The following is a 70,479-nucleotide window of genomic DNA, read 5'->3' on the forward strand; positions in this document are numbered from 1 at the left end:
TTTTCCATTTGAGGATAGCATATGATTGTATGTTTTGGGTTTGGTTAAATAAATAAAGTAGATTATAAAACATTTCAGTACGATACTTGATCACCACTCAAGAATTGTATTCATCATCAGTCATTTCACTGCATTAAGCTAGCAATTAACTAGCTACTTCTCTGAAATTACGTATGATGTCTTCCTCAGTTTCAGAGGCACACACTCACTTCGGTTGTCCAAATCAAAGATATTGAACTAGACATCTTACTTTTTGAAGAGAGCTAGAGAAAATAAATACAAAGCTTATGTATATGAATTCAATTTGGTAAAAATAAAGGGGTAGGGGAGAATGATAGCAATTCCAATGAAGGGGATGGTGCCAATCATTTTCATTATTCTCCTGAATTTAAAGAGTGACTCCAACCCAATGATTTTATGGATCGGGTAAGTCTTTAAACCCAATCATTTTCATTATTCTCCTGAATTTAAAGAGTGACTCTAACCCCTGCTACATTATTTTATCTCTGTGGCAAATTGGGATTACTTGATTTCTAAAATATCAATTTGAAGGAGGGTGTTACCTGATATAAGTGCTTAAGTTTGTATATAACATTTACTTAATTCAACGGAATAATTATTTTAAAGGACTGTTAGAAAGATTTAATTATTAAAAAGGCGGATAATATCAAAATTATTAAAAAGAATTAATTTTTATAATATTTAAAGAAAAAATCAAATTCTTTTTAGAGAGACAAATATATTCTTAGGTGATTTTCTCATTTATTACATGATAATATCTATACTTATGTGAAAGAGTGCTATCTAAAAAGCTTGTAAAAAAAATGATTCCAATTGAAATTTATGACATGCCTGAAATTTATGACATGCCTGTCACAACTTATCTCTAACAGATTAGGAAAATAATATTTTTCTCATGTTGCCTACAACAACTCGTCCTCTAGAAGACCATGCAAGAAGCGCCAAGAGTCACAATTTCAATATGTGCGTGTTTACAAATATAGTCGATGTAATTAAAATGGTCATAATCGTGTTAAATATAAAAATCCTAATCCATAAAGAATATAAGTTTTTTTAGATAATTCTGACTTTATGAAGTGATTCTATTTTAATTTTAGTTGTATTTGTGAAATTATACGCATAAATTTTGCCATTTTATTTTGATTTTAATTATATTTGTATAATCTTGTGCTTGAATTTTGCAATTTTATTTTTATTTTAATTATGTTTATGCAAAGCTGCACCTAAATTATGCACATCGTAAATTAAATTCTGCATGTCTGCACTAATTCTGTGAAACTGCAGTATGAAATAGGAATGTCAACTAAATAGCAGGGTTAATAGAGTTATTCAAATTATCTTTTCACTATGTATGTTTAAGTCTTGGATTTTCAATTATTTCATTGTAGACCATGATTACCAATAATCTATGACGTTTTACTATTGTCATCATAAGCTCAGATCTTAAGATGTGTAATGAATAATATTATAATTCATTACATAAGGACCAGCTTTGCCAAAAGAAAAAAACAGATAAACAACTAAATGGAATCCAAATTTTAACTGACTGTAAGAGTGTAAGGTCTTAAGCTTTCCAACACCTTCGACTAAAAAAAAAGATTCTATTTGGAATATCAAAGAAAATATTAGAAATGAATTAGGTTATTGTTAATTGTGAAAATAAACCTTCTCAGAAATTACAATGCAGCAAATTATATACATTAGTAAAACAAAACCAAATATCTTAGAAAAATAAACACCTTCTATTAAATTTTTAATTGATATAATTTCATTACAAGTCAAAGATCTCATTAATAATTGTACATTAGCTAATATTTCATCTGTTGGATTTTTTCCTCTTCTTTGTGAGGCTCAAACCCAACATTTTGAGGGTGTCTTTTTGCACCCATTGTTCCACAATCCTATTCAGATTTTTGGGGTCAATTTTGAGAGAAAGAGAGTAGCCACCAAGTGAGAGAGAAGAGGAAAAAACAGAATTCCCGTTTTTGCCCAAAACAGTAAATTTCAAATGGCATTTTCTTATTTGTTCACCGTTGGATCGGCTTGAAATTTTAACTGCGTGTTCCTATCATCTTGTTCTTCATTCTGGTCGGTGGAGATGTTGATTGGAGGTTTGAAGTGAGAGAAATTGGCTTCGCAAGAGAAAAATTAGGTTTCCCATTTTTACATAGAGCAGCAATCTTTGAATGGCGATTTCTTATTCTTTCACCGTTGGATCGACATGAATTTAGACTGTATATTCTTCACATTTTTTTATTCATTCTGAACGGTGAAGATTTTAATTGGAGATCTGCAGAGGGAGAAATTGGCTTCGACAGCAGCTCTGTTTTTTTTTTGGTATATTTTATCTTCTTGCTTCTCATTTGTAAGCTTTGGTGATTTGATGCTTTGGTTGGTTATATGCACATTTTTGTGCTTTGTTTGAGACTCTCTTGTACCTCATTTGATTATAGTGGAGCTATTTCATTGGTCTGTACGACCCGTGGTTTTTACCTCTCACATTGAGAGGTTTTCCACATTAAAATCTCGGTGTATTCTTGTTATTGCTTTACTTACTATATTTGTTTGATATAGTTGTTGCTATATTGTGTTGTGAGTGCTTTCATATTATTCTTGTGTTGGATATTTGTATTATTTCAGCTGCTAGGCTCTTTCAACTAGTGGTTTGTGAGGTTAGTTGACGAGTGTTGAATGCTTAAGACGTGTAATCATCACACTACGTTGTCTCACCATGCGTGCAAATAATTAAAAATCTCTGCATGTTAGTTGCAGTGGCTGCATGACACTAGCTTGCACATAATAATGGAGTATTACGTTCAAAACGTAAACACGCAGCTTATAAATACCGTACACATTACCTTGCTTATTGGCAAAACAAACTACTTAATTAGTTAATGTTTACTTAGCCAAATTGTGAAGATGTTTTTGGGGGTGACAAGTCTGATGAACAGGGGACACAATGCAAGATTAAGGGCACGGTGGTGCTGAAGCGCAAGAACGTCCTAGACATCAACTCCCTTATCAGCGCTCAGGGACTCATCGGCCAAGGCCTCGGCCTTGTCGGCTCAACCATCGATAATCTCACTGCCTTCTTGGCCGCTCTGTCTCCCTCCACCTCATTAGTGCCACCAAACCAGATAGTTATATTGCTCTCTTTTATTTCTTTTAGTTTCAGCATAAGCTTTTCACAAAGAGAAAGTGTTATGCCAATATTTTTATTAAAATTTGATCGCTCTTTAATTATTAAAAAAATATATAATTTCATACCATTAAATATAATTTTATATTATTAAAAATATTAATAATAATTAATTAATAATTATAAATCATAAAATATATTGACCCTAATACTAAAGAAATGAAAAAAAAAAGTTAAAGTTTTATAAAATTTTATGTGTTGCGAATGGGTCGGAAGCTGAAATGTCGAGTTGCGGTGAAGGATAGGTTGCTGGGACCTGGATGCGAGCGGATTCCGAGGGCTGAACTCCTATGGCCGCGAGGAACGGATGTGGTGGGCTCACCTGCAAGGACTCCAACATTTAAGTCAGTATCCATACAAAAAGCAGCTATTAGGGTTAAGTGACGTACCTCTAGAGAGTGGTAGATCCCTCTCCTTTGATAGTATGTACTTGGTCCTTACTCTGGGTGAATTCTTGATGGTCAGGCCCACGCGTCTAGAAGCTTCTGCCAGCTGTCCAGGTTCACATTGAAGGGGAGGTGACGTTTGGGTTATCTCCCGGTTCAGGATCAAGTCGAATCCTCGGGTAGAGTTGGTGGAGAAATTTTAAAAAATTTTTCAAGTAGACCGGTTTAATTAGACCAATTTGCATCGGTTTTCGTCGGTTTTGACCGATTCTTATCGGTTCAAACTGATTTTTTTCTTAAACGGTCTAAAGAGTAAATTGAATTGGATTAGGATCCGATTCACCGATTTTTTAGTCAAACCGACCAGTCCGGTTCGATTTTTACAACTATACTTATTACTATATCTGACAAATATTAATTATATAGTATACCTAAATATCTAATTTAATTTAATTTTTGTTTTTTCTATTTTTCAAATTAATTATATTTTAATTATATATCATTATTAATATAAATATAACTACAAAGATTCTATACTTAACATAGTGATGGTGATGATGATGCGTAGTAGTACGGCGAGTTTCACAGAACAGATGTATTTGTGTGTGGCGATCTCAGCAGTGGCGATTTTGTATGTGTCTCTCATAGCACTTGAATCTCAATGGACAAACCATGGTGGCGCTTGGTTGTACCAAGATAACTACAACTTCCCGCTTCAAACAACTGTCTTAACAACAGTTGAGACTTGAGACCCTTAGCTTCCATTCACATCATAAATCTTTCTTTATCTTTTTCCTTTTTATTTATTTTCTTTTCTTTTCTTTTTTTTTTGTGTACGTTGATTGTGTATACTCTGTATCCAATTTTGAATTGTGCTTCGGAACAGAACATTGATCATTGTATGCAAAGATTTTGAGCTTTGACCTCCGTTGATATCACTATTGATTCTGAAAACTTACTCTAGAGGTTATTTGATTGCATACATAAACTTCACCAGTGCCGTAAATAATGAATCTTTGTATTGTATTATATTTTTTATGTATTTGATTTTGTGGAGTTACCTAAGAATGGGAGTGGACATAGAGACTTGGTCCACTTTAAGACTTTTCGGAATCCAGACATGCTGTTAAACATAACGTATAATGATGAATGTTAATTAAATAAGGTTGAGCCCAACTGGAGCAAGAATCTTGTTTGTTTGCAGTGAATATTAGTGCCTTGAAACTTTTAGTATCATAGAATTTAATGCGCACATCACAAAGTGCAACAGAACTGTGCCAAATTCTCAATGCAACCATACAAGTTCACAGGTGATATAAATGTAAGGTTATGTTGGTATGATGTTCCTTTCAAAATGGTCCTTTATTCGTCATGATTTCTTAAAAAACAACCAACCCTGAATTTTTACATAACTGAATGTATCTTATAGAAGCAATATCAGATGATTTGCTTTAAAAAAAAAGGAAATCGGGACAAAAACAAGCACATTTGTGTTTATCATGTGTTGTATATGATATTCAGTTACATAAGCCTGTAGCATAAACGCCACAAGGCCATACGTGAATTTTAGGATAAAGACACTATATACATCAAATTGGTAGGTATTCAAATTAGGAGTGAATGGAGGAATCTTTTTTTGTGTGACACCCCCCAACATCCTGTTCACATTAAATAGACTTGCAAAATGCATCCACCATATGATAACTAGGAGAAGTAAATTGGTGCCTTGGCCTTGTCTACAAGATGTACAGGGGTTTCTAAAGGCGGGCCGGAATTTTCATCGGCGCTGTTGGTTGCAGATCTGGCACGTGGTGGCAGATTTCGCATTTCCATAGGTACATTGCTCACAGGACCAATGATTATCATCGGTCATTCTACTACTAGCCATGCTCGCCCGAAGAGTTCCCTTTCCTCTTCGACCTCTCCCCTTGCTGCTCCCTGCGGCATTTTTAGAGCTTGTCGCTTTGCTTGAAGCAGCTCCATTACTATCCACATCAGATAAACCATTCTCTAAAGCCCTAACCAAATTCTCAAAGTAGTTTCTAGTTACACTGCCAAAACAAACTAGGTTAGATGATCATAACCTGAAAAGACTCGTTAATAAAAACAGGCAACAAAGCAAATGATCAACAAAAACACAAGCAATATCTACCTGGTCAATCCAGCTAGTTTTGTGCGGAAGTCATTGAATTCTTTAGATGGGCCATCAGTATTAAGGAACAACTGTAGTTCCTTTTCAGCACATTGATGAAGTCTCTCCAAACCAGATTCCGCCTCACCTGGTGAAAAAAATGGACTAGAAAATTAAACTTGCAGGAACCACTTCAAATGCAAGACGTTCCTAATTAAATTCAAGTTGAGAATAAAACCTTGCAAGTACTCAAAAAACTGTTTTTTAGCATGTTCATGCTCAGGCAAGTAATATCCATATGCATACGTCCACTTCAGCACCCTTCGGCATTCAACTATCTGTAAACATGAAATAGGGATTAGGAAACTGCCTATTTCACAACAGTCAAAAATTGCAAACTATAACACTTGTTTACCTGTAGCCAGGCCTCGGTTATGAACTTAAGCTGTGACTCAGGCTGGCATTGTGTGTCACTAAGCTTTTCAATCTGCCACACACAAGGATTACATGGTGATTTTACGATCACCGCAACCTCATATTAGGCTCTACTTAGAAGAAAGAAGATTCTAGAGCAGCAGTTTAAGAGCTTCAATTTTAAACATACTCTTGACACTGAAATAATCAATGGACTACAAAAGCAGCAACATGTAATACTAAAAAGAAAAATGTGCAATCTTCTATACCATTTTTTCTGAAAGAGTTGCAAAAGCCAGGTACAAGGTAATGCAAAATATGGCAAATGTTATAAAACATACATGAACAGTTTGCATCTGGTGTAGATCTGCAAGAGCTTTTTGCCTCGACTGCCATAGAAAGAAAATTAATCATAAAGCATATAACATAGTAAGAATACTATCCAAATATAAAACTAATCAATGAATTTAGATATGTGAAGAAAACATTTTCCTACAATACTGATAAGTATAAAGTAGTACACATTTTCCTACAATACTGATAAGTATAAAGTAGTGCGTACGGATTGATTGCTGGCCCATCGCTCATAATAATGCGTGTACCCCTCCAATGAATTCTTTGCCATTTCTCTTCTTCTTTCAGTTTCATCATACTACATGGAACAAAATTTAGATCATAAGCAGATATTATTTGAAATATAATTGAGGGGAAGAATGTGCAAACAATAGTCATTCTTCGCCCCTTACCACTCACTCTTGTTTTGCTGCCTCATATTGATTGCCAGCATAAAAACCCCCAGTCCTTTCACCATGATCTGACCATGCACCAAAGCATAGCCTAAGATAATATATATCATAAGACTCAGTGAGCACTCACATCAGCTTGAAACATTTGAAAATAAAGACACATAAAAGATGAAAATTAATATAATTCATTATTAATCCCCAGAGAATATAATTTTTTTCTAAAAAAAAAAAAACCACACACCCCCACACAACAATGACAACTGACAATTGATAATGGAATATACTAAAAACAGAACATACCAGCAAAATTCAAATTTACAAGGTGGAGTACACGTCATGTGCATGCACCCTTGATTTTTTTCAATTGGTCGCTTGCACTTCGGACATGGCTTTGAGTTAGCAAGTATCCTGAATGTCATTAAATGAATAGCTAGCTCAAGATCTCAAATGGTAAACTGGTAACTTATCCCAAAGCAATCTAGGCAGGAAAACTATATCTAGGGATATCAAAATATGATGTTTCTATACCAGTTCATGTTTTCAGATTCTGCACTATTTTTCAGAATCCACTTTGACACAGTGCCACAATCAACTGGACGATGAGCCTCCTCTGTGCACTGTATATCCAAAAACACATCTTATTGATCAGTAGAAAACGAGTGTTCTGAAATGCAAAGCCAAAAAAACCTGAAGAAATCCATAGACTACTTACATTCCAGCAAAAGCTATATGAACAGAAGCAAGATACATCATAATTTCCACTGCCAGCATCAAAATTGACAGCATATTCACAGCCTGGAGCAGGACACCACTTGGTCTAGACGAAGCAAAGACAAGTAATGGGATTATTTTGGCAGTAAGACAAATGAGACAGAAACAACAACTAAGTCTATCATTACCAACAATAATGATTAAAATACAACGAGCACGGTATCATCATATGTGATATGCTGATAACTAATGAAGATTCATTCATATCCATATCTAGTCGGGTAAAAATACTTTGAGTACCATAATAACTAATGCCATTTGTTTACTATCAGTCAATGTCAAAATACAATAACTACCACATACCTTCTTGTTGTCTTCAATATAAGACCTAAGAAGGTAACGGGCATACTTTTCTTTATCTTCATCAGGTACTAAGAGATTAATCATGTCTTGATCAATAGCAGAGCCACAAGTGGGATCGGGACATCATCAAACATTCAGGGCCATCATTAGTAGATGTGCTAATATATCCTAGAACATCAGAAAGAACAGAAGAATGTGGTTTAACAAAAATAAAAAAACAAAGAAGGAAAGGGGAGGATACATCCGGAAGGGAAAAAAAAGAGAGGGCGGGGGATGGGGGGTTTTGACATACTGGCATTTGCATATAACCAACCAATAATAACATCCCAAATGTATAATTTCATTATCTTATACAGACTGTATCTAATCACAACAACAGAAGGATAGCAATCATAGCACATAAGCAATACCTGCCCAGCAAGAAAAACAATAAGGATTGGCCACAAGTAGCAGTTTGAATCTTAGTACGAGGATACGTTTCAAAACAGATGCCACAAGTTAGCTGAGCAGAGGAGAAACAACAATAAGTAACGTAAGTAAAATATAAATCAAGATCAAGCAGCAGAAAAAATGAAAAATAAACGAAAAGAAAAACCAGCTACATTAATGACATATTTTGGAATCATACACTATCTCACCTCTCTAGGATTAGGATGCTGGACAACTGGCTTCTCCAACAAACCAACTGTTTTACGGACTCGATCTTCGTCAGCAAACCAGGCATCGTGCACTTTACTAACACTCCTGCAACACCAGCACATCTCTCGTTTAGTACATGATAGAGTCATCAAACTAGATTGCACATAACCAATAGGAAAAGATATTTACCAATTGTAATGACGAAGCAGGATACTCGCAGCAACTCGTGATATTGAAAGAACGGTTGCCACTCTAGTGATGTCATCTTCCTGCCTTTGCTGAATATCCGATTCCTTCAATATGGTAAAATTTTGCTGGAATGGGAACCGTAAATTAGAGAAGGGAACAAAGAAACCATCTTCACCATTTACACCAAATTCCTTTCAACATATCAACTTGTTTCACTTTCAGTAGACGATTACTTACTACTCTGTACCATCAAGATCAAGTGAGAACAAAAACTTCTGACCAACCAACCCTTCCACTGATATAATTCCAATATTTTTCCAACTAAAGTAAACCAAATTAGCACTACTAATAATAATAATTGTTTAAAGCTTCAAGATCAGTCCTTTATCTCTTTCTTCTACATCCACACTTGAGTGCAGTCAAGTCATCCTACTCACAAGTCCAATTAACTCAATCGAGCTCATAGTGAAAACAAAAGAGCAACATTCCCAGCTCAACAACACAATGAAGAGTACAAAAATCACGAAATTGAGAAGTAAAGAGTAGAGTTATACCTCATGGCGGCGAGAGTCAATCCTATCAGAATCATCAGCATCGTCGAAGTAGTCATCGGCATCGTCATCGTAGTCATTGTAATCCATGGGAGCTTCTTCGGTCTCGCCACTGTAGAAATCTTCGTCGAGTGACTCCACATCGTTGGCGTCGTGCATATCGTCCCCGGAATCCATGGAAACCCTAGATACGTGCAAAGGAATTCGAAGGCAATCGATGAAGGATTACGATGGCGGAGAAAATCTAGGGCAAAGCCGAGGGGGTTAGTAATGTAGAGGAAGAAGAAGGAAGAAGGAAGAAGGAAGAGAAGAACGAACAAAAATAAGAGTTGCTTTTTTTTTTTTCACTTCGATCCTTCTTCAGAGGTTTATAATCTTCCAGTTTCTAATATATATGAGATAAAATAAAGAGTTTAATTTGGATGAGATCGTCTGGAAATTGCAACGAATAAAGAAACCTACTATAAATAATAGAATCTTTTAATAATAGATTTGAAAATATTTGCTTTTGTTGATGTCATAATATATAATTAGTTATTTTGACAAGGTTTTTTTTTTGTAAATCATTATTTTTAACCATAAAAATATATTTAAAATAAAAGATTATTAAATTTAATTTGAAATGAATTGAATTTGATTACATTTTGTAGTTTTGAGATTCACAACTTTTATTATTTTAGCCTTTTATATTCAAAAATTATTATATTGATTTTTGAGATTATGCTACAAGTACTATATTAGTCCGTGTACTTTTTTTAGCGTCGAGTCAACGAACGAAATGTTGAACTAATTCTAAATTGTCACGCTAAATATGAGGATAAATGACATCATTTTATTTTGGCGCTTAAACAAAGTAAAAACAATGTCGTTTTAGATAACAAAAAAGATAAAATTATTTGCATATCATATAAATTCTTCTTCATTTTATCAATTTTTTCCTTGTTTAAGAGCTAAAATAAAACGAACCGTTTAGCCTTTGTCCAGCGTGTAGGGATGGAAACAGGCCAGGCCAGGCCAGGCTTTGCTCTTAACAGGCCTGGCCTGTCATACAGTTGATTGGCCTGAGCCTGGCCTGCAGCCTATTATAGGCTCTTTATAAAGTACTAGGCCTGGCCTGTTATTCAGTCTGGCCTGGCCTGAAGCCTGTTAAAAGGCCTGATCATTTTTTTTTACAAAAATAAAAATATTATTTAAAAAATTATTTTTTAATAAAAATAGTTATATATAATATGTCATATATTTAATATTTATAAAAAATTTTAAACTTTTAACATATTTAAAATATACAAAATATTTATAATAAAATATAATAAATTTAAAATATCTCATAATTTTATTAATAATAAATAATTATTTATATATTTAATTATATTTTAACAGACTCAGGCAGGCCTGACAGGCCTATAAGGCTAATTAGTAAGCCTGGGCCTGACCTATTAATGTATTAAAACTTTTAAAAGAGCCTAGGCCTGTACCTATTTTATAACAGGCCAGGCCAGGCCAGGCCAAACACAGGCCAGGCTACAGGCCCCTGGCAGGCCGCCTGGCCTTTTTCCACCCCTACCAGCGTGGTAAGTCAAAGCATTTTGTTCACCAACTCAATGCTATAAGGGAGTTGGATCTCGAAAATTAATATAGTGAATTTTATATTTGAGGGACTAAAACAGTAAAATCTTAGAATCTAAGATACCACTTTAAAAATTTAGTCGAATTGAATTCGAAATAAATTATTGTATTCAAAATTAGTATAATCAATTTATTTATTTTAGAGTAAACAATTTAACGAAACTCCTTTTCACCCCTTAATGAAAGTATAATCCCATGCAACCCCTATCCATCGCAAATTATTTTTGATATTGAGGTAGAAATGATGTTTTTTAGGATTATGGATAATAAGAGTTTTATTCTCAAATGTTGAACTTTTTTATTTAAAATGTGAAAATCGGATCCTCCGGTTTGTTTGAGAATAAAAATCGGACCATCTGATTTATAAAGAACAAAAAGTCGGACCCTCCGATTTATAATTTTTTTTTAAATATCATCTTTATCTTTATCTTTATAGTATACAAATGGGAAGCTTATCTTTATAGTATACAAATCTTTATAGTATACAAATGGGAAGCTTATATGCTGACGTGGCACTCATACGTTGAGTCTGAAAGTTTATTTACTTAGGTGTCGTCACTAGAAATTTTTAGAATTATATTTATAAATTATAAATGATTATTTGCTTAGGTTGTTATTTTCAAATTCAAAATTATTTGTTTGGGTTGTTTTACTTAGGTTGTTATTTTTTAAATTTTAAATTATTTTACTGAGGTTGTTATTTTTTAAATTTTAAATTATTTTACTTTATCTGCAAATTTAATTCAAATTTAAATTAAAGTCAATTAAATTTAAAAAATTTTAGTTATAACTAAACTATAAAAGTATAAGTTATGAGATATGTGTAGCACCACAATTTAAAGTACATCAAACTCTTTCTTTATATACATCCAAAATCTAAAATTTCTCTACTTATTCCAATGGCTGGTATTCACAAAATCGCATAAATCAAACCTACAATTGATAGTTTGTGTGTATGTATACGAGTGATACAGACGCTACCAAGTTACGAAAAATTTTCATTGCCATACTCAATTGAGATGGTTTGGTTCGACGAAGACGTGAGTTTTCTACTAATATTTTTTGATTTTATTTTAAATTTATATTATTTATATTTTAAATTTGTTTGTTTATCCCCCTAATTGTTCTTTGATTTTTGTTTATCAATTCTAGGGAAGAAAAATACACGCCTTGATACGATTACAGCTACTTAGTTGGTAAGTTTATTGTTTTAGAAAAAGTATAATTTATTTATAAATTTATTTATTTTATTGATAATTTCGACTGTGTTTTGTTTTTAACAAACTTATTGATAACAATTTTTTTTATTTTAAATCATTTCAGATGTTGTTGGATATCTTGTTGGAATTGGGAGTGAGAGAACTCTTGAAAAGAATGGAAAATCTATCAAGTACACTTTTATTGAATTAGAGATTGATAATGAGTAATCATATATTTATTTTTATAAATCTAAAATTTTTGATAATTTCATCTTTTTAGATTATTATTTAACTTATTTTGTTATGAATATTTTTATTAATATTATTAATAGGTAACAAACGTTTTTATTAAGGGCAACATTTTAAAAAAAAGGGCAATATTTTTTTCTCATTGATCATTAGTAGTATCTAATTCATAAATAATAATTAATAACTAATTATAATTTTAGGATGTTGACTACACCGGTGGTTTGCTTCCAACTTCAAAGACTTCGTCAATCATTGAAGGGAAGAAAGTAGAAAGTGCTAAGGTATTTGTTCAAAAAATGAATTTTTTGGTTGTTTGTTTTCTCAAAGTTAGATCTTTATTTTATTAAAAAATATTATTGAGATAAAATCAAAGGTAAGAAGGAAGTCTTTAATTTAACGTAGTATTTTGTACAGAATTTGTTGCTTGAATTCTCCAATGAAGTTGCGGACAATGATGAATCCGAAGTGTTGGAAAATGCTATTACACCAACCAAGCGACTATCTTTGGAGTCGGAATATTCGAAGATGCAAGGAGATACATCAACTTGCAAGAAGATCAAGATTGAGAATGAAACTTGAGAATTTGGATGCACATGTTTTAGAATCCCTTTTAGAGTATATTTAATAGAATAATACTAAGTATATGTTTGTTTTGGTGGAAACATTGTCTTTTCTTGAGTTGTTATTTTTCTTTTGGTTCTTTTGAATTTTTATGTTTGGAATTTAGAATTTTTAAAAATATAAATTGAAGTTATTTGCTTATTATTTATGATTTTATTTTGAGAAAATGCCACTCCCCTCCCCTGCGAGATGCTAAAATGTCACTCTCCTCCCCTCTATTTTATAAATGTACATTTTCCTCTCTTCTAACTTTTAAAAAACATCATCTTTAATCCATTTTAAATTTGTTGTGTTAATAATGTTAACTTTATCCATTTTTTATGAAAAATAAATAAATTATTTTTTGAAAAAATATCCATTAACAAAAATTTTATTTTTTATCATTAAATTTTCCTTACCAAAATATCCTTTAATAAATTATTCTTTTATTAATTAAACTGTATTTTTAACGAAATATTTTCAAAAAAATTAATAATTAAATTATTTTTTTCTAAGATACCTATTTTTCAATAATTTTTTAATTATTAAATTGTGATTTTACTAAAATTTTTGTTAACAATTATTTTTATATTTACTATTAATTTTTTTATATTAATATATATTATTTTAATATTAAATAAAAAAATCTTACCACTGGTAATATGTATAACAATTAATATTTATTGATATTGAAAAATAATCTTACTAAAATTTTTTATTTAATGTTAAAATAATATATAGATATCGAAAAATTAATAGTAAAATATAAACAAATTGTTAACAAAAATTTTGGTAAAATTATAATTTAATAATTAAAAAATTATTAAAGGGTATTTAAAAAAATAACATAATTATTAAATTTTTTAAAAATACAATTTAATCAATAAAAAAATAATTTATTAAAGAATATTTTATTAAGCAAAATTTAATAATAAAAAATAAAATTTTTCTAATGAATGTTTTTTTAAAAAATAATTTTTTTCTTAAAAAATGGATAAAGTTAACATTAGTTAACACAAAAAGTTTAAAATGGATTAAAAATGAGGTTTTTTAAAAGTTAGAAGGGAGGAAAATGTACATTTATAAAATAGAGGGGAGGGGAGTGTCATTTTAGCATCTCACAGGGGAGAGGAGTGAAATTTTCTCTTTTATTTTTAATTCGATTCACACCGCTGATATTATGTTAATTTCTAATTTAGTATTTAATGTCATAAAGTTATAAATTTCTCATATGAATTATTGTTGATACAATTTAGTTAGTTATTGATTTTTAATGTGTACTTATTTTAAAAAGAAAATCTAATTATAATTTTTAATTAAAGTATTAGTTTAAAATTTTAAATTTAAATTCAAATAAACTTTTTTTTAATTTTTAAGTAAGCAATTATGTTTGAGAATATTTTTTAAATTTAAAATAATCTTTCCTCTAGACTGAATACAAATGGAGAGACTTTTTGCTGACGTGACGCTCATATGTTAGGTTGTTACCTTTTGAATTTTTAAATACACTTTCTTAGGTTGTTGGGTATTTAATTTTTAATATTGTTGAACTAATAATTTGCTTAGGTGTCATCACTAAAATTTTTAAAAATATTATTTATAAATTATAATTTATTATTTGCTTAAGTTGTTACTTTTTAAATTTAAAATAATCTTTCTTCTAGACCGAATACAAATAGAGAGACTTTTTGCTGAGGTGACGCTCATATGTTGGGTTTCGATATTATTTTCTTAAATATAGTTATTAAAAATTTTTGTAATTTTATTTATAAATTAATAGATTATTTGGTTAGATTGTTAGATAATAATAAGGATTTAGTTTTTAAATTTATGAGCAACTTAGTTAGATATTTAAATCTTAATATTATTAAACTAATTTAAAAAAATCAATAAATTATTTGGTTAGATTGTTAGATATCAATAAAGATTTAGTTTTCGAATTTATTAACAAGGTAGTTAGATATTTAAATCTTAATATTATTATAAATTTTTAGATTTATATTTATTTATATTTATAAATATCAATTATAAATAAATTATAAATTATAAATTATTATTTGCTTAGGTTGTATTTTCAAATTTTAAGTTTGGGTTGTTTTACTTAGATTGTTATTTTTTAAATTTTAAATTTTAAATTATTTTATTTGTTAGGATTGTTTTACTTAAGTTGTTATTTTTAAAATTTTAGATTGTTATGAGAGATGTTGTTATTTTTTATCTTTATCTTTATAGTATACAATCTTTATAGTATACAAATGGGGAGCTCATTTGCTGACGTGGCGCTCATACGTTGAGTCTGAAAGTTTATTTGCTTAGGTGTCGTCATTAGAAATTTTTAGATTTATATTTATTTATATTTATAAATATCAATTATAAATAAATTATAAATTATTATTTGTTTAAGTTGTTATTTTCAAATTTTAAGTTTGGGTTGTTTTACTTAGGTTATTATTTTTTAAATTTTAAATTTTAAATCTTTATCTTTATATCTTTATATCTTTATCTTTATAGTATAGTATACAAATACAAATACAAATACAAATACAAATGGGGAGCTCATTTGCTGATGAGGCGCTCATACGTTGAGTCTGAAAGTTTATTTGCTTAGGTGCCGTCATTAGAAATTTTTATATTTATATTTGTTTATATTTATAAATATCAATTATAAATAAATTATAAATTATAAATTATTATTTGCTTAGGTTGTTATTTTCAAATTTTAAGTTTGGGTTGTTTTACTTAGATTGTTATTTTTTAAATTTTAAATTTTAAATTATTTTATTTGTTAGGATTGTTTTACTTAAGTTGTTATTTTTAAAATTTTAGATTGTTACGAGAGATGTTGTTATTTTTTATATTTTAAATTATTTTACTCAAATTGTTATTTTTTACATTTTAACACTATTTTTTAAAAATTTGTTAATTCTTTTTAGCATTTTTTTAAATTTTGTTGATTTTTTTTATATTGCAGCTACATAAATTATTTTAAAAAAATTTAGAGTTTTAAAAAAATTTACGTTAGTTTAGAGTTTTTAAATTATTATTTGTTTAAGTTGTTATTTTCAAATTTTAAGTTTGGGTTGTTTTACTTAGTTTGTTATTATTTAAATTTTAAATTAAAGTCAAACAAATTTTAAAAAATTTAATTATGATGCAACTATAAAAGTATAAGTTATGAGAGATGTAAAGCATCACAATTTAAAGTACATCAATCCCTTTCTTTACCTCTCTACTTATTCCAATGGCCGATATTCACAAAATTGCTGACATTAATCCTACAATCGACAATTTGTGTGTACGTATACGAGTGATACGTTTATGGACACTACCAAGTTACGGAAATTGTTTGTTTATTTTATAATAGATTGCAATATTTTATAATCATAAATTTGTCTGTACCTAATCTTAGTAAAGTTATCTATGATTTTATTTGTTTATAGATTATTTTTATTTGTTCATTTCAAGTAAAGTCCTACAAAATTCCATGCATGGCATAAAGATGTTCTTCAATCTTAAAGATGCAACTGTCATCCAATTTAAAAATAGGTAGGTATTTTTTTTAATTCTTTAGTTTCATACTATGTGTCTGTTAATGTTAATGTTATTTGGTTATTATGAGATTAATTGGGAAAACTATTTGTGATGTTATTGATATCTAATAGTGTTAGCAAATCAAATTGTATTTAGAATGCAACGTGGACATTATTAGCTGACGGGATACTATATAAGAGGAGAAACATATTGAAAAACTTAGATATTTCATTATGTGATAAATTATTATCATATGTAAGACTTTACTTACCAAAATCAGTATTCACCTATGGACAACTTTGTTACTTTGTCAAGAGTTAAGGCTGCGTTTGTTTTGTGTATATATTAAGACATAGACATTAAGACATAGACACTTGAGACATAGACATAAAATATTTGTATTTATGTATATCGTTTGGATATGATGGACATGATATTACAATAATGTCTAACATTGTGTTTGGTTTACATAGAACAAGACACTACACAATTAAAATGACTATTTTACCCCCTTAATTTGAATTAAAAATTCAATAAATAAAAGAAAAAAAGCTATTCAGATTACACTTTTCCCAAATTGGTTCGAGGGTTCCACTTTCCACCCCCTCCCACCCTACCCCCAGAAATCTCTCTTCTTCCTAGTTGGCCTCCTCCTTCTTTGGCATTTGCTGGATCTTTTCTGTGCGATTGTTCTTTGTCGAGGATTCTTCTTCTTTGAGGTGAATCTCTTTCCGTTCTTCTTTTCTTTCTTTCTTCTTCTTCTTCTTATTAATTGTTGTGTGGGTGTTCGCAGGGTTAGCGTATTTGATGATTTGTTTCTGGGTTTAGGATATTGGGTTCAAGGGTTCCCAATCATCCATGGTTGGCAGTGAATTTGCATCGCTTATAAAAATCTGTCTGGATTGTCAAAATCTAAACGTGGCCGTCTTGTGTTGTGCCTCTCTTGAAGGTGAGTCAGTGAAACCATTCCATCTTCTTCTTTCATCACTGTTTTTATCCATGACTATTTCACTTGTTCCTTGCAATTTTGCTGATTTGGTCGTATTCGTAAACAGTAAAATTTTGCCCTTTTCTATGCATTAATCAAAGCGTTTTGTATTAATAGTTTATTGCCCTTATGTTTTGTAATATTTCCTATTTACTTTTTCCCAATTTTTATCAAATTTCTCTTATTTGTGTTGCTGACAAGAGCCATGTTTGGTCATGCCTCTTTTTTCTAATCTCTGTTTTAGCCGGTTATAGTAGCTGTCTTGATTGATCCCGTTTCTAAATTTTGTGATTGAAAATTCCTGTACCTTATTCTCCAATTGGCTGTGGTTGGAAATCAACCTTTTTGACCTTAGATAAGACCATAGCTGAGCAAAGGTTTCATCTTTTTTCAAATTATGTTATAAATTTGCCTTATTTTGTAGAACATGCATAGCTCATATGAATGAGACTCTTGCAGGGCAACTAAACTAGGAATGAAGTTTGAGTGGTTGGAAGATGTGGTGAAAACAATCATGGGTCCAATCCCAGCAGTGAAGTATGATAAGAGCAGAAACCGGAAAATATGGTTCAATAGCATGGTGGCTACATACACTGGCTGGGAGGATGAAAGGAATGATCCTGTGAAGGCTGTTACCTTTGGTGATGGCCAGCCATTACCATCTAATGTAGTATATGATTGTCTTAAACTACTTGAGGAAGAATCTGTTGCTATTCCATGGCAGAAAGGAGATGTTCTCTTGATTGATAATTGGGCCGATCTTCATTCTCGTAAATCATTCATTCCACCACGCAGGGTGGTAGCTTAACTTGTTAAATAAGGTTGTATTTTGTTATTAGCTATAAGAATAGAAGAGTTATATTTGTATAGTTTTAGGAAATACACAATTGTTTGTTGGTTCCTTCACTTGTAATGAACTTATGTAAATTGAAAATTCAATGGAAAGTGCTTTCTTTTATATGTATTTTGGTTTGTTGTTTCTGTTTTTAGCTAATAGTATCCTTTTTTAACTTGTAAGAGTATATTTTGGTTTCTTTTCATGAATATGTAGGTGCAAAAATTAAGAACTCAGGTTGTAAATATTATGCAGGAAATTAACATAAGAGATACATTAGACTTGTTGATTAATTTAAGTGCAGAATAGCAGAAAATCAACACATGCTACGCAAAAGTTGAATAAGTAAAATTACATATACTTATTAGAGTATGTTATGGGGCAAAATTACCCAATACAAATAAAATTCACCTAAAAGTTAACATAGATAATGCAGAATTGAATAAAGCTTTGTGGGATTGCACAGTTTTAAGTGCAAAATTGCATAATGCAGTTAAGATTCACCTAGTGGATAAGTTAGTAATATAATAGCAGAAAATTGACATAGACAAACTGCCCAATACAAACATAATTCAACAGACTGCATAAAAGAGTTGCAATGTAGTCAGTGCAGTTCAATTGTCTAACAAAAGATAAAAACAACAAAACATTAATAAGTCTGTTAAGTTTACCAGAATACCCTAGTAAGTTTACCAAAATATCTCCATAAATTTAGCAATACACCCAACACTAGCTAAAAGTTTTCCATTATATCTCTAGCGAATGCCGCCTTTTCCTCATCCAAACTCCAGAAGGTTGCCTTCAATTCTGGATTCTGCACAAATTTTTTTGCAATTTGCACGATCTCCATTGTGTTAAAACCAAGACTCCTCAGCGTTTGGCCAAGATTTACTTGCTCATTAACACCGGACATTGCATTAGCTAGCACCTGCACATGCTTTCCTTGATCCTCAACCGCAGCTTTAAACGTTTCAGCTAGGTTTGATAGCACTGCAGTATCATTGCTTTTTTTAGTTGCACTGTGACGTCCTTGATTTTTCTCACTTGATGAAGCAAACGAGGCTGAAAAGGTATTGGGGAGTTCGCTCTCGGCAGCTGCTAAATCCTCCATGTCAACATTGTCTCCGCCTAAACCAAAGCCATCTGTTGTGGCCGCAGCAAATGTAGAGCCCGGTGTGACATCTTCTTCAGCATCTTTTCCACTGCATGCATCAAGACCAGTAGCTCTATCCTTGCCAAAAATGTTCCCAAGACGTTCAAACAACGGAAATGGCTTGCCTGGAGTGTAGAGTGTAACATTGCGACCCTGTACAACATAAAACAAAGTCAAAAATTACATGTTCATATGAACGAGTACTTGTAAGAAGAATTAATAAATGCGAAAAAATTACGAGCACACCTTTCCCCAAGCTTCCAGTACTTGTTTACTATCCACTTCAACACACATCTTTTCGGAATTCCACCCAAAACCACTACAACCCAACATCTCAGCCACAAACATATATTTTTCTTTCAGCCGCTTGTGCTTGTTTCTGATGTGTTTAACAGTGAGACCACATCCAGAAAACTTTTCATTCATTTTGTCCGCTAGTTTTTGAAATGCCCCTGGCTTAAATTGACCGGCATCTGCCCTTTTGCCTTCAACAACCAATTCTTCCATAAACACCACAAACTGTTCAGTTTCTTGCTCAGTCCATTGGCGGGGTATGGAGGCCATTTGCTGCTAGATAAGAACAAATAAAGTAAACCATGACAGCATAATAACTATCAAAATTAGAGTTCAATGGTATTAGAATTATCTTTAGAATTACTTACAGCAAACTAAAATCTAATAGCAAATAAAACTAAAATATGTTTAATTAGAATAATCAGTAGCACAATATTAACATACTATAAAGATTTGAATAAAATTCTAGAATTTTGACATCTTTTGAAACAATTAAAACAAGACCTTGTCTAATTATATGTTTAATTGGAATACAAATTATGAATCCGAGTTGGCAAATACATATTGCACAAAGAAAAAAACTGAAATGAATTCAAATACAATAATTTATAGGCTAGGCCAATTGCAAACATAACAAAATCGGCAAAGATAAAAATTCTACTCGCCACGTTCTCCCCTCCATATTTCCCACATCTCGGTTGCTAGGTCCTCACGCCATTGAGTCCACTCATGGCTACTTTCCACAACATCAATTGTTTCACATTCATCAACAATAGTATCATCTCCTACGGGTATGTGTTCTGGCGCAAGAGTTGCATCTTTTTCGGGATCAACATCCATGTTCATACGAATAAAGTTTTGTAACAAACAACAAGCAATAATAATGTGGCTTTGAACTCTAATAGGATAGAACGAGGGACTTCGTAGAATTTCCCATCTTTTCTTAAGCAACCCAAAGCACCGCTCAATCACATTTCTAGCTGAAGAGTGCTTCTTATTAAATAACTCTAGACGATTTTGTGGTGCCCGATGACCTTGAATCCACTCATTCACATGATAGCGAACATTTCTATATGGAGATAAAAATCCTCTCCCATTGGTATAGCCGGCATCCACTAAGTAATAACACCCTAAAACGGAAGGATGAAAAATATAAGAAATATATTGTAATTCTCATATTCAATAGTTATTATTCTTTTCAAAAGATTAATTTAAACATACCAATAGGTATTTTCAAGCCATTACGTCGAGTAATAGCATCCCTAAGTACCCTTGAATCAGATGCCGATCCTTCCAAACCGCTAAGGACATAGACGAAATTCATGTTCCGATTGCAAACTCCTAAGACATTGGTGGATATTCTAGATTTTCTCGTCCGATATCTAGATTTATCACTCTTCGGGACTGTGACATCTATGTAAGTTCCATCTAATGCTCCTAGACAACCCTATCAAATGTAAAAAAAAAAGTTATTACACGCAGAGTAAACGTGACCAATACAAATTAGAGCTACATACACGACCTACCTTGAACCATTTCCATCTGGGATCTACACAATCTTCCGGTAGAGGGTCTGCCTTTGCAAATAAGATACTTTGGACACGCAAAACTGAACGCAATACCTTGTGAAAATACCTACTAATAGTTTCACCAGACCTATAGAACCTAACCTGTATGCTGCGATTTTTGGTATGGTGAGCTAATATGATTAAAAAAGTAGCTACTTGCTCGCCTATGCCAACATGACCATCTTCGTGTCCACCTTGAACTTGTAGCAATTCACATAAAGTTGCAAATGCATTCAAACTCATTCTTAACTCCCATATGCAATTTCTATCTCCACCCTCCCCAATGATATTATCTAATGCATCTCACCTTAGTGGCAATGTGTTCACTCTTCGACCAATCGAAGAATGACCCCGCCTTCTATTCCTAATATACATATATAGAGTGACTAAAAAAAAGCAGCATTAATGTGTCAAATTGCATTCTCATAATCCAGTAATATCCAACACATAGCTTAATTTGTTCAGAACGATCCATCATCACTTCCTAATAAACAATAACAAGTAAATACATAAAAGAAGAATCCTAATAATTTCTACAAACACATAATACAAATCATGATAGCAAACAACTTGGTAAGCAGTTTGATGAGTAATTTTATAAACACAATGCAAATAAATTGTCCTCTAGCATTCTTCAATAGATAATAATTAAAAAGTTCACCTATCACTAATTTCATAAGCAATTTAATTAACATATTAATCATCAATTAGAACAACATTTTTATCACTAGTTTTATCAACAATCAGCACTAATAACATCAGCAGATCAGTAACAAAATTTTATTTATCACAGCAGCAACAATTCCTTCTGCAACTCTTTTCTTTTTGACGATTTTTCTGCATAGTTGGCCATAATGTTTGATGGTGAGAACAATTTCTCAAGTATAACTTATAACAAGTTTTTTTCAATTAGACACATGGCTTTTTCCATTCTTTTTCCTCTTCAATTAGGAAAAATAACTTATCAAGCTTCAAAATGCATTTAAAACAACCACCACCGAAATTATCCATTGCCTATTGAAGATTTCAAATGAAAACAAAATAAATAATGAACAATACCCAAATACCCAGATTTACATACAATTCGATTGTCCACATACCCAAATTCTGGATTAGCAATTAATCAACAATAACCCATCTGATCAATAATCAAAATTAAAAGAAGAAACTTCACAAAGGAAAAAATACCAGAGACAACGAGGCAAAGCACACCGAGAGGACAGATGTTGCAGCAGCGGAGGATGAAAGACTCAACACGTAGCAGAAGCACAGCTGGGGTTTGAGGTTATCACGGCTATGAGATGGAGAGGCGAAGATGGCAGAGTAGCAACAGAAGCTCACCGCGACCAGAGCCCAGCATACAGTAATCAGAGAGGAGAGTCGGCGGAAAACATAGACCATGTGCAGTGGTGGTACACCTTCGATGATGCAGAACAGCTACACAAGAAATTTTTACTTCTTAGGGTTTCATACAAGCAGGGTACTCTTTTGGAATATCAAAAAATTAACGAGGACAAAATCGTCTGAAAATTAAGATTCTGATCCGTGTCTCAGCATTTTACTGAGACATGAAATACATGTAACTTGTGTGTGCTTGTGTGTAACCGTGTCCTTCTTCTTTCTGTGTCTCAGAATCCAAACAATAGACACGTCTCACTGTGTCTATGTCTTGGTAAGACACGGACATCAAACAAACGCAGCCTAAGGCTGCGTTTGTTTTGTGTATATATTAAGACATAGACATTAAGACATAGACACTTGAGACATAGACATAAAATATTTGTGTTTATGTATATCGTTTGGATATGATGGACATGATATTACAATAATGTCTAACATTGTGTTTGGTTTACATAGAACAAGACACTACACAATTAAAATGACTATTTTACCCCCTTAATTTGAATTAAAAATCAATAAATAAAAGAAAAAAAAGCTATTCAGATTACACTTTTCCCAAATTGGTTCGAGGGTTCCACTTTCCACCCCCTCCCACCCTACCCCCAGAAATCTCTCTTCTTCCTAGTTGGCCTCCTCCTTCTTTGGCATTTGCTGGATCTTTTCTGTGCGATTGTTCTTTGTCGAGGATTCTTCTTCTTTGAGGTGAATCTCTTTCCGTTCTTCTTTTCTTTCTTTCTTCTTCTTCTTCTTATTAATTGTTGTGTGGGTGTTCGCAGGGTTAGCGTATTTGATGATTTGTTTCTGGGTTTAGGATATTGGGTTCAAGGGTTCCCAATCATCCATGGTTGGCAGTGAATTTGCATCGCTTATAAAAATCTGTCTGGATTGTTAAAATCTAAACGTGGCCGTCTTGTGTTGTGCCTCTCTTGAAGGTGAGTCAGTGAAACCATTCCATCTTCTTCTTTCATCACTGTTTTTATCCATGACTATTTCACTTGTTCCTTGCAATTTTGCTGATTTGGTCGTATTCGTAAACAGTAAAATTTTGCCCTTTTCTATGCATTAATCAAAGCGTTTTGTATTAATAGTTTATTGCCCTTATGTTTTGTAATATTTCCTATTTACTTTTTCCCAATTTTTATCAAATTTCTCTTATTTGTGTTGCTGACAAGAGCCATGTTTGGTCATGCCTCTTTTTTCTAATCTCTGTTTTAGCCGGTTATAGTAGCTGTCTTGATTGATCCCGTTTCTAAATTTTGTGATTGAAAATTCCTGTACCTTATTCTCCAATTGGCTGTGGTTGGAAATCAACCTTTTTGACCTTAGATAAGACCATAGCTGAGCAAAGGTTTCATCTTTTTTCAAATTATGTTATAAATTTGCCTTATTTTGTAGAACATGCATAGCTCATATGAATGAGACTCTTGCAGGGCAACTAAACTAGGAATGAAGTTTGAGTGGTTGGAAGATGTGGTGAAAACAATCATGGGTCCAATCCCAGCAGTGAAGTATGATAAGAGCAGAAACCGGAAAATATGGTTCAATAGCATGGTGGCTACATACACTGGCTGGGAGGATGAAAGGAATGATCCTGTGAAGGCTGTTACCTTTGGTGATGGCCAGCCATTACCATCTAATGTAGTATATGATTGTCTTAAACTACTTGAGGAAGAATCTGTTGCTATTCCATGGCAGAAAGGAGATGTTCTCTTGATTGATAATTGGGCCGATCTTCATTCTCGTAAATCATTCATTCCACCACGCAGGGTGGTAGCTTAACTTGTTAAATAAGGTTGTATTTTGTTATTAGCTATAAGAATAGAAGAGTTATATTTGTATAGTTTTAGGAAATACACAATTGTTTGTTGGTTCCTTCACTTGTAATGAACTTATGTAAATTGAAAATTCAATGGAAAGTGCTTTCTTTTATATGTATTTTGGTTTGCTGTTTCTGTTTTTAGCTAATAGTATCCTTTTTTAACTTGTAAGAGTATATTTTGGTTTCTTTTCATGAATATGTAGGTGCAAAAATTAAGAACTCAGGTTGTAAATATTATGCAGGAAATTAACATAAGAGATACATTAGACTTGTTGATTAATTTAAGTGCAGAATAGCAGAAAATCAACACATGCTACGCAAAAGTTGAATAAGTAAAATTACATATACTTATTAGAGTATGTTATGGGGCAAAATTACCCAATACAAATAAAATTCACCTAAAAGTTAACATAGATAATGCAGAATTGAATAAAGCTTTGTGGGATTGCACAGTTTTAAGTGCAAAATTGCATAATGCAGTTAAGATTCACCTAGTGGATAAGTTAGTAATATAATAGCAGAAAATTGACATAGACAAACTGCCCAATACAAACATAATTCAACAGACTGCATAAAAGAGTTGCAATGTAGTCAGTGCAGTTCAATTGTCTAACAAAAGATAAAAACAACAAAACATTAATAAGTCTGTTAAGTTTACCAGAATACCCTAGTAAGTTTACCAAAATATCTCCATAAATTTAGCAATACACCCAACACTAGCTAAAAGTTTTCCATTATATCTCTAGCGAATGCCGCCTTTTCCTCATCCAAACTCCAGAAGGTTGCCTTCAATTCTGGATTCTGCACAAATTTTTTTGCAATTTGCACGATCTCCATTGTGTTAAAACCAAGACTCCTCAGCGTTTGGCCAAGATTTACTTGCTCATTAACACCGGACATTGCATTAGCTAGCACCTGCACATGCTTTCCTTGATCCTCAACCGCAGCTTTAAACGTTTCAGCTAGGTTTGATAGCACTGCAGTATCATTGCTTTTTTTAGTTGCACTGTGACGTCCTTGATTTTTCTCACTTGATGAAGCAAACGAGGCTGAAAAGGTATTGGGGAGTTCGCTCTCGGCAGCTGCTAAATCCTCCATGTCAACATTGTCTCCGCCTAAACCAAAGCCATCTGTTGTGGCCGCAGCAAATGTAGAGCCCGGTGTGACATCTTCTTCAGCATCTTTTCCACTGCATGCATCAAGACCAGTAGCTCTATCCTTGCCAAAAATGTTCCCAAGACGTTCAAACAACGGAAATGGCTTGCCTGGAGTGTAGAGTGTAACATTGCGACCCTGTACAACATAAAACAAAGTCAAAAATTACATGTTCATATGAACGAGTACTTGTAAGAAGAATTAATAAATGCGAAAAAATTACGAGCACACCTTTCCCCAAGCTTCCGGTACTTGTTTACTATCCACTTCAACACACATCTTTTCGGAATTCCACCCAAAACCACTACAACCCAACATCTTAGCCACAAACATATATTTTTCTTTCAGCCGCTTGTGCTTGTTTCTGATGTGTTTAACAGTGAGACCACATCCAGAAAACTTTTCATTCATTTTGTCCGCTAGTTTTTGAAATGCCCCTGGCTTAAATTGACCGGCATCTGCCCTTTTGCCTTCAACAACCAATTCTTCCATAAACACCACAAACTGTTCAGTTTCTTGCTCAGTCCATTGGCGGGGTATGGAGGCCATTTGCTGCTAGATAAGAACAAATAAAGTAAACCATGACAGCATAATAACTATCAAAATTAGAGTTCAATGGTATTAGAATTATCTTTAGAATTACTTACAGCAAACTAAAATCTAATAGCAAATAAAACTAAAATATGTTTAATTAGAATAATCAGTAGCACAATATTAACATACTATAAAGATTTGAATAAAATTCTAGAATTTTGACATCTTTTGAAACAATTAAAACAAGACCTTGTCTAATTATATGTTTAATTGGAATACAAATTATGAATCCGAGTTGGCAAATACATATTGCACAAAGAAAAAAACTGAAATGAATTCAAATACAATAATTTATAGGCTAGGCCAATTGCAAACATAACAAAATCGGCAAAGATAAAAATTCTACTCGCCACGTTCTCCCCTCCATATTTCCCACATCTCGGTTGCTAGGTCCTCACGCCATTGAGTCCACTCATGGCTACTTTCCACAACATCAATTGTTTCACATTCATCAACAATAGTATCATCTCCTACGGGTATGTGTTCTGGCGCAAGAGTTGCATCTTTTTCGGGATCAACATCCATGTTCATACGAATAAAGTTTTGTAACAAACAACAAGCAATAATAATGTGGCTTTGAACTCTAATAGGATAGAACGAGGGACTTCGTAGAATTTCCCATCTTTTCTTAAGCAACCCAAAGCACCGCTCAATCACATTTCTAGCTGAAGAGTGCTTCTTATTAAATAACTCTAGACGATTTTGTGGTGCCCGATGACCTTGAATCCACTCATTCACATGATAGCGAACATTTCTATATGGAGATAAAAATCCTCTCCCATTGGTATAGCCGGCATCCACTAAGTAATAACACCCTAAAACGGAAGGATGAAAAATATAAGAAATATATTGTAATTCTCATATTCAATAGTTATTATTCTTTTCAAAAGATTAATTTAGACATACCAATAGGTATTTTCAAGCCATTACGTCGAGTAATAGCATCCCTAAGTACCCTTGAATCAGATGCCGATCCTTCCAAACCGCTAAGGACATAGACGAAATTCATGTTCCGATTGCAAACTCCTAAGACATTGGTGGATATTCTAGATTTTCTCGTCCGATATCTAGATTTATCACTCTTCGGGACTGTGACATCTATGTAAGTTCCATCTAATGCTCCTAGACAACCCTATCAAATGTAAAAAAAAAAGTTATTACACGCAGAGTAAACGTGACCAATACAAATTAGAGCTACATACACGACCTACCTTGAACCATTTCCATCTGGGATCTACACAATCTTCCGGTAGAGGGTCTGCCTTTGCAAATAAGATACTTTGGACACGCAAAACTGAACGCAATACCTTGTGAAAATACCTACTAATAGTTTCACCAGACCTATAGAACCTAACCTGTATGCTGCGATTTTTGGTATGGTGAGCTAATATGATTAAAAAAGTAGCTACTTGCTCGCCTATGCCAACATGACCATCTTCGTGTCCACCTTGAACTTGTAGCAATTCACATAAAGTTGCAAATGCATTCAAACTCATTCTTAACTCCCATATGCAATTTCTATCTCCACCCTCCCCAATGATATTATCTAATGCATCTCACCTTAGTGGCAATGTGTTCACTCTTCGACCAATCGAAGAATGACCCCGCCTTCTATTCCTAATATACATATATAGAGTGACTAAAAAAAAGCAGCATTAATGTGTCAAATTGCATTCTCATAATCCAGTAATATCCAACACATAGCTTAATTTGTTCAGAACGATCCATCATCACTTCCTAATAAACAATAACAAGTAAATACATAAAAGAAGAATCCTAATAATTTCTACAAACACATAATACAAATCATGATAGCAAACAACTTGGTAAGCAGTTTGATGAGTAATTTTATAAACACAATGCAAATAAATTGTCCTCTAGCATTCTTCAATAGATAATAATTAAAAAGTTCACCTATCACTAATTTCATAAGCAATTTAATTAACATATTAATCATCAATTAGAACAACATTTTTATCACTAGTTTTATCAACAATCAGCACTAATAACATCAGCAGATCAGTAACAAAATTTTATTTATCACAGCAGCAACAATTCCTTCTGCAACTCTTTTCTTTTTGACGATTTTTCTGCATAGTTGGCCATAATGTTTGATGGTGAGAACAATTTCTCAAGTATAACTTATAACAAGTTTTTTTCAATTAGACACATGGCTTTTTCCATTCTTTTTCCTCTTCAATTAGGAAAAATAACTTATCAAGCTTCAAAATGCATTTAAAACAACCACCACCGAAATTATCCATTGCCTATTGAAGATTTCAAATGAAAACAAAATAAATAATGAACAATACCCAAATACCCAGATTTACATACAATTCGATTGTCCACATACCCAAATTCTGGATTAGCAATTAATCAACAATAACCCATCTGATCAATAATCAAAATTAAAAGAAGAAACTTCACAAAGGAAAAAATACCAGAGACAACGAGGCAAAGCACACCGAGAGGACAGATGTTGCAGCAGCGGAGGATGAAAGACTCGACACGTAGCAGAAGCACAGCTGGGGTTTGAGGTTATCACGGCTATGAGATGGAGAGGCGAAGATGGCAGAGTAGCAACAGAAGCTCACCGCGACCAGAGCCCAGCATACAGTAATCAGAGAGGAGAGTCGGCGGAAAACATAGACCATGTGCAGTGGTGGTACACCTTCGATGATGCAGAACAGCTACACAAGAAATTTTTACTTCTTAGGGTTTCATACAAGCAGGGTACTCTTTTGGAATATCAAAAAATTAACGAGGACAAAATCGTCTGAAAATTAAGATTCTGATCCGTGTCTCAGCATTTTACTGAGACATGAAATACATGTAACTTGTGTGTGCTTGTGTGTAACCGTGTCCTTCTTCTTTCTGTGTCTCAGAATCCAAACAATAGACACGTCTCACTGTGTCTATGTCTTGGTAAGACACGGACATCAAACAAACGCAGCCTAAGGCTGCGTTTGTTTTGTGTATATATTAAGACATAGACATTAAGACATAGACACTTGAGACATAGACATAAAATATTTGTGTTTATGTATATCGTTTGGATATGATGGACATGATATTACAATAATGTCTAACATTGTGTTTGGTTTACATAGAACAAGACACTACACAATTAAAATGACTATTTTACCCCCTTAATTTGAATTAAAAATCAATAAATAAAAGAAAAAAAAGCTATTCAGATTACACTTTTCCCAAATTGGTTCGAGGGTTCCACTTTCCACCCCCTCCCACCCTACCCCCAGAAATCTCTCTTCTTCCTAGTTGGCCTCCTCCTTCTTTGGCATTTGCTGGATCTTTTCTGTGCGATTGTTCTTTGTCGAGGATTCTTCTTCTTTGAGGTGAATCTCTTTCCGTTCTTCTTTTCTTTCTTTCTTCTTCTTCTTCTTATTAATTGTTGTGTGGGTGTTCGCAGGGTTAGCGTATTTGATGATTTGTTTCTGGGTTTAGGATATTGGGTTCAAGGGTTCCCAATCATCCATGGTTGGCAGTGAATTTGCATCGCTTATAAAAATCTGTCTGGATTGTTAAAATCTAAACGTGGCCGTCTTGTGTTGTGCCTCTCTTGAAGGTGAGTCAGTGAAACCATTCCATCTTCTTCTTTCATCACTGTTTTTATCCATGACTATTTCACTTGTTCCTTGCAATTTTGCTGATTTGGTCGTATTCGTAAACAGTAAAATTTTGCCCTTTTCTATGCATTAATCAAAGCGTTTTGTATTAATAGTTTATTGCCCTTATGTTTTGTAATATTTCCTATTTACTTTTTCCCAATTTTTATCAAATTTCTCTTATTTGTGTTGCTGACAAGAGCCATGTTTGGTCATGCCTCTTTTTTCTAATCTCTGTTTTAGCCGGTTATAGTAGCTGTCTTGATTGATCCCGTTTCTAAATTTTGTGATTGAAAATTCCTGTACCTTATTCTCCAATTGGCTGTGGTTGGAAATCAACCTTTTTGACCTTAGATAAGACCATAGCTGAGCAAAGGTTTCATCTTTTTTCAAATTATGTTATAAATTTGCCTTATTTTGTAGAACATGCATAGCTCATATGAATGAGACTCTTGCAGGGCAACTAAACTAGGAATGAAGTTTGAGTGGTTGGAAGATGTGGTGAAAACAATCATGGGTCCAATCCCAGCAGTGAAGTATGATAAGAGCAGAAACCGGAAAATATGGTTCAATAGCATGGTGGCTACATACACTGGCTGGGAGGATGAAAGGAATGATCCTGTGAAGGCTGTTACCTTTGGTGATGGCCAGCCATTACCATCTAATGTAGTATATGATTGTCTTAAACTACTTGAGGAAGAATCTGTTGCTATTCCATGGCAGAAAGGAGATGTTCTCTTGATTGATAATTGGGCCGATCTTCATTCTCGTAAATCATTCATTCCACCACGCAGGGTGGTAGCTTAACTTGTTAAATAAGGTTGTATTTTGTTATTAGCTATAAGAATAGAAGAGTTATATTTGTATAGTTTTAGGAAATACACAATTGTTTGTTGGTTCCTTCACTTGTAATGAACTTATGTAAATTGAAAATTCAATGGAAAGTGCTTTCTTTTATATGTATTTTGGTTTGCTGTTTCTGTTTTTAGCTAATAGTATCCTTTTTTAACTTGTAAGAGTATATTTTGGTTTCTTTTCATGAATATGTAGGTGCAAAAATTAAGAACTCAGGTTGTAAATATTATGCAGGAAATTAACATAAGAGATACATTAGACTTGTTGATTAATTTAAGTGCAGAATAGCAGAAAATCAACACATGCTACGCAAAAGTTGAATAAGTAAAATTACATATACTTATTAGAGTATGTTATGGGGCAAAATTACCCAATACAAATAAAATTCACCTAAAAGTTAACATAGATAATGCAGAATTGAATAAAGCTTTGTGGGATTGCACAGTTTTAAGTGCAAAATTGCATAATGCAGTTAAGATTCACCTAGTGGATAAGTTAGTAATATAATAGCAGAAAATTGACATAGACAAACTGCCCAATACAAACATAATTCAACAGACTGCATAAAAGAGTTGCAATGTAGTCAGTGCAGTTCAATTGTCTAACAAAAGATAAAAACAACAAAACATTAATAAGTCTGTTAAGTTTACCAGAATACCCTAGTAAGTTTACCAAAATATCTCCATAAATTTAGCAATACACCCAACACTAGCTAAAAGTTTTCCATTATATCTCTAGCGAATGCCGCCTTTTCCTCATCCAAACTCCAGAAGGTTGCCTTCAATTCTGGATTCTGCACAAATTTTTTTGCAATTTGCACGATCTCCATTGTGTTAAAACCAAGACTCCTCAGCGTTTGGCCAAGATTTACTTGCTCATTAACACCGGACATTGCATTAGCTAGCACCTGCACATGCTTTCCTTGATCCTCAACCGCAGCTTTAAACGTTTCAGCTAGGTTTGATAGCACTGCAGTATCATTGCTTTTTTTAGTTGCACTGTGACGTCCTTGATTTTTCTCACTTGATGAAGCAAACGAGGCTGAAAAGGTATTGGGGAGTTCGCTCTCGGCAGCTGCTAAATCCTCCATGTCAACATTGTCTCCGCCTAAACCAAAGCCATCTGTTGTGGCCGCAGCAAATGTAGAGCCCGGTGTGACATCTTCTTCAGCATCTTTTCCACTGCATGCATCAAGACCAGTAGCTCTATCCTTGCCAAAAATGTTCCCAAGACGTTCAAACAACGGAAATGGCTTGCCTGGAGTGTAGAGTGTAACATTGCGACCCTGTACAACATAAAACAAAGTCAAAAATTACATGTTCATATGAACGAGTACTTGTAAGAAGAATTAATAAATGCGAAAAAATTACGAGCACACCTTTCCCCAAGCTTCCGGTACTTGTTTACTATCCACTTCAACACACATCTTTTCGGAATTCCACCCAAAACCACTACAACCCAACATCTCAGCCACAAACATATATTTTTCTTTCAGCCGCTTGTGCTTGTTTCTGATGTGTTTAACAGTGAGACCACATCCAGAAAACTTTTCATTCATTTTGTCCGCTAGTTTTTGAAATGCCCCTGGCTTAAATTGACCGGCATCTGCCCTTTTGCCTTCAACAACCAATTCTTCCATAAACACCACAAACTGTTCAGTTTCTTGCTCAGTCCATTGGCGGGGTATGGAGGCCATTTGCTGCTAGATAAGAACAAATAAAGTAAACCATGACAGCATAATAACTATCAAAATTAGAGTTCAATGGTATTAGAATTATCTTTAGAATTACTTACAGCAAACTAAAATCTAATAGCAAATAAAACTAAAATATGTTTAATTAGAATAATCAGTAGCACAATATTAACATACTATAAAGATTTGAATAAAATTCTAGAATTTTGACATCTTTTGAAACAATTAAAACAAGACCTTGTCTAATTATATGTTTAATTGGAATACAAATTATGAATCCGAGTTGGCAAATACATATTGCACAAAGAAAAAAACTGAAATGAATTCAAATACAATAATTTATAGGCTAGGCCAATTGCAAACATAACAAAATCGGCAAAGATAAAAATTCTACTCGCCACGTTCTCCCCTCCATATTTCCCACATCTCGGTTGCTAGGTCCTCACGCCATTGAGTCCACTCATGGCTACTTTCCACAACATCAATTGTTTCACATTCATCAACAATAGTATCATCTCCTACGGGTATGTGTTCTGGCGCAAGAGTTGCATCTTTTTCGGGATCAACATCCATGTTCATACGAATAAAGTTTTGTAACAAACAAAAAGCAATAATAATGTGGCTTTGAACTCTAATAGGATAGAACGAGGGACTTCGTAGAATTTCCCATCTTTTCTTAAGCAACCCAAAGCACCGCTCAATCACATTTCTAGCTGAAGAGTGCTTCTTATTAAATAACTCTAGACGATTTTGTGGTGCCCGATGACCTTGAATCCACTCATTCACATGATAGCGAACATTTCTATATGGAGATAAAAATCCTCTCCCATTGGTATAGCCGGCATCCACTAAGTAATAACACCCTAAAACGGAAGGATGAAAAATATAAGAAATATATTGTAATTCTCATATTCAATAGTTATTATTCTTTTCAAAAGATTAATTTAGACATACCAATAGGTATTTTCAAGCCATTACGTCGAGTAATAGCATCCCTAAGTACCCTTGAATCAGATGCCGATCCTTCCAAACCGCTAAGGACATAGACGAAATTCATGTTCCGATTGCAAACTCCTAAGACATTGGTGGATATTCTAGATTTTCTCGTCCGATATCTAGATTTATCACTCTTCGGGACTGTGACATCTATGTAAGTTCCATCTAATGCTCCTAGACAACCCTATCAAATGTAAAAAAAAAAGTTATTACACGCAGAGTAAACGTGACCAATACAAATTAGAGCTACATACACGACCTACCTTGAACCATTTCCATCTGGGATCTACACAATCTTCCGGTAGAGGGTCTGCCTTTGCAAATAAGATACTTTGGACACGCAAAACTGAACGCAATACCTTGTGAAAATACCTACTAATAGTTTCACCAGACCTATAGAACCTAACCTGTATGCTGCGATTTTTGGTATGGTGAGCTAATATGATTAAAAAAGTAGCTACTTGCTCGCCTATGCCAACATGACCATCTTCGTGTCCACCTTGAACTTGTAGCAATTCACATAAAGTTGCAAATGCATTCAAACTCATTCTTAACTCCCATATGCAATTTCTATCTCCACCCTCCCCAATGATATTATCTAATGCATCTCACCTTAGTGGCAATGTGTTCACTCTTCGAATAATAATCAAAGGCAAAACTAAATGGATGAAAATGCAATAAGTTTCTCATTTAATGCTTTCACCTAAACTTCCCCTATTTTCAGAACTAGCAGTTCTGTCTCATTTAATGCTTACCTTTAACTCCTCCTTCTCCTTTTTTATTTCCTCTCTCTCTCTCTCTTTCTGTTCTAGCTTGCACTGTAACAACACCACTACCTTGCTGACACCTTCAACAATTCATATTTCTCTCTCTTGATTCTTTCTTTTTGAAAATTTTCAAACAGTTCACACTTCAAAGCTCTATATCATCATCAAATCAATGACTTTGTTGCTCCTTATCGAAGCCTTGAAGGCCAATATCTAGTTAAGAACTAGTGTTGTTCAAATAAGGATTCCTAATGATGAGAAATGAGGCATTTGCCATGTTATGAGTTATTACAACAATAAAAGAATGATGTAAAGAGATGGAGATCCGAAACACGTGCCATGAGCCGTCTTTCATGGTCATGGAGGGCGTGAGGTGTTCAGTTTCAAGTATACGTATGTTGACAAATGTGTAAATACTAAATATTTACAATTATTATCATTACAAAGAAAGTCTCAGCATTCTGTCTATGGCCAATAACAGAGGCCCCTCCTTCTTCCCCACTCTTCTCTTCCATCTACTAACCATTTCAGCTTCATTTGTGCAAATAAGTTCCCTTGGTTTTGGAATCAACTATGGCCAGATAGCCAACAATCTTCCATCTCCATCAAGAGTAGTGCTTCTTATCAAATCGATCAAGCTCTATGATGCTGATCCGAATGTGCTACTCGCATTCTCCAATTCCAATGTCCAATTTGTTGTAGGCCTTGGAAACGAGTACCTTGCCAATATGACAAACCCTTCCAAGGCTCAATCATGGATTCAGCAGCACCTTCAACCTTACCTTTCACAAACCAAGATCACCTGCATCACCGTTGGAAATGAAGTCTTCAACACCAATGATACCCAGTTAATCATGAATCTCCTGCCAGCAATGGAGAGTGTTCATGGCGCCCATGTTAATCTTGGATTACACCAACAAGTTACTGTCACAACAGCACATTCTTTCAACATATTAAGCAATTCATACCCTCCTTCGTCTGGTTCGTTTAGGCAAGATCTGCTTCAATATATCCAACCTCTTCTTGCTTTTCACTCTCAATTCAATTCACCTTTTCTCATCAATGCATACCCTTTTTTTGCATACAAGGACAACCCAAGTGAGGTTTCTTTGAGCTATGAGCCCAATCCCGGTTCCATCGATCCCAACACCAATCTCAACTATGACAACATGTTGTATGCTCAAATTGATGCTGTGGATGCTGCCATCAAGATGCTGATATTGAGGTCCGGATTTCAGAGACAGGTTGGCCTTCTAAGGGTAATACTAATGAAATTGGAGCCACACCAGAGAATGCAGCAACTTATAATGGTAATCTGCTGAAAAGGATAGAGCAGAAGCAAGGAACTCCTGCAAATCGATCAGTTCCAATTGATATTTATGTGTTTGCTTTGTTCAATGAAAATTTGAAGCCTGGACCCGCATCAGAGAGGAACTATGGCCTTTACTATCCTGATGGCACCCCAGTTTATAACATTGGATTACAGGGTTTTCTCCCTGAGATGGTTATTGCATCCAGTTCCAATGTAAGTAGATACTACTCCAAATCTTTGATCTTAAGCTTCTCACTTAATTTGTTAATTTAGATTTCCTTTGTTATACCTACATACCTACCTGTCAAAATTCTCACATACACTTTGTTTTGTGCATCTATATCTGATAATTCCATTGCTCTTAATTTGCAGGGTTCTGCTGTTAATTTTCTTGCCTGTATAATTACATGCTTTATCTCCGCTTGGAAGCTTTTGAGATTGTGACATTCAGAAGGGAAGGGTCAATGTAAACAGGATTCCCGAATTCATATACATGATTCTTTTTTTTGAGACAAAAAGTTATTCAAAAGTAATGCTGTTTTGAGTAAGGGTTGAGTTTCAAAGAGAACGACAAAGACAAAATATAATTCCAAAAGTTGAGTTTCACTTGTGATGTATAGTGCATATTTTGTTCAGTTAGATCGTATGTATATAACAGATACAAAGAGAAGCCTTAATACTTGAATGATTCTCTAACGATTCACCTTATTTCCAAGGATGTTTTGGTGCCGGCGAGTGAGCATTTTTCTTCTTGGGACGTGGTGAAACTGGGGGTGGCGGTGGTGGTGGTGGACATTTCATTTTTTTGGAACCGCGGCTCGCTCATTTTTTGCGGCCGCTGCTGCTTCCTCTTCGGCTTTTCTTGCGGCCCCTGCTGCTGCTTCCTCTTCGGCTTTTCTTGCGGCCGCTGCTGCTGCTGCTTCCTCTTCGGCGGCTCGCGCATTTCTCGCGGCCGATGCTACTTCCTCTTCGGCGGCTCGCGCATTTCTCGCGGCCGATGCTTCATTCACGGGTGAACCGCCGGCACCAGGAGGAGGAGGAAGCGACCAAGTGGGTAAAATTGGCTCCAACCGCGACCTTAACCGCGGAAACAAGAGCATGAGAAGCGCACCGATTAAGATCCCTAGCAATAAAGCTGGTAATTCGTCACTAAACAATGGAACTGTAAAAACGATGTTAAAAAGCGGAGAGGAATAGAAATTCCTCCCCTCATCTTCTTCTAAATGATATCTAGAGAACAGAGAGAGAAGAAAGAATCAGAGTATTGAGAGAGAAGTGATAGAGTAAAACAAGATATTGAAAATGAACAAAAGGGCAAGTTAATTAATCACGTTTTTGTAACTGATAAGTTTGTTAGGAGGTTAGATAAATCAAATCTGCTGAGTTGGCACAAGTATCTAGCCGTTAAGTCTGCTATTTTTCAGAAAATCCCCTCTTCAGAAAATCAACTATTTTTCAACTAGAAAATCAACTATTTTTCAACTAACTAGTGTAGTACCCGCGCTTTGCGCGAGTCATCTATAGAATCTATTTTATTATATTTATAAATTATTTACTTGTATAAAGAGAGATTTATAATAGTGTTTGTTAATAACATATACATTTTGTGTGTTTTTTTTCATACAGAGATCACAAATCAAAAAGTTGGATTTGTAAATTTTAATTTTTTTTAAATGTTTAAAATGCAAAACCCATCTTTAGATTTTGTGACCTTTAAAAAACTTATCCTCTAATTTGTGAATTTTATTTTTTTTTAATTTTTAAATCAACAAATCGAATTCTCCTATTTGTAACTATCTCTGTATTAAATTAAAATACATCACTTTTTCATAACTGAGAATAATACAACAATAATTTCTATATAAAAAAAATTAGCCACAAAAAAATTATTACATATTTGTGAGAAAAAATAATTTACTTAGTATATAGATATACTAATTAATATTCAACCTAATTATTTAATAATTTTGTTTAGTGATTTCTAATTTAAGATAGATAATACATATTTAATTGATAATTTTTAAAGGAAAAAACATATATTTTAACAAATATTATTATTTAAATTTAAATTATCTTTTTTTACAAAGCAATTACCTAAAATGCTTCACAACTTTTATATAAAAAATTTACAAATTTAATAAATATCAATGTTTATATATAAAAGTATATTAATTAAAATTGAAAAATAGCAATAAAATCTTTTAAAAAAATTTAAGATAATTTCTTACTACACGCTATTTAATCTTTTCAAAATATAGAATACATTGAGTGATTTTTTGTATAATATTCATAAGAGGTTAAAAATTATAAATGCCCCTTTTTATAACAAAAAATCATGAAATTTAATATCCCACATTAAATTTATGTTATTTCACAAATTACTATAACCAATCCATTTTATATGTATAAAATACCAATATTGATATTTGATACAAAATGAATGAGACCTCAAATAGAAAAGCACTTGAAATCATTATAATTGCATTTCATTGATTGACCATACAAAGATAATTAAGTATATTATCACTTCTACTTCCATAACAAAAAAAATTAGTCTAAAATCTAATACGTTTGTTTATTAATTATTTTAATCATTTTAAATTCTAAAAATTTATTATTCATGCAAACGTTTTTTATTAAATTAAAATGTTAAAATTTTTAATTATTATAGAAAAAAATTATTCTAAAATTTAAAACACTACAAATTATCAAATTATGTTCACATATAAAACACTCAATTGATTTTTCTTTAAAAAACTCATTTGCCTATAAATTAGTAATAAAATATATGATTGACTTTCTCTAACAATAACTGAAGTATTTTACATAACATACTAAAAATACCAGTAGAAAAATATATAATGATCAAAACCAAATTCTCATGACCTCCACATTTAAAATGATATCAAAACAGAGAATTTATTCATTCAATAACACCATGGCCTTCACATTTAACATGATTTATCAGCATCTCAACAGAAGTTATATGACTTGTTGCTTAACTAAAATCAATTGAAAATGAAGTTATGAAAATAATCTTGGCTTTTGGTCTGTAAATACGTGGTTTCATGAAAAAAAAAAAGTCAAAGAGTTATCCTCAACCTTCTATTACTTTTATAGGTCCAATAACAAATACAAAACTATAACCTGTCTTTGGTGTGACCTACAAATACATATTTATCAATCGAACCTAAGCATAACATATATATCCTAAATTTCTAAGTTACCATTTTCTAGTTCATGCTTTTAGGGCTAAAATTACTTTAATTGGAATGATTCAACTTTAAAGAAATACAATGAAATAATAAAACTCAAAACACTTTAAAAGTAATAACAACAAAGAGCACAGAATGTCTCCAAAAAACCAAAAAACCAAAATAAATAAATAAATAAATACACACTTCTATGAAGTAAGATAAGCAAAAAGCATTTATCTAAGACTTTTCATTAACAGTATGAGAAATATAGGAGATTATCCTACATGCTAAGAGATTGCCTGCTTTTCTATCATTAAAGAAGCAAGTTCTCATTTCTTAGAATTGATCCTCTTACTCATTTGCTAGAATTTTTGTCTTTGCTGCTGCTGCTAAAAAGACATAATATTAATATACAGAGATTTATATAAGTAAAAAAAAAATTGATGTCGAAAACCCTTAAAAAAATTTAATGCACAAATGTTATCATGAAATACAAAGTTTAATTCAATTTAAATTATTAATATTTTTTATTATTTTTAAAAATTATATTTAATTATTTATAAATACATATATCTCATTTATACTATAAACGAGATAATTTTTTATTTGTAAATAAGATATATAAAAATTGACAAAAATATACATATATAAACGAAATAAATAAACGTAGTGTAAATTGGTAAGTACGCTATAAATTATTTATTTTGATAATTAAAATAATTAAATTATTTATTTAAAAATTTCAAATTTTATGAGATAAATTAGAATATCAAATAAACAATTAAAATAAATAAATAAAAATTATTAATTAATTAGAATTTATAAATGAATTTAATAATTTTAATAACTTAGAATATATTAAATTTTCAATAGTAAGTCATCAAAAAAAATTCTGTAATAATCATAATTGCTATTTTATTAAAAATATATTTTAAAATTTATAATTAATGTATTGGTAGTTTTACAAAAAAAATATATTAATTAATTAATAATTTTGTCAATATACATTAAAACCTCCATTAATGGAATTCTCTCAGATATTGCGCCAACGTACATTACAATGTTAATAATTTAAAGGAATTTCAAAACTTTAAACTTTAGGGACATATTGTAACGTCCACCCAATTTGTTATAGTGAAGAACTTAATTGATATTTTTTTTTTTTCCGAAACTAATTATTCTGAGGTGGAAATCCAGGAGAATCTAATTGTTCATTCACTCTAATAAAAATTATATTTTAGATATTTTGGGGGAAGGTGCAAAAATCGTTAAGATGCGTTGACTTGATTAGGGTTTGAAGTTTGATTGTGAAATGAAAATGGAGTGTGGAAGCGATTGTTTAGAGGAGCTCGTGAAGTTCACTCTCTCCAACTCTCAGAATTACCATATTGCCCTTTCTACTGAATTCTGCTCCACCCTTCTCAAAGATGATCCCACACAACCATCTTCTTCACTCGGTACAACTATTTATATTACTCTCGATTGAAAAAAAAAAGAAGTTTCCATTTTTGTCCTCCTGCTTACACTACATGCTTGTGTTTGTGTGCAGATTTGTTGGAAGGAGTGCCACTGTATCCATTGTACAAGCGTCTAGCATTAGTTCTCTTGAAATGCATGGATTCTCAAACGTTTTTCTGGACAGGATCATGCAATTCATCGGTGACCAATGAAATTGATATTGCTTCCGTGCAGAAGAAGCATTCCGAGTGGCACAAATTGATTTTGGATAAGATATCTGAGATACTGAATGTAAAATGAACTTAAACATTTGATGCCTCTATTTGCTTCTTTCTATTTGTCTTTTGATTGAAGCTAGTTGCAACAGATCTTAAATAGTGTATGAACTTTTGTTTCAACAGATTTTGAAGAGTGTCTCTTTTGAAATCCATGTTCAAGAACCATTTTTCTCACAGCTCAAAGGTAGAAAGTTCTATCACTCTGTAATCACTGCTAAAGCATTTGTTTTTCGCTCAAGCCATGTTGATAGGTAGAAAAATTCTCTATTGCTTAGAATGAATTGCTTTGAAGTAATGCGGTAGAGTCCTATTTCTTTTATGAAGTCTTAGGAATTATGATGTAGTTATTGACTGCAGATGGCCTGAAAACAGTTGAAGGGAGGTGCGCCGGCGGCAAATACAGCAGGTTTCAATGTTTTACAATTTTAAAGATATGTGATATGCCAATGAGGTTGTATGCAGATTTATATTCCAATAAGTCTTAGAAACTTAGGTGTTATGCTTGCTTCCAATGTAACAAAAAAGTTGTCTTACCAGTTACCATGGATGCATAGTATCTTGTTACTTGATTCGTGGATTGTATTTTCTCTTAATAGTTGGCTATTGGATTACTATGAGCTACATGTTGCCCATTTCACTTCTATTCATATTTCCTTTTAATTTTTGGAATATTTGGTTTTCCCTTTCCAGGATTGGACTAGGAAACCTGATTCTAGTAAACAAATCTGTCGTGTTTGAAGTTCAGGTAATGACTAGTTTTGTTATTAGTGGGGGATCTTTCTGTAATGCGGTTGCTCTGCTTCTTAACATAATCAATATGTAGGGAATACGTTGGTATCCTACCTTTGCTGACATGTTGGAGACAGAAAACCTCGGGAAAGTTCTTCCAGGTGTTGACAGTGTCGAAAAAGGTAGTGGAGATATTGTATTAGTATCTATAGCAGGATGACTAATTGATTCAAAATGAAGAATCAAAATGAACTAAGCTAGTTTGAGTTGCTAATTTCTTCCTTCCCTGTAATTATGCATCCAAAAAGTTGTTAAGATGAAAGAAGCCTCAGTTACATTGATGTCTAAGTTATTTCCAGATTTTATACTATAACCCCAGAATAAAGCTTGCATAGTATTGCAGGAGTAGAAATCTACCGGAGGTTTTACACAGAAGAGAAGGAAAAGTCAAATGGTGTTCTTGCAATTGGTGTTTCAAAACATACCCTTCAACCATACATTCCTTTGGCCAATTTATTCTCTGTGAGTTCACTTTCCTGTAAAACCACTGCAACTGATCTGCAATCTTAGAATCATCATCTAAGAACCCTCTACAATTATGTTCCTGTGCATGTTCTGCCTTTTATTTGATAATAATGTACTGCAATGAAAGTGGAGTTAGACCTTAAGAAGTAAGAACTATGTTATTTCCTATTGGAATTAAAATCACATATATATTTTTTGCTTTACCCCATATTCTCCCTCTTAAGTGTCCTGCATTTTCTTTCCTTGAAGTTATCATATGCAGTCATAAATGTTTGCTTTGGTAAATGGCTATTTACTTACATAAGTGCCCTGACCCTTGTGCTGTTTTGGTCTTATATAGGAATTAAGTTATGAAGGTGTTCAAGGCCTTCTAGGGTTGATGCATACAGCAGGGACAATTCCAGATGCGCTTCCACCATCAAGATCAACTCTATTAGCATCATTTAGTTTGCTATGCAATCCAGATGTAAGAAAGTGACTTTGTTCATACTTTTTTTATTCGAGGTTTCATTAGTCTCTGTTTGATGGTGAGTTTGTTTAGCTAATATGATGCAGTGAAAAATCTGTGTACTTTGAAAACAAATTATACCTTTTGTTGGCTTGACTGCTTAAGGTTGAAGGTAGTTCCTTAACTCTTGGAGCTCGTGCATTGGCCAAACATGCTTGTAGGAGTAGCAGTGGTTATTGGGGGTCCCTGGATGGAGGTGGTAAGGAATTTTTTCCCTTTTTCATAAACATTTCAATAGATTTGCTATAATAATTGCTTTAATTTGTTTCTCTGCATGTTATTTTAATATGTTGACGAAAATGCTATTGATTAATAGTGTGTCTAACAAGTTGATTGTATTGGTTTTACTAATTCTTGTATTTGTAACCACTCGTTGCAGATTCTAATAAGAATAGACTTGCAATGGATGTAATTAAGCGCCTAATAGCACATTGTTGTTGGGTGAATATGCATGTTGTCCCACCGCATGGAACCGTGTTCGAAATAAGGGTTGCTGAAGGATATGGCGCACGATGGACAGAAGATGGAAGCAAGGTATGTGGGTAATCGTTAAACTCTGTTTTTCATTTGCTTCCATCGCACGTCTAAACATAGTATGGTATCTTTTCTGCATAGCTTAAGACTCGAGTTAACTTTCTTCATACTCATCCATCCCTAGCTGCAGATAAGGTTTTAGCCTGGAGAAAAGATTTTTCTGTTTTCAACTTGCAAGATTTATTTTTCTTTAGCCTTGGTAACAAATAGAATTGTCCATTGAAATAATTTTTCTCAACCTTTCTTTTTTGTGCCTCCAACCTTTTCAGTTTATTGGATTCTTAGAGCCCTACATGGAAGATGGTCACTCAAAAGGATGGAAACACTAGTTCTGCAACAATTAAAGCTTCGAAATCGAAAGTGTTGATGGATAGTTATGGGTATTTGAAAGTACAAATATGGGGCCTTAACTGATGGTAAAGTTTTTTTTAGTGTATATAAATTTGTTACTTATACTCATTCTGTCTTTTAAACCGAGCAGACACATATCTCTTACCATTCAATGGAGTGTGTGGTAACTGGTAACCACATGGGATAATGAGTCTGACTCTATCTAATGATAAAAGAGTGTATGTCAATTCAATATACAAAATATTTCTCATCCTTTTGCTTGTTGACTTCTTCGGTTCTTCCTATTTTGTTTTGTCACTAATTGTTGTCATTTTCTTTTTCTTAAATCTTAGTATGGATTTCCCTATGCAATATATGGATCACTACCTAGCTAGTTCTTTGTTTCTTTCTATAACCCCAAAATAGTATACAACTCATATTATGGTGTACCACGCAAACCTCTTTGGTGTATTTGCAAACACTTGTGTGAGGAAAACAAGTGGAAATGTCCTTTTTTCCCTTAAAATTAAGCATGTAAAGAATGAGATTCTTTGGCTTTATATATAAGTTCTAACATCTTCCTCCTCTCTTTCCTTTTCCCTATAATTTGTCCTTATAATATTTTTAAAGTGAATGAATCTTGATAGAGGGCACAGCCGACAGTGGTATATATCATTTGTTTTCTTTAATATATAACTAAAGGAGGCGATAGTCTCAATGCAGTCCATCACCATATGTTGTAATGCATTTACATTTACAAATAATAATGTTTTCTTGGATTTATATAGTAGTATAATCTAGCTAGCTAGCTATTTTGGTGCAAGCTGTTGTGGTTGAGGATGATGATAGCATGCATGCATGTGTGCCAGCACCACCACAGCTTAGCTTGAACCTTGGCCTGCCACTGCAATGAGTAGTGTTCTATTGGGTTGAACGGTTTGTATTCTGATCTGGAGGCAACTTGGGAGAATACTAAACCTTGTTCTGATTAATTCTCATATTCTTTAAAGATTGCAGAGTTGTTTGCTATATATATATATATATTCTATTTCAACATGTTGAAATTGTAGATTCCTAGGAGTGAACAAAAAACAGAGATACCAAATATAAAATCTGAGAGAAAACAACAACAAAGTCTTTTTATTTATTAGTACATGATGATGTCAGTTAACTATATACATTTATTAAATCCTGCTATTATTCTAGGAATTCTTGAATGAATACATAGGTACACCACTACCAGTGATCTTGGAAAGAGAATTACTACAGAGGAAGCTTAGAATGGTAAGAATTATTTTAATGTGTGTGCTACTAAGATAAAGAGCAGAAAAGAATCTCGATTTAATTCTTAAATCTTTTTGATATTGAGTCAATTTTATAAAACTTTACTAAATTAGAGAGTTTAAAGATTTAAATTTTGCTACAATTTTATATTTTATTTATTTTACGTAAATTCTCAATTTTCTATACATGGCAGAGACAGTTAGTGGTGGCAGGTAGTGTCAGCCTGAGAGTGCTACTTGGTGGTTGTTTCTATTCTGTTATCATTTACCAATTAATATCTGTGAAACAAGGCATGTGCCTCCAAATTTCTTGTCCCATTTTCTCAGTTTAAGAAACTTCATGTCTCTCAGTATCTGCATTTCTGTGCACATTTCATTTTCTACAACGTTATATTCAACCACCAGTGGATATATCTAAATACAAATAAATGAATAATAGTATAAAACTACAGTATCAAATTACTAATAAAATAGAATCAACTTGATTTGGTCGAGTAGTCAGTTTACTCATCCATTTAAGCAAATGTTGAGGGTTTGAATATCGCTTTGTGCATGCAGTAATCCATTGCTCAACGACAGACCCTTAAATAGAATTCAGATCCGTGACGGATCAGTCTTAGTTCATCCGTTTGCATGCATGACTGCGACCAACTGTTGTGCAATTAAGGGGTGGCAATGGCATGAGGCCATGAACTGATTAGTTTTTTTAAACGTATCTTCCGAGCCTTATTAGAAGAACGGATTCTGTGACCACTGAGGCAGTTTCTCATTTTGTTAGTAGTGTGTGTTTATTTATAATGAAAATGAAATAAAATTGACGAAGTTATATCGTCAATACTACGCATGCAATTGTCAGATTTAGCTATATATTTATTATGATGATAATTAGAAGCAACATCCTAATTTTTTGTTGAAAAATCATGTCAAGAAGTATAGTCCCATAAAAATGTGGTGACACAAACTTTATTTGTATAGTCGACAAGGAAAGATAGCAATATATGATGAAGACATGGACCACCATCAATAGGATCGCCCATATGAACCTTCTTTCTAACAAATTAAAGTTAAAATAATTTAGAAATGGGTGAGGTGGGGGGGATATGGCAAAGACATAATTTTCTCCAATGATTAGATGGTGTGTTGTGTTGCCAACAGTACAAGATTTTTCTCAACCTTGTCGTATTGTCTAATCATTGGTATGGAATCAGTTCAGTTGATACCACATAATTTTCAGTATTTGCATTGCTGATAAGTTCATCTTCTTAATATAAATATGGACAGTGAAATTAAAACCAAATTAAGGTTTAATTATTTTATCGGTCTTACAGTTTTATTATATTTGTAATTAAAATTTTATATATTTTTTTAATTAAATCTCTACACTATTTTTAATTTTATAATTAGGTCTTTTTTAATATAAAAAGGTATTATAGTAAACTGAATATTTTTTTGCCAATTAAAAGTATTTATAATTAAAAACATAATTAGATCTTTGATCACATGTATTTTGGGAGAAATATTCTATTAATTTTAATATTTTTGAAATGAAAATTACCTAATTACAAAACTAGAAGCAGTGTAAAGATTCAATTAAAAATATATATATAAAAATCTAATTAAAAATTTAATGAAATTATAGAGCAATAGAATAATTAAATCCCAAATTAATTGACATGGATAATTAATTGACAATTTTGCTACTCATACATCCTTTCGCTTGTAGATACTATTTTGACATTAATATTTTATTAATAACTAATATGTGTTTTTTTGTTAATTAAAAAAAATATACAATTAATTAATAATAATTATATTTTTATACAGGTTATCGAGAGTATTTAGTATACGTATAGTGCTATTGATTAATAAATTATGCATAAATTAAAGGATAATGAAAATATTTTATTCCATCAAGATCTACTTATATTATTTGCATAGTTTAAAATAAGCTTTAAAAACCATGTTATTATATTGCTTGCAAAGGTGTTTTGTGTCTTGTGCTATTTGATACATATTTAGTAGTAAGAAATGTTCAAGGATCAATAATTTTATTTTATATTGACTAGTATTTTTAATTATTAATCTAATATCATTAGTCTATTCATTTAATAACATACTTTTAATTAATATTTTTAAACATTACTAACTAATAATAAATTCTGCTAGTAGTTTAGCATTATTTTTTAATAATATTATTATGGCAGTGTTTCATATTATTAGGATGTGATATGTGGTAACTTATATATTTGGTGTTATATATAGGATCAAATAATGGTTACCTGAAGTGGGAAGTATTTTATAGACTAATTTAATTTGGATGCATGCAACAAATTAATAATTTTAATTTTGATTATATTCTAATTAAACACTACATTACTACAAGGTGATGATATATACCTTGAAGATGCCCAATCAGAGGGAGAGAGGTCATCTTCACCCTTAGCTTCTCTCTCATTATTATCTATCATCATTTTTAGTTAGCATCAACTAATCAATTTCCATTTATAATTAAGACCAACTAACTATATATCTCTATATAGTAGTTATTAATTTAATTAAGAGTGAAAATTATAAAAAAATACCTATATTAAATATATAGTAAAATCGATCACCAATATAAAATATATATTAAAAAAAGTTATACATTAAAAATATATTAAAATACACACACATATATATGTATGTTTTTTTTTTCTTACGAAACTCGAATCAGCGACTTTTTAAAAAAGTATGAGAAATATATATATATATATATATATATATATATATATATATATATATATGTATGTGTTGATTGATTTGCTAGCTTTTTTTTATTACATAATATTTTTGAAAAAAGAATAATTGATGTTGGTTCCGAAAAAAAAATAGTGAGACAAGATACAAATAATTAGCACCAGCAGAAGCCAAAAGTTAATTCATATAATCTGCTTACCGCTGATGTAATGCCAAAATTTGATGAGTTCAATCCTTAATTAACAACTTTTAGTTAATACTTAATATATAGAAGATTTGTTAAGATTTTAATAAGTTTAAAATTTATGTCCTAACTTTAAATGGTGATGTGCTATTTTTTTCCCCCTCAATCTAAACTATCAATTAATTAATTAGTATCAAGTATATGAATAAATATTTGTGTAGCTAAGATAGATTATTGAGATAGTGAATTGAAGTCAACAATAATGAAGTTATAATAATAATACAAGAAGATCAAGTCACATTACAATATCGTTATAGTATTTATCAATTATATAAATATGTATTTATCATTATCTCTTTGTTTGCATCCCGGAAAGAAATATGTTATTTGTTACTTTTCATTTAACGTGATCTGATTGCCATCCAGTGACTGAGGATTCCTCACCCACATATTTTGTGTGTGAGAATATATGTTCTATCCCTTCCACATTAATAAACCAACAAATTCTGTGATTAATTAATTATATATATAATAAGCTACATATATACCAACATCATGATGGGTCGTTTTTCAATTCAGAGTTCTATATATACTCCTGTGTCATATTGTTAATTGGTTTAAACTATTAATGCTATATATGGCTTAGTTGTCTAGTTAAAGCTAAATGAAGTAACGAATAATGAGACATTATACACTTTCCACACACTACAGGTAACGAACTAGCTAATAATTAATAATAATCTTCATTGGCAAATATATAAATGTCTTATCTAATCTAACGCATCTTAATTAATTAGTATCATCACATAAAGTATAAAGTATATCAATTATAGAAAGACATATGTGCCTGGCTTTCACAGTGTTTAGCATCTAGGGCGTTCGGATTGGTGTTAAATTTTATTATAATTGGGATCTAATTTGTTAATATAAAAATTAATTTTGGGTGGTGTTATAATTATTAAAAAATTTATTAGTTAATTATATTGACAGTTTGTTAATTTTGAGTCTTTAATTTTAATCATCACAATTTATAATAGACACTTTAGTTTCATCTTAATTGGTGGTTCAAACATTATTAAAAAATTTTAAATTTAGATTAAATATTATTTATAATGACTAAAGATACGTAAATTATTAATTAAATGAGTATAAAAAATGAGTAGAAACTTATGATTTTTCTTCCAAATTAATTCTAAAATTGTGATAAGTTCAAAAACGCCTATTTTTTAAATATGTTAGTCCAATAAAAAATAAAATCTAAATCATATTCACCTAATATCTCCTATATATTTTACACAATTTTTTTTAAAAATCTTTTAAATTTTACTTTCAAACGCTATAAATAAAAGACTTTAAGTACGTTATTTATCCGTAATTCTTATAATTAAATCTCTTATAAATACAATCCATCACCATGAATATAGTAAGAGAAAGCATAAACAGCCAATAAAATATGAGAAAGAATGAGAACCAATGAAATATTTGTATAATGTATACAATGGAGGTTTAGAGAGTATTAGAGATATAATTATTAGTGTTACTTTTTTTTATCTGCTGAAGTTTGAATGAGTGGTATCATAACATGGAATTAGAGTTTTAGATCAAAAGGTCAAGAGTTTGATCCTTGGTGAACCCCAAAATCAGTGATAGTATGGGAGATATTCATTTTGTAACTCAGTTTAAGCTTTTGAGATGAGTAGTTTCATGACATAGTATTAGAGTTCTAGATCCGAAAGGTCAAGAATTTAATCTTTGGTGTATTTTGGATAGTATAAATAATGTTCATTTTTTAACTCATATTGGATCAAATAAATAGCCCATTATACACATTTTATAAATATTTCATTGGCTCCGAAATATTAATCCTACAAGTTTATATTCTGCTATTACAAGTAATCTAGGTCTCACCTCCAAATCAGAGCAATATATATAGATCATCATCGGAAACATGGATCGGAGCCGCAATATAAACTTTGTCATTGTCACTTCATAGCTAGATAATTAATTATGCTTAATTAAACTAAGAGATATATATCTTGCTAGATAATATATTAATATCCACACGTCAATGTGTGTGTGTGTGTTCTAACGATCGAGCATATAGCATTGATGAATGATGATGTTATTTTTCACGCAAGTTTAATTTATATTCCTGCTGCTTCGCAACAAACAAATGTATAAGCCGATATATAAATTTTTTTCCTGCTACAATCTGCTCAAACAGGACATAAATATAATAATATAAATAAATTCTATTGAAGTTTCGCCTGGTAATTCAATCTTCTTTTCTTAAGAAAAAAAAAATAATACCTTATTTATTCTATACTTATAAGTTATAAGACAACAAAAAAAAGTATATTTTTTTTAAAAAAATTATTAAAAATTTTAAAAATATCCATAAATTTTATTTTATTTTATTTTTATTCTAAAAAAATTTGATTCACATCAAATTTATCCGTAATAATTAATTTTTTAAAAAATATATGACTAATTCAGTAATAGTTTTATAAAAATAATAATTTATAACACAAGCAAATAAAAAATAGTTATCAAAAATATATTTAATATAAATAAAAAATATACTTTGTACTAAACCCTAAAAGAAATATGTAAAAAAAAAAAAAACAGCAAAGATGTATATGGATGTGCCAACGACTACGTGCAGGCTAGAGAAGGCTATTAAGTACACAATGTATATCCCTAACACCACAAACTCCCTTAGCCTGTACTTCCATCTTATTATTTTTTTTATTATTGTTATATTATAAATTAAAGTACTGTATCAATGACAAACTGTGACAACGACCCTATATATAATTTCCCAAATCATCAATGTCTAAAGTGAAATCTGAATTTTCGACCACAATATCTCCTTATTAGCACAAATCCTCACAAACTAAGAATAATGAATTAGAATACTAGAACCTACCACCATGCACCTAAGCCCTTACAAAAAAACACACTTTAATAACAACATTCCTCATCTTCATCATCATCATCATCATATCCATGATGATGATGCTTCACCCATAGACATGCATAACAACACCACCACCACCAACTCAACCAGCCTGTGTTCTTCCGATTCCGGTGAGCCATGTGAGGACGGTAAATGGGCTTGCAAGCTCCTCAAGGAGTGTGCCATCGCCATCTCACAAAGAGACTCCACCAAAATCCACCACCTTCTATGGATGCTCAACGAACTCGCTTCCCCTTACGGCGACTTGGATCAGAAGCTCGCCTCTTACTTCTTGCAAGCCTTGTTCTGCAAGGCCACGGAATCCGGCCACCGTTGCTACAAGACTCTCTCAACCGTCGCTCAAAAGAGCAACAACTTCGACTCCGCCAGAAAATTGATACTCAAATTCCAAGAAGTCTCCCCTTGGACAACCTTCGGACACGTGGCAGCCAACGGAGCAATACTCGAGGCCTTGGAAGGCGAGTCCAACCTCCATATAATTGACATAAGCAACACTCTTTGCACCCAGTGGCCAACGCTGTTCGAAGCCCTGGCCACCAGGAATGACGAAACTCCTCGTCTCAGACTTACCGTGGTGGCGCTCAGCTCCACCACAGTAAGTTCTGTTATGAAGGAGGTTGGACAGAGAATGGAGAAGTTCGCGAGACTCATGGGAGTTCCCTTTGAATTCAACGTAATCAACGGTCTCGATCGCCTGGGAGAGCTCACGAAGGAATCGTTAGGGATTACAAACGACGAAGCCATCGCCGTGAATTGCATCGGAGCGTTGAGGAGGATCGAGGTTGAAGAAAGAGAATCGGCAATTCGCATGTTCAGATCGCTTAATCCAAAAGTGGTAACCGTCGTTGAGGAAGAAGCCGATTTCAGCAGCAATCGAAACGATTTCGTTCAGTGCTTTGAAGAGTGCCTTAAATTCTACGGCTTATACTTCGAGATGTTGGAAGAGAGTTTTCCATTAACGAGCAACGAAAGGTTGATGTTAGAGAGAGATTGTTCTCGAAGCATAGTTAGGGTTTTGGCTTGTGGCGGTGGTGATGAACAAAACAATAATAAAGAAGAGTTTGAAGATTGTTGTGAGAGAAGAGAGAGAGGGAGACAGTGGTGTGAGAAGCTGAAGAAGGAGTTTTCAGGCGCAAAGTTCAGCGATGATGTGGTTGACGATGTTAAAGCATTGCTCAAGAGATACCGTGGAGGTTGGTCACTGGTTTTGCCACAACAACAACAACAACAAGAAGGACATAATAGTAATTACAATAATAATACTCTCTCAGGAATTTTCTTGACATGGAAGGAGGAACCTGTAGTTTGGGCATCAGCATGGAAACCCTAGATATAGCAGCTTATGATGATTCAATAATTCAATTGAATGTGTATTTATATATTATATATCACTGAAATTGTTTTCATATATATATATATAGAGGTTGCTAAATTCTTAATTATAAAACTCTAAATTGATGAGAATGGCTTAGCAATGGATATATATGTATATATATGGATGGATTTTGTTTTTGACTTTCTATTATGATTTATATTGCATGCATTTGTTTGTAAGTTTTCTTATAGCTTTATATATTGCATCGGAATTTGTGCTGTTATAGGGTTGGTTGGTGTTCTTTATGGTTTCCTTGTTTGAAGGTGTTTGAACTTGTGCTCTTTTTATGAATTCCATGGTGATTGCTTACTTTCCCCCTTTTTGCGCATCCATCATCAATACCATGGATGATTATTATTGTTTCATCAACTTTCTTTTCTTTAAGTGCATTGGTGCTATGTTGTCAGATCAGATCAGATTTCAAAGTGATTCACATATAGCATTCTCATATCCATGTTGATTTGCACTATGGATTTTGAGGAACATTTTGTGTGCACTTATATCAATTTGCATGTTAATTATCTTTTTATAATCAACTTGATTTGTTAGAATAGTTAGTTCTTTTCCTATTTTCAAGTTCTAATTTTGTCTTATATATACAATAATTTATTATTCGACAATAAATTTTTAAGTAAAATTTAGATTTATAACAAATTATTTTTTAACTTATTAGATTTGAGAAGAATATTATAAAAAATAAAATAGAATAAATTTTTTTGACATGGTAAAAATTAATTTTCTCTTGTTTAGTTTAAGAAAAATGTTTTATTCATATATTAAAATTGATCACTAAAATTAGTTACAATTAATGTATTTATACATAAATACATATATAGTTTAATTTATTTTTAATGTATATTTTATACTGATAATTAATTTTGATGACTTATTTTAATATACACGTAAAGCATATATAAGAACAACATGGTGCATTAGGGTAAATACGATAACACATACAAGGAAAAGCACCATTATTCTCTTTATTTATTTTTCTTCAAACAATGGAATAATATAGATAATATAATGGGTTATATAATATTAATGACATCGTTACGTCATCTAACTAAAACGCATCACTCTCACTGCATAGTAAGCTACTGATTTTCAGTTCCAAAAAGAACAAAACAAGATAAACTAAAATCGAATTAAGATATGCGATGATGTGGATTCTATTGATCACAATTGAGGTATATTATGGTTCCCCCCATTGCACGACTCAGGGTTAGCATATATAATATACCTATTAATAATTGATAATATAAAACACATTTTAAAATTTAACAATTGGCCATCCCCACTTAATTAAATGTCAAGGGTTTAATTATTTATTCTCACATTATATGTAATAAAACTTATATATGTATTTTTTAGATATATTTCTTTATATATATTTTTAAAATATAATAATTAATTATTGTTAGTAATAAATTAACAAAATAGTATATTGGTACCTATATTTTTCCAAACTTTAAATTTACGAGTCAACAAAAGAAAAATCGATGAGTCAATGTCACAATATGTTTGACAATAAATAAATACATCTTGATGAATTAGATGACATGCATGAGCATTAATAATATATGTTTTATTGGATTGCAAAAGAAGGTAGGTTTTGGGGGAAAGGATCAAAAGAGAAAGACATAGATGAGTAGCATGAGTGAACCCAATGTACAGGCTTTAAAAAGGCAACTTGGTGGAAAGTGAGATCTCAGTGGGAAACATGGAAACGTACATGTGCTATAATTTTCAAAAGTTATCATCCTCTCCAATTTATCCATGGCCCATCCTCCTACTTTTAATTTCCGCAGTTTTCTATTCCTTTCTCTTTCTCTTTATATATCTATCTTTTATCATCACCTGCCTTGCTTCCATACAATTTTCTTTCCCAACATCTCCCAAGGGAAAGCACAAAGTGTTCTCAAACTTATCTAGAATCAAGGTGATTTGGATATCAACGTAAGATCTAAACATCTTTAGGTGAAAATTTTAATTTTTTTTTAATAAAAATGAAGTTGTCCAAATTTTTTGTAAAAAGATGGAAGTAATACCTGTAAAAAAACTCTAATATTTAAGTTAGCAATGATTTTAGATAAATTTTTAATAAATTAAAGTTCGAAAAATATTTGAGAATATTAAAGTATTTTTGAGTGGCAAAGTCAATAATAAAGTAGTTTCATATTTTTTATGGTGGATTTATTACTCCATTTAATTGAAGGAATTGTTGAGATTTTTTTTAGATGAATCAGAGATATTATAAAATTTAGTTAGTCATTTAGATAAGTAAGATTAGACTCATGTTGCTGAGTCTGACCCCTATGAGATCAAATAAATAATAGTGTAAATCTAAGTTTTGTTTGTAGAATGTTGATTAAATTTGATCTCTTTTGAGTCTAATTAAGTTGTATACCAGAATATGAACACAAAACAAACTTAAATAACAACATCAATTTTTGAATAGATAATTACTGAAGATATCGTTTATCGAAAAAGACCGAATTACATGATTAAAATTAGTCTTGATCCCATAATGAGCTAATCAATCTGTTTTTTTTTATTTATTTTCTGCAGAATCCAATCAAATTGAAATATCCCATTGTTGAAAGAGGAGTTTTTGAATTTTGAAAACAAAATCATACTCTTCACATCTGTTCAAACCATAGAGATTTTGCAAAAAGAAAACATCTAAACAATCAATCAGCTCTTCATATAACCTTTTTAATATAACTTTTTTTAAACCAAAACACTCCAAACCACAAACAAGTCACATTTAAAAATATTTCAAGAAAAAATATTTCTTAACTAACCTAAAACTCACGTACCATCAGATTTTCTAATAGAATACAACTAAATTCAGGCATACCCAAATCAAAAAAAGATACTAGCATCATAATTAATTTAAAAAAAAAACTCTGATCAGCCAAAAACTGAAATTCATTAACTATTCTTTTAGCGTTAGTAGCAACTTTGTAGTCAATCAAAGAGTCCTTAGCATTAAAGATATCATTGCGACAGTGTGTCTCCAAATCTACCAAATTTGGAACCACAAAGAAACTCTCTCCCACGCGATATCTTTCGGATTAGACAACAAAATTACCCTCGCTCTTCGACATTATCAAGAATGAAAGGGTCCAGCAATCTCCATATCATACTGGATTTTTCACAATCTCTGAGACAATCTTCTATGGTTTTAATCTCTACCCTGCATCTCGTGCAAACATCTGAAGCGAAAAAGATAACGCTTAAAACAAAACACTTTCGTTGAAAGAACCAACTGCAAAGCAACCCAAATAAAAAATTCGATCTTTTTAGAAAGACTAAGTTTTCATACCCATTTTGGGTTGTTCACTTGTTTGATCATCATTTCATATAATATATTATATGGAATGATACATCACTACTACACACTTAAATTACAAATCCATTTTGTAGTTGGTAAATATAAAAATGATTATATATTTGTATTTATATTTTTGAAAATTTAAGGGTTTTTTTAAAAGAATCTTTTTAAAATTAGTTTATATTTATTAAAATTAAAAAAATAACTTTATAATTATTATATTTAGATTTATTTTTAATTAAATTTCTTATTTCAAATTTATTCATAATCAATTTTTTCTCTATTTATGTATATTATGATATTTTAAATTTAAAAATGTTTTGTTAAATACAAATATTATTACTTAAACTTGTTAAAATTTATTTTCAATTTGATATATTAAACATAAGTGCCATAATTAAAAAAAAAGGTATTTTTTTTAAATACCATCTTTAATAAATTATTAATAAAATCGAACTAAGTATAACTATATGCTGTATGGAACAAAAATCACATTATTTTCCCCTAATGAAAAAAATGAACATGATTTAATTAAATGAATTTGGTGCTTAATGAGCTTTGTTTATAAAATATAAATAGAGAAAAGGGATGGAGGGCCCCACCCCATGGGAGGGGTTGATTGCTAGCAAAGATGGTAGCCGACTGAATACACTGTGGCTTTTATGGTCCATTGATTTGATATGAATAGCAAATATTATTTGCTTTTAAGTAATCGAGTCTCTTTGCCTTGCATTGCTCTTTAGTGTTTAATAGGCCAACATTACATAGTGGCAAGCAATGAAACCTTTTCTTGCTTTGGATTGGACTTGTTGGTTTGGTACCATTAGTACTCTTTTATACGTTACTTGTCTATCATCACTGCCATGCCACAATCACTTCATTTTTTGTTTCTCCTTTTCGTTCTCATAGATATATACATTCATATCAGTGCAAGCATAACAAACCAAATCTTATATCATTATTATTATTATTCCTCTAATTCATAACTAATTTTATGCAAGTGCAACGAGTTTTCGGTGTAAAAGACAAGCAAATAAACCATTACTCATTACAAGGAGACAGGAATTTGCATTAAGCAATTGAAACACAAGGAAGTAGACTATAATAACACCAATATCAATAAGAAATAATAGAGGAGTATATATCCATAACGAAAATTATATTTGTATATCTGAATATGTATTTCAATTTTATGCATCTAACATAATATTGATTTAAATGTCATTTTCATATATTTTTATATTCTCATCTAATTACTTAGATATTTTTCTTGGAGGATTATTTAAGCATCTCCTCTGAATTCTGAAAGATAGTTTATTGGGAAATTTTGAGGAGAAAAAAGGGTTAAATACAATAAGTAATTATTTTCTATGATAGTTGACAGTTTTATTTTATTTTATTTTTTAATATATAAATGTAAAAAAAGAATCTGTTTTCTTTGGTGGTCAAATATCCAGCACAAATGGATCCAAATGAAACAGATTCATTGAGACAGAGTGAAACAAAAGAACGCAAATATTTTGGGCCTAGCCCAGATTGAGGCCCATCTTTCGAAGGATAGAAACGTCATTTTGCATTATGGTCTCTAGGGTTTAGTTTCCAAACCCTAAAAAGGGATGATTCTAAATCTGAATTGAGTGTGGAGCTAGCAGCTTCTGTTTGAGCCTTCGAGACGGAAACGGGAAACCCTAATCGAAGTCTACAATGGTACTTTATTCTATTCCCACCCAATTTTACATACCTTCGTGGTTCATTTTCTCTGTTCAGTGTTCACGGTTTCTCTACCTGTGTAATCGATTCGCATTTTCTGCTTGTTGAATCCTCTCAGATCTGAATATCTGAAACGTTCAGTATGTGTTGGTTTTTTTTTTTTTTCTTTCTGTTCTTTAGCTTAATTTTCTGAATTTCTGTGTGATTTGGTGCAGCCGAAGCAGATTCATGAGATTAAGGACTTCCTTCTAACTGCAAGGAGGAAGGATGCACGATCGGTGAAGATCAAGAGGAGCAGAGATGTGGTGAAGTTCAAGGTTCGATGCTCCAAGTACCTCTACACTCTCTGTGTCTTTGACTCCGAGAAAGCTGATAAGTTGAAGCAATCACTTCCTCCAGGTTCGATTTCTTTTCTTTCCGTCAATATTTCAAGACTTTAGGAACCTGAATTGCATAGATAAATGGTCATGTGCGTTTAGCTGAATTGAAATTACCATGGATTTTAAAACTGATATGGTGTGAGGAAAAGTACAGTGGAGAATTCGATTGATTTTCATGCTGTTTATCCCGATTTATTCTTGCAGGTTTGAGCGTTCAGGATCTGTGATTCAGAGTAGAACAAGTTTTGTCTGCAAGATTGTTGTTCTTTTTTGTTGCATTTGATTATGAATTATATATTATGTTCATGACTGATTCAACTTAAACCTTCGTCAATTTAATTGTTTGCATTGCGACATTCCAGTTTCTTCGTTTTGGCATTGAGATTTGCGATTAAAGTTGCATTCCTTCCAGTAATTTACTCAATAGAAACCAGCTACTGAAACTTGCATCTGAAAACAACTGTAGAAGGCCGTGTGAGATATACACTAGAATCCATTTTATCCACATTTTTTTTATTTCTCTGTTTCAACAAGAAAGTGGAAACACACATTCTAACAAAAAAAAAAGAGTAAATTAATAAATTAATCCCTGAGGATTTATAGTTAAATCTTCTAGAACAGTAGATGTGCACACACTACCTTCGAATTAGCCTCTATAATTAGGGTAGAAATTTGAACTAATTTGTCTATGTTTGTTATCTTGAAGGATTTTATTGGTATCTTTTTTTAAAGACTAATCTGTCTGAAATATTTATTTGTCACTTTACTCAAAAAAAAAAAGGTGGTCTATGCCTGTAAGAGGGCGTCTTTGTTGGTATCGGACACAACAGTGTTGAAACTTGTAACTGATTTGGATGAAACATACTTGAGTTTATAAATATTTTTAACAGATTTGAGAATATTCATAATGGTTCTCGTATGGTCTCTTAACTGTAAGATAGTTCACACTTCACAAGTGAACTTTTATGGTTAATAATACTATTATTTCTAAACAAAATATTAGCACTACTTGTAAATCCCAATATCACTGGAATTGTGGTATGAAGATGGAGTATGAGTTATGTTGGCGGTTACCCGCAACCTACGAATCCTACTTAATCACTATTTTTGTTTTAGTTCTGTAATAATAATTTTAGGATTTTACTTCTTAGCATTTAAGCCATTGCTTGAACAAGTCTCTTCCATAATTTTGCCCATTGATTCCAGAAAGGAAATACTAATTTGACACTTGTAAGAAAGCAAACAACCAATAATAGAGAAAGTTTGAATTTTCTCAACAATTATAAGAGGAAAAAGTGGCAAGAACAATTTAAAATTTGTTTTCTTATAATTAAATTGTTTTCTCCCTTTTAATTGTCAAATTAACATTTCGTGTGTTAATATTGCTTTCAATAAATCTCTTCATTTCGTCTTCTGTATTGTATAGTAAACCAAGAATATTTGTCGTGTAACTTTGGCCTATGCCCTAAACTATTTTATTAGCATGTTGGTTGGCTCATTCATGGCTTGGTTTGTGGGACTATAAAATATGATCCCTTTCTACATTTCATTTATTTCATTCTAAGCTTTATCTTCCATTTCATTTAATAAAAAGTCAAGGTATTGTTGTGTATAACAATTGCACCATTAATCATGGTCCTAAAGGTTGGCACTTGGCAGTTCAACTATTGGTGTGGAACTCGTGAAGATAAGAAATAAGAATACATGCCAACTCTGCTTTTAATACTTTTATTTTTATAAAAATTATTGAAATAGCGCGCGCGCACACACATATATATATTATGTATATATATATATATTATGTATATGAAATAATTCTGTAGCTAGCTAGAAGCTTACCTACTTTGATACACCAAATAAAGCCAGACCCGTGCCTTAGCGTCGTGGAGCGGTTGCTGCCTCTTAATTAATGTTTCGAAATGCCTTAGATAATTAGAAAAGATAGAGCGACAGATTAGTCTTTAATATGTTAGATTAGGTTACAGATTAGTCTTTAATATGTTAGATTAGGTTAGGAGATACTGTACAAATTTTTTGATATACATTCATGTACTAATGTTTGTTATATTCTTTTGTATATTTTTTTTTGAAATAAAAAAGCTCAACACAATAAGGTGGAATAAAAGAAAAGAAACAAATTTAACGTTAAAAATAATAATCACTAATTATCTCTTGCCATTAATAATTACAGGTGTAAAGGATCTGTTAATAATGTCTACTATACTTGAACCTTGATTTCTGAAAATTCTATTTTTTTTTTAGCCAAATTATCTATATGATCGCAAAAAAGCCAACCAACCATCCACCGCTTTCGTTCCATCTTTTTTGCTAATATATATGTCTAACTTTCATAGTGTTGTTTGAGCGTATCTGGAATAGTCCATATCCTTCCAAGAGCGAACAACCAAACACACAATACCTGTCAAGTGAGTTCACAACCAGTAAACAGGTAAAAAGTACTTTCAAACAGACTTATAATATAATACACACATGTTATCATTCTAGTGCAAACCAAGTAAACAATTTAACCCTTGGTGGGACGAATTCTCTCCAAATAGTACTAGTGAAGCTATAGCTTGTGATATCCGTTGGAAGTACTTCTGCCTGCAACACATACACAAAAGAATTAGTAGAATAAACACCCTTTTTTTTTTTATCAAATTTTCAAACCACTTTGTCTTCTCCTCTCAGTTGTCAGTTTCACTAATTATAGAACTGCATGAACCTGATTTACTAGTTCCAGTTGCCATTAAAATAACTCTCGTTGTCATTGGAAATTCCAAATCCACTTTAATCCATCACAGAACTCACAATTCCCTATAGTAGATCCTTGAAGATTTGAGACTTAGAAAAGGTTTAGAAAAATAACTTTTAGAACACCACATGGTAACTAATTATCCTCTCAGAAGTGGATTATTCTGCCATCCACTAGTTTCATAGCCAATCTTCTTATCATTTTTTCTCTCACTTGTGACTTTTTGATTTATAGTTGACAAATATCTTTTTAAGGATCCCCTCTTGTAGGTATAGATTGATCAAAAATTATCTCAAAAAAATTTATATTATTACAGAAACATACAATTTTTTTTATAGTGAATAAATCATCTTTCGAAAATCTCAACCACCACTTAAATAAAAGTAGTATATTCTCTTGTGTTAGTAACATATGTAAGAATTATTATAACAAAATTATAAATTTTAATTTATCGATTAATTTCATATGTCAGGATATTTATAATTTTTATTGGTTAGGTTATCGAACATTTTAACCAGAATTTTCATAAATAAAATAAAAAATAAATTTTTAAAGTTTTTGTTTGGTCAATTGTTTTCGTCCCTATCCTCGACCAATTCAAATCCTAAACCAACATTTGCAACTATAATTTTTCAACACCGACATAGACAAGAAGTTGATAGGGAAAGATTCTTACATGCAATTATACGTTTCAATCATCAACCAACGACCCTGCAACCAAAAGGAATCAACACCATCAACGAAAAAAAGGTAATATAGTGGTTTATTGATTACATGATGAGAAAACTAATCCTAGAACTTGTTCAGAGCATGTCAAATTTTGGATCAGGTCTTTTAATTTCTATCTGACAATTTTTGGTTGGTTTAGTAGTTAATTTATTAATTTGTTTAATTAAATGTTAGGAATTTGAATTTGGTTTTATGCGTGCAATAACTCCTTGGCTAATAACGAGTCTCTAAATAAAGCTCAAATACGCAACAAATTAATTTTTGACTTGTCGAATTAGAAAATACCGTAAAAAAATAAATAAAAAAATTAATATGTTACTTCTATGCATGGTTCTCTTATACATTCTTTTGCTTTAACTTTCATTTGATATTACAATGAAGTTAATGTAGAAGCTTAAAATTGTTACTTTCTCTTTAGTTAACTTCAAATTAGCGCATTAATAACCGGATTACTTTAATATACATGATTCCTTATGTTACACATGTCTGATAGAGGATATCTAACTTTAACCTATCTGTCTAATTGGCTAACCTATATTGCCCGTCCTTTAATTTCAACATAGTTAATTTTTGGTGATTAAACAAAAACGAAAAAAAAAAAAAAGAAAAAAGACAAACCCAAATGAATTGGTTAGATCATGTCTAAGTCTATTTGATATTGAAAATTCACTCTACAGTTAAATTCAATTTGAATATGAATGCACTAAAAACAGTTGCTTTAGTTATATAATCTACGATATTATTTATATTTTTTTAAAATTAAAAGAATAGAAGTTTTCTAATTCTAATTCGTAACCTCTATTGTATATATTTTGTAAAATTCTATTCTAAATTAGTTGGCTTAATTTATTAGCTAGTTCAAGAAAACAAATTAAAAATTCGGAAAACTAGAAATAAAATGTACGTTATATATCTATAAAAAAGGAAAGATAATTTATTAAATACTACATTTATTTTTTTAAAATCCATAAACATATACACTCATATACTAAAAACAGTTGCAACTTAGAAAAGTAATTAAGAATAACCTCATTTTTATCCATAAACATATACACTATCATAATGTCATTCACATGTTTGCTAGAGTGTCACACATATCTCTTTGCTGTTTTCAGAAAGGTTGATCAATAAAAATAAAAGAGAAAAAAACAAATAAGTTTTTAGCCTTTTGTTCAGAGATATTTAAATTTTTAAAAATTTAAAAATATATTTAAATTTTTTACTTTTTTAAATTTGAACATATTAATTTATAAATCTAATTTATTTTATTTTAAAAATTTTTTTATATATGCATTCGTATATCGATTAGCTCAATATAACATAAGTTACATTTGATTTTTCTATACCTAAGTGAATAAAAAAGTCGGTGTATTTAAGTTTTAAAAAAATCAAATTTTCAAAAACTTAAATATAATGGGTCAAAAAATTAATAATCTATTTGTTTTTTTTTTTCAAAATAAAATTATGTTATATACTTGCAATAGTTGCAAATGATTATTTTTAGATATTATCGCATAACTGCTTGCTATTTACTCGCTCTATTGGTTTGGTATAAAATATTTGATTTCCAGTCCAAAAAGGTAAAAATATATATATATTTTATTATATTTAGGATGTAATTAGTTTACCATGAAAACATCTTTGTTGACTGGAAACTCTCGGAAAAAGTCTTTGTTGACTGGATTTAATTCTGTCTACCCCAAAACATTAGTTGCTCTTTTATGATAATTGAATGTATGATAAGTATATACGTAAAAAATTATTCAATAAATTAATCATTTATATAGAATATAATTTAAAATATATATTTATATATAAATATAAAATGATTAGTTGATCTTTTTAGACACGTAATATTTTTAATTGATATAATACAGAATTAACAAGCGAACCAACGTAGGTCTTATTATTTTTATGAATATCCAGTTATTAACTTACACGTCAAGATTTTTAAACCCAAACATAATCAAACTCATCCAAGTTCTTTAGTTTTAGGTTAAAAGTTATTTTGACGGTAACAATAATTTATCCTTATCGTTAATCGGTTAAAAGAATTAGGTTTTCATACTCAATTAAAAGATTACGAGTTTAAATTTTTTATCTTTAATAAAAAAAATTAGGTGAGGAATATTAGGTGCAATTCATAGATTTGAGAACAAAATTGAAATACTTTTTGAATTTCGTCAACACTACATCCCTATACGGTAACCCAACTCGGTTACGGCATTCCTAATTCTCCCAGCCACCAAATCAAATGACCTATGACCAAACCATTGCAGACAAAATATTCCATATTATTATTATTTAATATTTAATATATTTCGTAATGTTAGTATAGGTTTATACTTTATAGCCATGGAATAAAGAATAAAGGTCGTATTTAATTTGTTCCACGTTATAATATAAGGTTGTATTTGAAATGGAAAGAAATAGAAAGAAAAAGACAAAGACTAAAGACAAAAATTAAATTAAATATTTGTATTATATTTGATATAAAATATATTGAAGTAAATTATATTTTAATATTATGATTGGTTTAAAATAAATATAGAGATTAATAGGTAAATTTAAAATTTAAAAAAATAAGAGTATTTTTAAAAAAAAATATTATTAAAATTTTAATTTTTATTTTTAGAAATTTAAATTTGTGTCTTTATTTTTTAGAAATACTAAAATAGCGTTTAGAAAAGAGACAGAGATTGAAGAGAGATAGAGACACTATGACAGAAATCGAAATAAATCTATTGTATTTGTGTGTTTGTTATAAAGTATAAGACAGAGGCCAAAATAAAATGAAACTCTAACTTAATTTGCACAAAAAATAAAGTTAAAATTAATTAATTAAAATGGAATATTTTGGATATAAAATGTTATTGAAGTTTCGATCTATATTTTTAAAGTCACCAAAACAAAATTTGTGTTTTTAAAAATTCCAGTATCTTGTGTTTCTATTTTTTTGAAAGTATTAAAGTATTAAAATCTTAATACCAAATTCTAAACCAATAAACATGATACTAAATCTCAGTATTTTAATTTCTATTTCAATACCTCAAAATAAATGTTACCTAAAAAAACTAAAATTCTATATCGCAGTAATAAAATTTTAGTTCTAATGTTTAATCACTATACTCAATATTCAGTTCCAATTCTTCATCTAAGTCCCTCTAATATTTTTTCCAGATAGCCGACACAGCATTACCTTGATCCGAACACCAATGTTACCTTGCACATGCACCCATTTGCAAATTGGCTATGTCACAGAGAGAAAGTTAAACCATAATCGTTATACAACATTATAAATATGGAACCAAACTTCTTTATCAATGAATATAACAATTTAGCCGAATGTGATAAAAATAGAATCATATTTGAGACCCCGTCACTCAGGTTCTCCTTTTGTCCCTCTTTGTATTCGGCTTTAAAACTTCTCTTCAGGTTTGGCTTTTCAAGTGCCCCCACACATTTTATGTGTTTGTTTGTGAAAGCAAATAAAACCATGGCAATAAGAGGAGTGGGTCAGGTCCCTCATATTATGTTGTGTGAATGAGATGAATCCCTGAAGGAATTGCATGTGTGTTTATATGCATTTGTCAGACACTGACAGCTCTTTGCTTCTCAATCATGCAATGCACATTATTACACCTTCTTCACTCCTTCATTCACCCATCCCTTTCTTCTATCAAAACTCTCCCCCAATTCCATGGAAAAAAGAGTACCATTCAAGGGTTTATAATATTGACATTATCCTAACTTTTAAAAAGTCATTTCACTTTCACCAATTCTAAATTTGATGCCAGTTTAATCTTGATATATTGATAATATAAAATTTTATATAGTTATATAATTATAACTGTTTTTTTAAATGATTATTTATAATGTAAAAGATAATTATTTTTATTAATGTGATATTATGTAATTAGATGTATATATAAAACGATTTTATATTATACATCAAAATTAAATTTAATTTTATATTGCTTATTTTCTTTTTGAGAAAGGAAAAAAAAAACTATTTTGACAATGTTTAAGTAAAAGAAATATTTTATCTAAATAATATAGTAGCATAGTGTTTTGGGCTTTTTGCAAGCAAGCTTGCTTTTGTTAGGTTAAATTTTACTTATTTAAAAATATTGTTATTGTCAATGAATCATAAATTACACCGCATTCTGTTCTCTCCCCATCTCAAAAGTTTCATACTCAAGTTCTACCAACTGCAACTGAAGAAAAAAAAAAATAGTAAATATATGAAGAGTGTGTGAGTATGTATTGTATATCTAGAATTGAGAATTGTCAAATTCACCAAACTAAAAAAAACTATTGTTATTAGAATACAAAACCATATATATGATTGTTTATAGAATTTGCATTTGATGCAAGAAGTTCTAAGATTAATTGATTATTAAAAGTCTAGTCCTTGTGTTTTGGGTCATGATTGGTGGGTTATCCTTCCTTCTCAAGTCCTTAGCTTAGCTGTACCCACCACTCACTTAAAAAAAAAAAAGACCATATGAACATTTTCTTCGTGAAGTAAACCCTCCTTCTTCTTTTGTTGTTATTGATATACCTTGAAAGTAATAATTTACCTGATTCTTGTCTTATTTGCTGATATTATTATCATTATTGCGAGCATGAAATATATTTTATTATTTTTTACTTTGACTAAAAAAAAATGTATTCCAAAAAGAGTTATATTTTTTAACCATGAATTAAAAAATTAGCTAGATATATTAATAGACTATTGATTATCTATGTAAAATTTTTTCATACTGATGAAAATAAAATTCTTTCAAAGATAAAAAATACGAAAAAATGTTAATTAATTGATTATATTAAGTAACGAGATTGTATTCTATTTTGTATATATTCTACCTAAACTGGATTTTTCAAATCTGAAAATAAATTCCAAATATTTAATCCATTTTGCGGAGAAAAATATTATATCTGAAATTCTGGTACAAACGAGAGAGAGTCTTGTGCTTCTGCCACCAAAATCTGTGCTTGCAGAACGAAAAAAGCTTGCTTTCCGCCATTTGAGAGGAATAACTGATGCATATTGAAGCTTCTTCACACAACAATGGCGAATCTGGTTCCCGGCGTCCTTCTCAAGCTCCTTCAGCATATGAACACAGATGTCAAAGTCGCCGGCGAGCACCGCTCCTCACTGCTTCAGGTGGTCAGCATCGTGCCGGCGCTGGCCGGCGGAGAACTCTTCCCCAACTAGGGGTTCTACCTTAAAGTCTCCGATTCGTCGCATGCTACCTACGTGTCGCTACCTGATGAACACGACGATCTCATCCTGAGCGACAAGATTCAGTTAGGGCAGTTCGTGTTCGTTGATCGGTTGGAAAATGCTTCACCGGTTCCCATTCTTCGTGGCGTGAGACCTGTCCCTGGTAGACACCCTTGTGTTGGAACCCCTCAAGACATTGTTGCCACTCACCAACTCGGTTTTCTTGATAGCAATGACAAGAACAAGGACAAAGACAAAGACAAGAACAGTGTTTCTTCTGTTTCTACCATTGACTTTGAGAGATCCAAGTCTCCGAGGAAAATTCCTGTGAAGGATAAGGATAAGGATAAGGAGAAGGAGAAGAAGAGTAAGGAGAAAGAGAGATCAAATGTTGGTGCTGGTGGTGGTTTTGATAGGAGTTATAGGTCTTTGTCTCAAACAACTAAGCCACCACCATTAAAGGTTGATGTGAAGAGGGAATCTTTGTCTAGATTGAGGTCTTTGAATTCGAGGTCGATTCCTTCCTCGCCTAGCAGCTGCTATTCATTGCCAAGCTCCTTTGAGAAGTTTGCCAATGGAGTGAAGCAGCACCAGCAGGCGAAGGCGAAGAAGGTGGGAGCGGTGGAGGCAGGGAAGAAGGCCGCCCCTGTTGTAAAGAAGGAGTCTTTGGTGGTGAATCCAATAAGGAATTTGGTGCAAGGGATTGGATTGGGGGCGAAAGCGCTGCGCAAGAGCTGGGAAGGGACTATAGAGGTTAAGACAAAAGAGTCTTCGCCCAAACCCCGGCCTGCAAAGTTTGATCCCAAGTCGGATGCTCGAAGTTCAGTTAGTGTGAGTTACAATCTAGAATCTGCACTTTCTGAAAATGTTTGAATGAATTGAATCATATGCTCTATGCTTTTTTTGATTTGATAATTTGCTTATGGGTAATTTACATTGTTAATCCAGCAATTTTGATGTTATCCTTTCATTTTGTGGTGTGGCAGACTCCTAGGAGAAGTACTTCGAGTGACAAGTTGCCGTCTAAAGTGGAGAGCAGGATCCAAGCTCCGGCGAAGCCATCTAAGGAAGAACATAAGAGTCAAGTGTCTGTGAAGAAGGCCAGTGCCAATGGAACTGTTGAGGAGCAAGACAAATCAAGTAGGCTAAGAACTTCCAACGGAAAGAAGGCAGCCGATATTTCTAGCAGTGGATTGCCAGGAAACCTGGTTAGAGTTCCTGTAAATAGTAGAAGAGTGACGGATGCAAGTGTTCAGTGGTCGTCGCTCCCATCATCTATTTCAAAGCTTGGAAGGGTATATTGACTTCAAACTCATAGCCTTTTGCATTTGACTAGTTGACAATTGTGTTGAAAAATGAAAGGAGCTTATTCTTTGTTAAAATTTATGGCAGGAAGTAATGAAGCACAGAGATGCAGCGCAGATGGCAGCAACTGAGGCTATGCAAGAGGCTGCTGCTGCAGATAGTTTGCTGCAATGCCTAAGGTATGAATGTTGAATTGTTCTGAACTGCTGAAATGATTTAGATCAGGTATTTAGTGACATGGTCAAGATTGCGGACTTCACACACCTGAAATTGCAATTTGTATTTGTATTTGAGTCCAAGATACTCTACTTATATATTGTTCTTTTGTGAAGGAGAGCACCTCTAGAATATACGCTAAACAACGCCTTTTGCTAACTTCGGTAAAATGTAAATCAGTGTCGTTCCAGAAAAGTAAAGATAGTTTTCAGAGAAATCTGTTTTCTGTCAGTTCTGTAATAATTCATACAAGCTTTGGACAATGCTGATAAGATTGAATATGAAACAGTTGGATAATTGAAATTGTATATTGAGGCAAAGTGAACAATGTAACATTTTGAAATCACAAGTAAATAAAGCGAACAATCTCTACTATAGTTGTTGGATATATCTAGACTAAAAGTGAAGAACTATGCGAATGTTTGTAATTCACGTTAAACTGTTAATTAGAATGTGAATTGTGGTTTGGTTTGAAATTTGGAAGCATAATTTTGATAGAATATAATTGAATTGTGGTTTGGTTTGGTCTATATTTCACTTCAGTACAGAATATAGTTGACTTTAACCCGTGTATTCTGCTAAATGTACAGCATGATTTCTGGTACGGCCATAAATAAAATTAAACCATTTTGATTGGCATTTATGTTGGAATCTGATAATGCAATGCAACCTGCTATGTTGTCGCTGACACTTTTTCCCGATGTTTGTTTTTTGCAGTATGTATGTGGAGCTAACTAATTCTTCTAAGGAACACAACCCACAACCAGCAGTAGAGCAGTTTTTAGTTCTTCATGCTAGCCTGAATAGCACCCGAACAATTGCTGAATCCTTATCTAAACCTGTTCTAGACTGTTCATCTCCTGATTATGAAAGGATCACAGCAGAAGAAGCACTAAAAGTGAAATCAGAGAGACAGAAACATGCTGCTTCATGGGTCCAGGCAGCCCTTGCAACCAACCTGTCATCTTTCGCTGTTTTTGTGAAAGACCCTCAATCATCCAAGCTTCCAGCTTCAACTAATTCTCAAAATCAAAAAACTGTTTTAGGAAGTCAACACATGCTAATCCTACAAAATTCGAGCGAAGATGCTTCATCTAAAGCCCCTGTAAAGCATCGTCTAACAGCTAACTCGAAGCATACCTCACAAGGAACTACTCGCAGACCAGGTGATGGGTTAGCAACAGGGCAGAAGCAACCAGTCCAACCGCTCCCGGATTGGTTTAGAGGAAATGGCCTTGGTGAGGTGGTTAATTTGACTGAAATGCTGCTACAACAGTCCCGAGACTGGTTTTTGGGATTTGTTGAGAGGTTCTTGGACTCTGATGGGGATGCTATCCTGTCAGATAATGGCCAAATAGCAGGTATGCTCACTCAACTAAAGAGTGTAAATGATTGGTTAGATGAGATAGGGTCGAGCAAAGATGAGGAAGAAGCGATATCACCAGATACAATCGATCGACTGAGGAAGAAAATATACGAATATCTTCTTACACACGTTGAATCTGCCGCGGCTGCACTCAGTGGTGGATCACAATCATCGCCTCCGTTGCAAACAGCAGAGGCTAAAGCCAAAAGGTGAATGAGTACATAGTTTGGTATTTAAGGGTGCAATAGACTCCACTCTTTGTTTGTACATAAATCCTATATGGGGTTTGAGGTATAGATTGACTGCTAATTATTTGTTAGGGAAGGTAGCAAATGTGATTTGTGATTTTTTATTTCATTTTTTCCTCTGAATATAATTTATACGAAGTGAAACGTTGGAGGATATAGGCAGAGAGAGAATCTTTCCTAATCACTTGCCTTCAATGTGTTCTTGTAAAACTAATTCCTGAATTCTTTTTGGCTCCATTTTCACCTCTATATCAAACTCACCCCTTAGATTCACAATAATATGGTTAGTTACCAAGGCTTGGAATCTTTTGTGAGACACACAAGTACACAACCATGCTCATGAAGTCAATGCAAGTAGTCTAATAGACTAATGTTCTGAAAACTTTGTAGTTTATCCAAATTGAAATTATGCCAAATCATGATAACAAGCATTTTGCAAACAAGTGCAAACATAGCAGAGTTGAGGAATAAGAGGAGAACTATGATTATGTCAAGTTGTGTGTGACATCTGCAACAGAATGATCATGTTTTGATCCATCACATAAAATTGGTGGGATCTTTGAAAAATAAGTGTATGTACAGTGTACTATATACAAAGGGCTGTGTAAATTGCAGAATGCTATCTTCATTGGCATCTTTCATGTTTGTGGAGTGTAGGACCCAAGCTGCAATTGCAATATGCTGGCCTATATATAGTGGATAAGAGACATAGTCCATAAATAAGAGTGGCTTGATTCGCATGATTGCTTTTGAATTATTAGATAGATTATATCACAGCTCAAAACTGTAACGAAACTTCCCCCACCCCACGTGTTCAGAATTCAGTTTTTCTTAACCAGCAGTAATATTTTCCATTTGCAATGCATGCATGTTTTGGCCTTTTCTGCCATCTTTTCATATGTGGCTTTGACCTTATCCTAAGCCTAAAAGGTACAAAAAGATTGACAACAATGTCAAATGAGTAGTAAACTAGCTTGGAATATGAACGCAATAGTTTTTTACTTTTTTTTTTCTTTTTTCAAAATTTTCTTTTTCTTTTTGTAATCTTTATTCATTAATTATTTTGTTATAAACTACATGACATAATTCATATCTACATCTCAACTATCATGGTCTTTTTGTCAAAATAGAGTAAACGAATAAATGACTCTCTTACTTTTTAGTTGGAAGATAAATAAATTATTAACTAATTAAAATACAAAAATGTCTCTTACTTTCTAAAATACGAAACATCTAAATTTATTCTTATATATTTTGGAGGAATTTAAATACCTCGTATTTTAAAAAGTCGAGACGTTTTTATATTTTTAATTGTCTTTTTCTCAAAATAATTTTTACATAAGTAGTCATTTATTTTTTGAAAAAAAAAGTTATTAAACAAAATTGTATTAGATTTGTTAAATAAGTTAGAAAAAAGAATAAATCAATTCCTAATTTTTTGATCCGTATATATTTAAGTTTTTAAAGATTTAAAA

General features: G+C 32.0%; 8 protein-coding genes, 2 long non-coding RNA genes, 1 other non-coding gene and 2 pseudogenes across 11 annotated transcripts; 9 read left to right on the forward strand and 4 right to left on the reverse strand.

Moving 5' to 3' along the window:
- Nucleotides 1-4,949: 4,949 nt before the first annotated feature.
- On the reverse strand, nucleotides 4,950-9,786 carry LOC112706581 (probable E3 ubiquitin-protein ligase ARI7; annotated as a pseudogene).
- Nucleotides 9,787-17,140: 7,354 nt separating this feature from the next.
- Nucleotides 17,141-18,507, forward strand: LOC112705140 (uncharacterized). The gene is made up of 3 exons (XR_003811537.2): nucleotides 17,141-17,274; nucleotides 17,349-17,504; nucleotides 18,003-18,507. It is a non-coding gene; the product is annotated as an uncharacterized protein (transcript).
- A 1,975-nt stretch (nucleotides 18,508-20,482) lies between these two features.
- LOC112706582 (uncharacterized) lies at nucleotides 20,483-21,636 on the reverse strand. Its single transcript, XM_025757968.3, has 3 exons — nucleotides 21,352-21,636; nucleotides 21,047-21,272; nucleotides 20,483-20,955 (listed from the first exon to the last, which is right to left on the reverse strand). The coding sequence occupies exons 1-3, from the start codon at nucleotides 21,634-21,636 to the stop codon at nucleotides 20,483-20,485; spliced, it is 984 nt and encodes a 327-aa protein (XP_025613753.1).
- Nucleotides 21,637-23,343: 1,707 nt separating this feature from the next.
- On the forward strand, nucleotides 23,344-24,729 carry LOC112705141 (uncharacterized). The gene is made up of 3 exons (XR_003811538.2): nucleotides 23,344-23,496; nucleotides 23,571-23,726; nucleotides 24,225-24,729. It is a non-coding gene; the product is annotated as an uncharacterized lncRNA (long non-coding RNA).
- A 1,975-nt stretch (nucleotides 24,730-26,704) lies between these two features.
- LOC112706584 (uncharacterized) lies at nucleotides 26,705-27,858 on the reverse strand. The gene is made up of 3 exons (XM_025757970.3): nucleotides 27,574-27,858; nucleotides 27,269-27,494; nucleotides 26,705-27,177 (listed from the first exon to the last, which is right to left on the reverse strand). Exons 1-3 carry the CDS (start codon nucleotides 27,856-27,858, stop codon nucleotides 26,705-26,707), a joined length of 984 nt encoding a protein of 327 aa, XP_025613755.1.
- Nucleotides 27,859-29,565: 1,707 nt separating this feature from the next.
- Nucleotides 29,566-30,951, forward strand: LOC112706586 (uncharacterized). Its single transcript, XR_003155813.3, has 3 exons — nucleotides 29,566-29,718; nucleotides 29,793-29,948; nucleotides 30,447-30,951. It is a non-coding gene; the product is annotated as an uncharacterized lncRNA (long non-coding RNA).
- Nucleotides 30,952-32,926: 1,975 nt separating this feature from the next.
- LOC112705142 (uncharacterized) lies at nucleotides 32,927-34,080 on the reverse strand. Its single transcript, XM_025755999.3, has 3 exons — nucleotides 33,796-34,080; nucleotides 33,491-33,716; nucleotides 32,927-33,399 (listed from the first exon to the last, which is right to left on the reverse strand). The coding sequence occupies exons 1-3, from the start codon at nucleotides 34,078-34,080 to the stop codon at nucleotides 32,927-32,929; spliced, it is 984 nt and encodes a 327-aa protein (XP_025611784.1).
- A 586-nt stretch (nucleotides 34,081-34,666) lies between these two features.
- Nucleotides 34,667-36,217, forward strand: LOC112706587 (glucan endo-1,3-beta-glucosidase 14-like; annotated as a pseudogene).
- Nucleotides 36,218-39,927: 3,710 nt separating this feature from the next.
- On the forward strand, nucleotides 39,928-43,443 carry LOC112706588 (uncharacterized). Its single transcript, XM_025757971.3, has 11 exons — nucleotides 39,928-40,265; nucleotides 40,358-40,557; nucleotides 40,668-40,728; nucleotides 40,902-40,950; nucleotides 41,235-41,289; nucleotides 41,368-41,455; nucleotides 41,677-41,795; nucleotides 42,139-42,264; nucleotides 42,412-42,505; nucleotides 42,686-42,840; nucleotides 43,110-43,443. The coding sequence occupies exons 1-11, from the start codon at nucleotides 40,121-40,123 to the stop codon at nucleotides 43,167-43,169; spliced, it is 1,152 nt and encodes a 383-aa protein (XP_025613756.1). The 5' UTR covers nucleotides 39,928-40,120; the 3' UTR covers nucleotides 43,170-43,443.
- A 6,580-nt stretch (nucleotides 43,444-50,023) lies between these two features.
- Nucleotides 50,024-51,951, forward strand: LOC112706590 (protein SHORT-ROOT-like). Its single transcript, XM_025757972.3, has one exon. The coding sequence runs from the start codon at nucleotides 50,307-50,309 to the stop codon at nucleotides 51,681-51,683; it is 1,377 nt and encodes a 458-aa protein (XP_025613757.1). The 5' UTR covers nucleotides 50,024-50,306; the 3' UTR covers nucleotides 51,684-51,951.
- A 4,425-nt stretch (nucleotides 51,952-56,376) lies between these two features.
- LOC112706591 (large ribosomal subunit protein eL38z/eL38y) lies at nucleotides 56,377-57,511 on the forward strand. Its single transcript, XM_025757973.3, has 3 exons — nucleotides 56,377-56,772; nucleotides 56,991-57,174; nucleotides 57,360-57,511. Exons 1-3 carry the CDS (start codon nucleotides 56,770-56,772, stop codon nucleotides 57,380-57,382), a joined length of 210 nt encoding a protein of 69 aa, XP_025613758.1. The 5' UTR covers nucleotides 56,377-56,769; the 3' UTR covers nucleotides 57,383-57,511.
- A 7,426-nt stretch (nucleotides 57,512-64,937) lies between these two features.
- LOC112706592 (uncharacterized) lies at nucleotides 64,938-69,283 on the forward strand. Its single transcript, XM_072200921.1, has 4 exons — nucleotides 64,938-66,700; nucleotides 66,856-67,164; nucleotides 67,262-67,353; nucleotides 68,108-69,283. Exons 3-4 carry the CDS (start codon nucleotides 67,268-67,270, stop codon nucleotides 68,967-68,969), a joined length of 948 nt encoding a protein of 315 aa, XP_072057022.1. The 5' UTR covers nucleotides 64,938-66,700; nucleotides 66,856-67,164; nucleotides 67,262-67,267; the 3' UTR covers nucleotides 68,970-69,283.
- Nucleotides 65,714-67,173, forward strand: LOC140174686 (uncharacterized). The gene is made up of 3 exons (XM_072200177.1): nucleotides 65,714-65,809; nucleotides 65,861-66,736; nucleotides 66,856-67,173. The coding sequence occupies exons 1-3, from the start codon at nucleotides 65,714-65,716 to the stop codon at nucleotides 67,171-67,173; spliced, it is 1,290 nt and encodes a 429-aa protein (XP_072056278.1).
- Nucleotides 69,284-70,479: the final 1,196 nt, after the last annotated feature.

Source organism: Arachis hypogaea, chromosome 8, assembly GCF_003086295.3.
Source record: "Arachis hypogaea cultivar Tifrunner chromosome 8, arahy.Tifrunner.gnm2.J5K5, whole genome shotgun sequence".
NCBI classification, from domain to species: Eukaryota; Viridiplantae; Streptophyta; class Magnoliopsida; order Fabales; family Fabaceae; genus Arachis; species Arachis hypogaea.

What these genes read in the sequence shown, in the direction of transcription:
- LOC112706584 (XM_025757970.3), bottom strand. Translation starts at nt 27,858, where the DNA reads ATGAGTTTGAATGCATTTGCAACTTTATGTGAATTGCTACAAGTTCAA. An exon ending in CCAGATGGAAATGGTTCAAG is followed by an intron (nt 27,495 to 27,573) that starts GTAGGTCGTGTA and finishes TACATTTGATAG; the next exon opens with GGTTGTCTAGGAGCATTAGA. An exon ending in TGGCTTGAAAATACCTATTG is followed by an intron (nt 27,178 to 27,268) that starts GTATGTCTAAAT and finishes CTTCCGTTTTAG; the next exon opens with GGTGTTATTACTTAGTGGAT.
- LOC112706588 (XM_025757971.3), top strand. Translation starts at nt 40,121, where the DNA reads ATGAAAATGGAGTGTGGAAGCGATTGTTTAGAGGAGCTCGTGAAGTTC. An exon ending in GCCGGCGGCAAATACAGCAG is followed by an intron (nt 40,951 to 41,234) that starts GTTTCAATGTTT and finishes TTCCCTTTCCAG; the next exon opens with GATTGGACTAGGAAACCTGA. An exon ending in CTGTCGTGTTTGAAGTTCAG is followed by an intron (nt 41,290 to 41,367) that starts GTAATGACTAGT and finishes ATCAATATGTAG; the next exon opens with GGAATACGTTGGTATCCTAC.
- LOC112706582 (XM_025757968.3), bottom strand. Translation starts at nt 21,636, where the DNA reads ATGAGTTTGAATGCATTTGCAACTTTATGTGAATTGCTACAAGTTCAA. An exon ending in CCAGATGGAAATGGTTCAAG is followed by an intron (nt 21,273 to 21,351) that starts GTAGGTCGTGTA and finishes TACATTTGATAG; the next exon opens with GGTTGTCTAGGAGCATTAGA. An exon ending in TGGCTTGAAAATACCTATTG is followed by an intron (nt 20,956 to 21,046) that starts GTATGTTTAAAT and finishes CTTCCGTTTTAG; the next exon opens with GGTGTTATTACTTAGTGGAT.
- LOC112706590 (XM_025757972.3), top strand. Translation starts at nt 50,307, where the DNA reads ATGCACCTAAGCCCTTACAAAAAAACACACTTTAATAACAACATTCCT.
- LOC140174686 (XM_072200177.1), top strand. Translation starts at nt 65,714, where the DNA reads ATGGCGAATCTGGTTCCCGGCGTCCTTCTCAAGCTCCTTCAGCATATG. An exon ending in ACCGCTCCTCACTGCTTCAG is followed by an intron (nt 65,810 to 65,860) that starts GTGGTCAGCATC and finishes TTCCCCAACTAG; the next exon opens with GGGTTCTACCTTAAAGTCTC. An exon ending in AATCTGCACTTTCTGAAAAT is followed by an intron (nt 66,737 to 66,855) that starts GTTTGAATGAAT and finishes GTGGTGTGGCAG; the next exon opens with ACTCCTAGGAGAAGTACTTC.
- LOC112706591 (XM_025757973.3), top strand. An exon ending in GAAGCAATCACTTCCTCCAG is followed by an intron (nt 57,175 to 57,359) that starts GTTCGATTTCTT and finishes TTATTCTTGCAG; the next exon opens with GTTTGAGCGTTCAGGATCTG.
- LOC112706592 (XM_072200921.1), top strand. Translation starts at nt 67,268, where the DNA reads ATGAAGCACAGAGATGCAGCGCAGATGGCAGCAACTGAGGCTATGCAA. An exon ending in AGTTTGCTGCAATGCCTAAG is followed by an intron (nt 67,354 to 68,107) that starts GTATGAATGTTG and finishes TGTTTTTTGCAG; the next exon opens with TATGTATGTGGAGCTAACTA.
- LOC112705142 (XM_025755999.3), bottom strand. Translation starts at nt 34,080, where the DNA reads ATGAGTTTGAATGCATTTGCAACTTTATGTGAATTGCTACAAGTTCAA. An exon ending in CCAGATGGAAATGGTTCAAG is followed by an intron (nt 33,717 to 33,795) that starts GTAGGTCGTGTA and finishes TACATTTGATAG; the next exon opens with GGTTGTCTAGGAGCATTAGA. An exon ending in TGGCTTGAAAATACCTATTG is followed by an intron (nt 33,400 to 33,490) that starts GTATGTCTAAAT and finishes CTTCCGTTTTAG; the next exon opens with GGTGTTATTACTTAGTGGAT.